General features: G+C 43.5%; 3 protein-coding genes and 1 non-coding gene across 4 annotated transcripts; 2 read left to right on the forward strand and 2 right to left on the reverse strand.

Moving 5' to 3' along the window:
* Positions 1-281: 281 nt before the first annotated feature.
* Positions 282-33,387, forward strand: SLC27A5 (solute carrier family 27 member 5). The gene is made up of 10 exons (XM_060255958.1): positions 282-1,005; positions 11,165-11,374; positions 13,727-13,885; positions 15,898-16,022; positions 17,741-17,935; positions 23,691-23,781; positions 25,424-25,622; positions 27,596-27,693; positions 31,284-31,414; positions 32,022-33,387. The coding sequence occupies exons 1-10, from the start codon at positions 528-530 to the stop codon at positions 32,196-32,198; spliced, it is 1,863 nt and encodes a 620-aa protein (XP_060111941.1). The 5' UTR covers positions 282-527; the 3' UTR covers positions 32,199-33,387.
* On the forward strand, positions 25,089-25,160 carry TRNAA-UGC (transfer RNA alanine (anticodon UGC)). The gene has a single exon. It is a non-coding gene; the product is annotated as a tRNA-Ala (tRNA).
* A 3,240-nt stretch (positions 33,388-36,627) lies between the features above and the next one.
* On the reverse strand, positions 36,628-37,659 carry LOC132584551 (olfactory receptor 6N2-like). The gene has a single exon (XM_060256456.1). The coding sequence runs from the start codon at positions 37,657-37,659 to the stop codon at positions 36,628-36,630; it is 1,032 nt and encodes a 343-aa protein (XP_060112439.1).
* Positions 37,660-47,197: 9,538 nt separating this feature from the next.
* LOC132584553 (olfactory receptor 6N1-like) lies at positions 47,198-48,174 on the reverse strand. Its single transcript, XM_060256457.1, has one exon. It carries the CDS (start codon positions 48,158-48,160, stop codon positions 47,198-47,200), a length of 963 nt encoding a protein of 320 aa, XP_060112440.1. The 5' UTR covers positions 48,161-48,174.
* Between the last annotated feature and the right edge of the window lie 23,438 nt (positions 48,175-71,612).

Here is a 71,612-nt window from a genome sequence, read left to right on the forward strand (position 1 = left end):
CATTTGGGTCATTCTACTTCTGGATTTTGGCTGGTCAAATAATTCCTTCTTTCTTTTCCCAAGCAAAGCTACTTCGGTTATTCTCCAGCATTTCTGCTGTCCCTGTGCCAGGGACATTCTTGCGGATTCATTGTTCAGCTTTCCCAAACCTGCTGCTGGAAACTGCTAGTCATCTTTCTCCTTTGAGGTGTAAACAGCTCCTCCCAGGGTGTTCTCCCCAAATCCCTGCCCTTGCATGCCCTGGCAGGAGGTGTTCTCTGCTGCAGACAACAGCTTGTGCCTGATTCAAGGGAGGTGCACCGAAAGGGAAGAGCTGGGCAGCTCTCTGCAGCTGTGGTTAAAGTTTACAGAAGGGAAGGATTTCCTCAGATTGGCGTATGGGGACAGAGAGGAAGGGAGAGAGAGAGAGAGAATTCTGCCCTGTTGTATTTTTGATCTTTGCCTTTCTCGCACAATGCTGCAGTGCTTGGCGGAGCCTGAGCAGAGAACTTTCAGAGTCGTGCTCCTGAGGTAAGATCATCTCAGTCATGCTGAACCTGTACACAGTTCTTCTAGGACTTCTGGTCCTCTTGCCCTTCTTGGGAAATCTCTTCTTCCCTTACATTTGGCTGGACTTGAAGATATTCTTCCAGACCATATATGTGGGATACAGGTGTGGCAGGCGTCTCCAGAGCAAGCCTATCTTCACTATCGTGGACCTGTTTTTAGCAAAAGTCCGGAAGCACCCCGCAAAGACCCTAATTCTCTTTGAAGATGAGGCCTATACCTACCAAGACATCGACAGGCTCAGCAACCAGGCAGCTCGAGTCTTCCAGGGCCAGGTGGGGCTGAAAGAAGGAGAAACGGCAGCTGTTTTCCTGAAGAACTGCCCTGCCTACATCTGGGCCTGGTTCGGCCTGGCAAAGATCGGCTGTGCCACAGCGTGTGTCAACTATAATGTCCGCTCCAAGGTTCTGTTGCACGCCCTCAGCTCCTGCGAAACCAAGGTGCTCCTGACCACTCCAGGTAAGGAGAATATTGTGCAAAGTGAGAGATCCAAAATGGAAAAAAATAATGCCATGTCTCTGCTACTGGGGGCTGAAAAAACCTGAGGTAATTCTAACATAGTCCTCTCTTCTCTGCACAGCCCTGATGCTTCTTTTCCAATTCATGAGAAGATAGTGGGATGCCAAAGCTCCCATGTTGAACACTGGGGGAAAGTTGCCGATTAAATTAACGTTTGTAGAATTGCTGCCTTTGATGCCCGTTTTGCCTGAAACCAGTTTCAGAGCTTGAGGCTACCTTGACAGTTGGATCTGTATGCTCCAGGTAGCCAAACTCCAGACCTAGTCAAATATTCTATTATAAATTGTGCAAATGATCAATAATAGTTAATTCCACAACATACCTTCCAACAATATGATTCTATACTCTATATAAACAAGTTAATTCAAGAATAGCTAATGCCACAATGTACTCTATGACAATGAGTGCATAGAAAAGAACATCCACCACCCATATGATGAGGTATAGAGAACCCCCATCAACTGCTAAGTCTTTTTGTCCTTGAACCCAACCAATAAGTGGATCTCTGCCGACTGGAATTGAGTTGGATTGAAGTTTAAAGACAGTCTTCACTCCTGTATTCATCACATGACTTGGGACAGCAGAGATCCACTTGTAAAGATGTTATTGACTGGGTTCAAGGACAGAAAGACAAGTGGATCTCTGCCAACTGGAATCGAGTTGGATTGAAGTTCAAAGACTTATCTTTACTCCTATATTCACCACAACACTTGGGATGGCAGAGATCTGCATGCAGAGAAGTTATTGACTGGGCTCAAGGACAAAAAGACTTACTGGTTGGACTGATGTGGATTCTCTCTTCCTCCTCATATGAATAGTGGATGTCTTTTCTATGCACTTGTTGATATAGAATATACTGTGGGATTAACTATTCTTGATCATTTGCATGATTTATAATAGAATATTTGACTGTTTTTGTAATTTGTGAGCACTGAGACTGTTACACGGGGGCGTTTTGCTTTTGGTGTAGTGGTTAAGTGCGTGGACTCTTATCTGGGAGAACCGAGTTTGATTCCCCACTCATCCACTTGCACCTGCTGGAATGGCCTTGGGTTATCCATAGCTGTGGCAGAGGTTGTCCTTGAAAGGGCAGCTGCTGTGAGAGCCCTCTCAGCCACACCCACCTCACAGGGTGTCTGTTGTGGGGAGAGAAGATATAGAACAGGAGTATAAGGAACGTTGGCTCTCCAGATGTTTTTTGCCTACAACTCCCATCAGCCCCAGCCAGCAGACTCCAGACCTAAGCAGGTGTTAGCTCTGCAGAGTTTGGCAATGTGTGTTAACACCAGCGGTGAGAATGGGGGAAGGGCACAGTGTTAATCTTGTGAAATTGCAGAAGGGCACATGTTTCTCTGGTAGATCACGAGTCTGCTGCCTTTTGTCTTTAAAGAGCCAAACCACATCAACATTCCCAGCACAGTCTCAGAGGGCAGCCCTGTTGATCTGCAGTAGAACAGTTCGATTTGAGTCCAGTGGCAACCAGAGTTTCAGGGTGCAAGCTTTCAAAACACTTGTTAGTCTCTAAGGTGTTCCCACACTCAAATCTAACTGTTCACAGCACTAGATCAACAAAGAGCCAGTATAACAAAGCCCCATTTGTTTCACTGATAACATACTATGTAACATTATTAAACATGAACTTAACATTGTGGACTGCAGACAGTTGGAGTCATACAATTTCCACCACCCAGACCTTGGTTTTTACAAGTCCTTTATTAGGAAGTGCACAGGTGAGGTCTTGCAGAAAAATATACGCAGGAACACCTGTGTACTGAGAGCCAGCTTGGTGTAGTGGTTAAGTGTGCGGACTCTTATCTGGGAGAACGAGTTTGATTCCCCACTCCTTCACTTGCACCTGCTGGCATGGCCTTGGGTCAGCCATAGCTCTGGCAGAGGTTGTCCTTGAAAGGGCAGCTTCTGGGAGAGCTCTCTCAGCCCCACCCACCTCACAGGGTGTCTGTTGTGGGGGAGGAAGGTAAAGGAGATTGTGAGCTGCTCTGAGACTCTTCGGAGTGGAGAGCAGGATATAAATCCAATATCTTCTTCTTCTACTGTCATAAATCTGCACAGGGTTTGCATTTGGATTCCTGGCAATGGTGTTCCCTCTAAGCTGAGTTAGCATGAGCTAGCTCACAGATTTTCAGCCTCCAGCTCACACATTCTTGTTTTAGTTCAGAAAGGATGACCTCAGAGCACAATAATTTATGCAGTAGCTCACAACTTTAATGCCAGTAGCTCACAAAGCACAATTTTTGCTCACAAGGCTCTGCAGCTTAAAGGGATCAACTGTGCACCTCTGTTGTTCCCCTTTTGATAAAGCAGCTCTTAGAAGCCCTTTACTCTCACAAAAACCTTGCCATTCATTCCGTTCATAGACTGGCTATTCTAGCAGCATCCTCCCCCACCCTGCAATATATCTTAATTTTCTTTTCTATTCTTGTGTGTGTGCATGTGTGTGTTTCTGCACCTGGAAGTCATGGTGACCTCTAGTGACTTGACCTCTCCTGGGGGCCTGGAGGCTAATCAGGGAGGTGGCTGAATAAAGGCTGCTCCATCCTCCCGACTTCTGGTGTTCCATGGAGGTCTCCCATCCAAGTGCTTGCCAGAGCAGACGCTGCATAACTTCTGAGATCTGACAATATTAGGCTTGCCTGGGCTATCCAGGTCAGGGCTTAATTTTCTTGTTTTGAAAAATCATATCTGGTCCTGAAACTTAACCACATTTCGGCATGGACCCCTGTTGTGTAAGTTTGAACTTCGCTTAGACACACCTCAGGCATTGTGTTTTAAGTCTCCAAAACAATTTTACAAACCCACCTCATCTCAGCTGAGGTTCATGCATTGAGGGAGGGGGGTTCATAAAACCTGTCATAATAAGGGTCAAAGGTTGGGTTGCCCACATCCAGGTGAGAAAAATTGGAGAGAAGTCACGGAGCCATTCTGAGCATAAGCCGGTTTGTAAAATTGTATAACTTATTGAAATATCCCATGCTGGAAGAGTAATCAAAGCAGGAGTGCCAAGTCAACTTCCTGTTCATCGGGACTCCTTCATGTGATTGTGAATTCCACCGAGTTGATACTTTATCAGCCAGTTTGGTGTAGTGGTTGTGTGCAGACTCTTATCTGGGAGAACTGGGTTTGATTCCCCACTCCTCCACTTGCACCTGCTGGAATGGCCTTGGGTTAGCCATAGCTCTCACAGAGGTTGTCCTTGAAAGGGCAGCTGCTGTGAGAATCTTCTCACCCCCACCCACCTCACAGGGTGTCTGTTGTGAGGGGAGAAGATATAGGAGACTGTAAGCGCTCTGAGTCTCTGATTCAGAGAGAAGGGCGGAGTATAAACCTGCAGTCTTCTTTATATTGGGATTCCTTGGGAACCCTTTCAAGTGGATACCTTACTGTATATTGTATACAAAAATGTGAATTCTTTGTAATTATTGTATGTTCACCTTCAGGATATTTATTGTCAATATATATTTTAGCAATTTTGGACACTATAACCTTTAGTTGTTTTCTATAAACACATCCAGGTGAGGCCTGGAGATCACCCAACATTCGAATTGTTCTCCAGAAAACAGAGACCAGCTCCCCTGGAGAAAGTAGCTACTTTGGAGGGTGGACTCTATGAATTAGATACTGCTGAGCTCCCTCCCCAAACCCCACTTCCCCCAGACTCCACCCACAACGTTGCCATGAATTTCCCAACCTGGAGTTGACAACCCTAGAAAGCACACATTGCACAGACTTTCATGTCTGTTCTACAAAGCTTATTTTTCTTTACCAAAGGCAATGTCAAGCATTGTATACTCATTTTATATTGTAGAAGCCAGACTTGAGAACTGTTACTTTTATATCGTAGAATTCAATTCAGATTGTAGAGTTGTTGCTAACCCAGAATTAAACGTGGACACATCAAAATAGCAGCCCCCACCTTTCTTCTTTCACTTTTACTAACAGATGCAGGAATGTCCTCTTTGAAGATAAGACCTCCTGGGACTTGTTCCCAGGCCCAGCCAGGCCTGGACCCAGGATGTGCTAGTCGCAATATAGATAAGGAACCCAGCGTGTGAATTTCACACGTGAATGTAGAATTGTTTATAGAACCTTTGATGTGCCATTTTAAAGCATGTATTCTAGTGCTACAAAGTATCAGTTCCAATCTTCAGTTCGAATGAGCCACATGGATTATCAATAAACCTAACTTTGTTTCAAAAGCCAAGGACTGGTTATTTTGAAATCTCATGCTTGACAGGCAAGCCACTAGAACGAGGGATTGCCAGGCCCAACTTGGAATATCTGGGGACTCTTGGAGTGGAGCCAGGAGACTTTGGGGGTGGAGCCAGGATCAAGGGTGTGGCAAGCATGATTGAACTCTGAAGGGAGTTCTGGCCATCACATTTAAAGGGATCGTGTTCCTTTTACATGCCTGCCCTTCGCTGGAAATATTGGAGGATGGGGGCACCTTCTTTTGAGGCTCATAGAATTGGAGGCTCATAGAATTGAACTTTATTTTAAGGAGAGGCACCTGATGCTGTATGGAAAATTTTGTGCCTCTACCACAAAAAACAGCCCCTTGGAGCCCCAGATATCCACAGATTGATTCTCCACTATACCCTATGGGGACTGGTCTCTATAGGGTATAATGGAGTACCCAGCAGACATTCAACTCCCCCCACACACACTTTCTGATAACCCTGAAGTAGGGGGCGAGCCTGCAAACCAGGGGATCCCCTGCCCTCAACTGAGGATTGGCAGTACTACCAGTTATTTCAAAGAGGAAAATAGCTCAGGGAGGGGGGGGGCTCTTTAACTCCGAGTACATCTTGTTACAATGAAGTTGACCTGAACAAAAGTAAACTGAAGGCATGCTTTGAAGATGACCTTCGCAATATCTGGGTGATGTGTTCCAGTTTGGATTTGGGGCAGGATTTTAATCCAGGGTATAAAAGGCAAGGCAAATAAACCCTTTGCTCTGCAGCAGTGAAAGTAACAACCTCACTGATTCAACATTAATGAGCCAGTGTGGTGTCATGGTTAGACTACAGTCTGGGAGACCCAGGTTCAAATCCCCCACTCAGCTATCAAAGCTCGCTGGGTGATCTTGGGCCAGTCCCATGCTCTTAGCCTAATCAATCTCACATAGTTGTTGGGAAGACATAAATTGGAGGAAAGGAAAGGCCCCCTGTGCAAGCACCAGTCGTTTCCGACTCTGGGGTGACGTTGCTTTCACATTTTCATGGCAGACTTTTTACGGGGTGGTTTGCCATTGCCTTCTCCAGTCTTTTTTTACACTTCCCCCCCAGCAAGCTGGGTACTCATTTTACCGACCTCGGAAGGATGGAAGGCTGAGTCAACCTTGGGCCAGCTACTTGAATCCAGCTTCCGCCGGAATTGAATTCAGGTCATGAGCAGAGAGTTCAGACCACAGTACTGCAATACTGCTGCTTTGCCACTCTGCGCCACAAGGAAAGGAGAACAATGTAAAAGCCACTTTGAATCCCCAGTGAGGAGAAAGGCAGGCTATAAATGAAGCAAATAAATAATGGGGAAAGGTCTAAGTGCAGGGGCGGGGTGGCAGGAAACGTGTCTTTGTTTGGTTTTTCTAATGGTTAATTGGAGCGGCTCCCTGAGAACCCTAGAATTCAAAAGAGAAGTGAAAGGGGAAGTTTCTGGTCTAAGCAATTGTACTGTTAAAGAAATCTATTCTCCCCCTCCCCCACCCTCAAGGTGGATATACAGGAATCTGTCTCCCTGATGTTTCAGATAACTTTTTAAAACTCCCATGAAATCAAGATGTGCTCCAGACAAGGGAACTAATAGAGGTGGGCAAATTGAATGGACTGTCACCATCTAATCCAAAAGGCATTTGGCGTAGAGTTCATGCTTGATATGCAGCTGCAGTAGCATCGGCTGTGCTTTGAAGAATTTGTTTCAAGCACAACAAGAAGCACTCTGGTAAATCTGGCAAAACAATTGTGGTTAGAAATTGCATTGATTTATGTATTTATGTCATGTATACCCTGACTTTCTCCCCAGCGGGGACACAAAGCAGCTTACCTCATTCTTCCCATGTCTTCTATTTTATACCAACAACGACCCTGTGAGGTAGATTAGGCTAAGCGTTCACAACTGGCCAAAGGTCACTTAGCAGACTGCCATGGCAGAGTGCAGACCGGAACCTAGGACCCTCAGACCCTGGTCTGACAACCACTATGCCACTAGAATTGTCAGCTCCCGACTGGGATACCTGGAGATTTTGCGGGTGGAGCCTGAGGAGGGGGCAGGGCTTGATGAGGGGAGGGACTTCAATGGGGTATGAAGAAGATATTGGATTTATATCCTTCCCTATACTCTGAATCTCAGAGTGGTCACAATCTCCTTTACTTCCCCCCCACACACACACACAACAGACACCCTGTGAGGTGGGTAGGGCTGAGAGAGGTCTTGCAGCAGCTACCCTTTCAAGGACAACTCCTACATGAGCTATGACTGACCCAAGGCCATTCCAGCAGGTGCAAGTGGAGGAGTGGGGAATCAAACCCATTTCTCCCAGATAAGAGTCCACACACTTAACCACTACACCAAACTGGCTCTCAAGTCATAGAGTCCATCTTCCAATGTGGCCATTTTCTGCTGATGAACTGATCTCTGTTGCCTGGAGATCAGTTGTAATAGTGGGAGATCTCCAGCTACCACCTGGAGGTTGGCAGCCCTGTAATACCACATTGGTTCTCACACTGTGGGGACATGGGAAGGGATTCTATTATTGCTACAAACCTCCCTATAGGTTTCAACAAATATATATGCTGTGGCTCTTCTGCAATACTGTCTCTAGGCAAGGCCCGCCTCCCCTGCAGCACCCCCTTTCCCTCAGTTATCAACTTTATATCAATTACAAAAGCAAACTATTTAATTATACTGACAGTTTAACTGCCATTTTTTTAATTGTTACTCTCAGTTTGATTTTCCTTGTTGTTTGCTTAAGTTTATTGCTATCTGGTGATTTTTATCAGGTGGCTTAAAAGAAAATGGTGCAAGGATCCTAAACCAGGGGTTCCCAGTCTTTTTGGTATGGTGACCCACAAGCCCAAACTTACTTGGTACCAATGCTGGCCCAAGGCTTTTTGTCACCAGAGGCAAACTATGACCCCTGCCACCATCTAGTTCAGCATTTTTTTTCTGCACTGGCTAACCAGATGTTTTTGAAGAACCAACAAACATTTCACAAAGGGCACAGCTGCATCCACAATATGAACCCCAAGCAGGTGGCATTCTGACATATGCAGCCTTTGCCTGTGGAGGTTACATTCCAGCCTTTGACCACCCTCTCTTTCTCCATTGCTCTCTCTGTTCTCCTCTAAAGTCCTCACTCATTTTAGCGACCATCAGGACACATTTGACTTGGTCAACATGGATGTGCAGTGAAGAAAAAATACCAACTAATGAATGACATGGAAGATGCAGTTTACAGGGGCAGACCTTGGTTTCCCTAATATGGAAGAGGGCAGTGGAAAGGGAAGGGCTGGCCATTAAGGTGGGCTGGCCCATGGCCCATTATCAGATGCTTCATGACCTCCTTTTGGTTTCGACCTTCAGGTTGGGAAACACTGTTCTAAACCACCTTTATATAGAAGAGCAGGAGAGAAATGCACAAAGCCCTTGAACCATGGTGGACATGACATTTAAGAAATGAGCGCTTCTTTGGAGGGACAGGTTTTCTTGTTTTGGCATTTTTGTATTTTTCTGTGCATGCGTGAGTGTGTGTGTCTGCACCCAGAAGACATGGTGACCTCAGGTGACTGACCCCTACTGTGGAGGTCTGAAAGTGTATTCAGGGAGGTACCTGGCTGAACAAAGCCTTCCCTCACCTTTGGTATTCCATCCAAGTACTTGCCAGAGTCGGCCCTGCTAAGCTTCTGAGTTCTGAAGAGATTGGACTTGTCTGGGCTATCTAGGTCAGGGCAGAGGAAGGACACTTTCTCCCCTCTCAAAGAGGCAGTAATCCAGTGCTACCCCACCTGACCAATTTTTTGAGGTAACCCTGCAGTACAAACATGGTGGATGCCTTGTAGATAAGAAGAGCCCTGCTGGATCAGATCAGTGATGCATCTAGTCTAGTAGCCTGCCTCACACAATGGCCAACCAAGTCCTCTGGAGGGCCAACAACGGGGCACAGAGGCCAAAGCCTTCCCCTGATGTTGCCTCCTGGTTCTGGGATTCACATTCTCTGAATGTGGAGGTTCCCCTCGGTCACCATGACTAGTAGCTGCTATAAGAAGAGCCCTGCAGGTCTTTTTCAGGCCACCCAGATTGGTGCCATTTCCCCTGAACCTGCCCCTGCACTCTATGCCATTGGAGGGCTTTCTGAGCCCTATATAGCTAGTTAAGGGGTGAACCAGTTGTCAGAAATCTCCTGCTGTCCGGCGGGTGGCAGTTGCAGCTGCTGAGAGGGGCAGGGTAAATTGTCATGCATTTGCAGCGGCAAATTGCTTAACCTGAGTTCATGCACCAGTTTAAAACAATAAATTCCTCAGGGGTGAAAAGGGACATAGGAGTCTTATCTCACTATGGATACTAATTTCCTGCATTTCTCCTCTGCTGTAATCTAGCTAGTTATGATGCACACTGTGCTTCTGCACCCTGAGTTCCTTCTTTGCAACACCCCTCCCTGTATCCTCTATGCCTTTCTGGTTGGGATACTGGAACCGGAGATCTCCATTCCAGTCTGCATCTGAAGAAGGGAGCTTTGACTCTCGAAAACTTATGCCCCCAGGATCTTGTTGGTCTCTAAGGGTTTCCCCACTCCCACCCCACAAGTTAGAGCTGTTCAACAGTGGAATTGGCTACCTAGGGAGGTGGTGAGCTCCTCCTCACCACCAGTTTGGCAAAAGTCAGTTTGGTGTAGTGGTTAAGTGTGAGGACTCTAATCTGGGAGAACCGACTTTGATTCCCCACTCTTTCACATGCACCTGCATCTGACGAAGAGAGCTGTGTTTCTCAAAAGCTTATGCTACAATAAAATCTTTAGTCTTAAAAGTGCAACTGGACTCTTCACTATTTTGCAGCAGCAGCCTAACACGGCTAACTCCTTTGAAACTATGCACCTGCTATCTTGGGCCAGTCACAGTTCTCTCAGAGCTGTTCTCTCAAGAGCAGCTTTCAGTCAGAGGTGTCTCAGCCCCACCCACTTCACAGGGTGTCTTTTGTGGGGAGAGGAAGGGAAGGAGATTGTAAATTGCTCTGAGACTCTGAGTGAAGGGTGGGGTATAAATCCAATCTCTTCTGTCTTCTGTTCTCACTGGCAGACTTTAAACAGCGGCTGGACAAACACTTGTCAAGGATGCTCTAGTCTAGACTGATCCTGCCTTGAGGAGGGGGTTGGACTAGGTGGCCTGTATGACCCCTTCCAACTCTGTGATTTTATGGTTCTATGGCGCTGCTAGTCTCCACTCTTGCTGTCCTGTAGCAGCAAGGAGCATTTTTTATTGTTACTCTCACTGTTTGTTTTTCCTTGTTGTTTGCTAGGCCTATATTGCCAGAGGGAAGCAGCCCATTTCTGAATTATACTAGCTGGTCATTCTTGGTCAAACACCATTTATTTGTTTGTTTGTTTAATTTATAACCTGCCCCCTCTCCTTAACAGAGAACTCTGGTTCACAGCATATACAAACATAGTATGAAACTTAAATTAAGGTTGAGTAGATCATAAAGCCTATAAATACAAATAAACACAATAAACAGATTCTAATTAAAACTCAACCAGTCTTGGTTAATTAAATGCTGCACAAAACAAGGCAGCCTTGTGTGCCTTATGGAATCCTAATAGATCCTCTGTCACACGAATCTCTTTGGGGAGCTGGTTTCAGAAGGCAGGGGCAGCCACCAAAAGGCCCTTGCCCTAATGGATGGTAAACGGGCTATCTGTGGACCAGATATCTGCAGTCGGCCTCATGATGAACACTTAAGGAGGTGAGGGGGTAATATCTTTCCTGTTCATAGAATTTAGGGTTTTCCTTTCAGTGTTGCAAATGGGTTCACAAAAAATAACAAAATATGGTCTCACTGAACACTTTGTCTTTTCTCTTTTCCTCCTCTGAAGATTTCAAAACAGCAATTGAGGACATCCTGCCCAGCCTCAGGAAGGAAGGGATAAAAGTTTTCTATCTGAGCAAAGATTCCCCCACTGAGGGGGTGGAAGCCTTGCTGGGACAAATCAAATCCAGCTCTGCTGAGGCCATACCCTTTTCCTTCCGAGCTAACCTCGCTCCTGAATCTGCATCCTTATATATTTTCACCTCTGGAACCACAGGTAAGGGGGAAGAAATTTGAGGGGGTAGTGAGGGGGGAGGAACTGAAGGACACTCTGTGCCGGGAAATTTCTCACCCTCCCTCCCAAGAACATAAGAAGACACCTGCTGGGTCAGACCAGAGGTCTATCTAGTCCAGCATCCTGTGTCACACAGTGGCCAACCAATTCCTCTGGAGGTCCAACAACAGGGCATAGAGGCTGTGGCCTTCCCCCTGTGTTTCCTCCTGGCACTGGGATTCTGAGGCTCACTGCCCTTGAACATGGAGGTTCTCTTTTGTCACCATGGCTAGTAGCTGTCTATGCCTGTTGCCATCACTACATCCTCTGGCAATGAATTCCACATCTGCATCACTCTCTGCGTAAAGAAGTATTTCCTTCTGTCCATCCTAATCTACTGCCCATCAATTTCATTGGATGCCCTTGAGTTCTAATACTTTGGGAGAAGGAGAGAGAAAAATCTCTCTTTAGCCTTCCCCTGGATTGTTTTAATGGGGGACAGCTATGCGATTTAAATCAGGAAACACACTACAGAGTCCTCAAATTCCCCCATTGGTCCATGTCTTCTGAGAGTTCTTTAATCAGAACTTAATTTTCATGTAGGGAGTCCAGATACTTCTTGGAATCATAGTATGCAAGATTGTAAGCAAGACTGCCAACTCTGCATAGGGAAATTCCTGGGGATTTGGGGATGGAGTCTGGAGGGGACAGGATGTGGGGCGGGGAGAAACCTCAATGGGGTAGAATGCCAAAGAGTCCACCCTCCAAAGCAGCCATTTTCTCCAAGGGAGCTGATCTCTGCAGCCTGGAGATTAGTAGCAATTCCCAAGAGAACACCAACCCTCACCTGAAGGTTGGCAGCTTTAGTCTTAAGCCTCTTCCCATGTCATTTACTTGATCTGAAATGGCCCTGTCTGCAAAATATGAATAGCATTATGCAAGCAAAGGATCAAACGTGGTCTAAGAGATACAAAGAAGCAAAAAAACACCACGAACCCAACATGTGATATCACTTCTGGGATGAAACCATAGGTGACATCATCGTATCAACACAGTGCTCTAGGATTCACTCCAAACTCTATGGTTTAATCATAGTTTGAATGAATCCTGGAGTGCAACCCCTATGCAATGATGTCTGGTTTTGTAAAGGAAGTGGCATTGCACGTTGATATGCTTAATCACTTGTTCTAGCCCCTGAATTCTCCCTAAGTCTCTGCAACCTTCAATTTAGGGCTGACTGAAAGCTGATTCATAGCACAGAAAAAAAAGATCTATTGGGTCTGCTCTTAACTCTCCAAGGACTGCCACTGCAGTGAGTGCCCTGGAATTGTTACATGGATATAAAAAGAAAGAACCTTCCTGTTGTTCCCAGAGTTCAGGAAATAAATCCAATCCATACCTTGGAGTTTGCTTTCAATGAATTTACTGCAACAGGTTTTTGCAAAATGATGGTAGCTGATTGCAGGCCACTAAGGCAACAGAGAGGCCTTCAGAGCACAAACATTTACACAGTGGAACTCACAGCAGAAAGAGAAAACAAGAGGGAGGCTGAACTACAAGAGAAAACAAAGTAGGAGTCCAGTAGCACCTTTAAGACCAACAAAGTTTTAGTCAGAATGGAAACTTTTGTGTGCATGCACGCTTCTTCAGACAAGGAATGAGGTGCAGTGAGCAGGGCTACATATAGCTGGTGGGCAGGGGTTTAGAATGCAAAGTGGTACAAAGTTAAAATCCAATGGCAGAATAGCAAAATTAACAGATTGAGAAAACCTTTGATCTGAGTAGCATTAGCGTGGGAAACCAATACAGTAACATGTCAGAATGTGAGAATGTCTGTTAATTATTCTTTTGCTAGTAAGCCTGGGCCAAAATGAATGCATTTCTTTCTCAGAAGTTTTTTCCATCCAACTAATTTACCTTTTAGCATGTAACATATATATATATATATATAAACATCATTCTAGTTTGCCATTAGAAAACAAATACATTAAAATATAGTGGAAGATGGGTTTAATATATGTAATGAGATAAACAGCCAATATCTCTTATTTGAGTATGTCAGTACAAAAAACATTATTCTGATACACTATTCTAAAAAAGTAATGCATTGGAATACTGTGGATATATAGCTACACTTGATGAAACAGGGCTGCCCACTTGGATCTATCTACAAGAGAAAACATTCAGTAAACCTCCAACTCTAGAGAATTCTCCACAATGCTCCCTAGAGTACAAGTGGACAAAACTACAGTATTTACAGTAACTAGACTCTTAGCAAACTGTCACTTCTCCAACATCTGTTTCTTGCTTAGGGGAAACTAAGTGCTCCTCTTTTCTTTCTCTGCCTGCCTCCAGGGCTACCCAAAGCTGCCATCGTCAATCACAAAAGGCTGGCGCGTATGTCCAGCGTCTTTCACCTGTGGGGGATCTCTCCTGAGGACATTGTCTACACCGCACTCCCCTTGTACCACACAGCTGGGCTTGTGGTGGGGTTTGGAGGGTGCTTGGAGGTTGGTATGTATAGCAAGTCCATGAAAGTCTAAGTTCACCATCACTCTAGGTGTGTGCGATTGACACTGGTAGAAACAGAAGTACTAGGTGGAGGCCTGTCAGCACTTGCAGAAGGGAGGACTCTAGGTGTGTGCGATTGACACTAGTAGAAACAAAAATACTAGGTGGAGGCCTGTCAGCACTTGCAGAAGGGAGGACGAGAAGGGTTAGGGAATTGGGAAATTTCCCTTCTTTCTCTCCAGTGTGAGAAAACACAAGATAAACCACACTCTGTGTTTGTGCGTGTGTGTGTGTAAAGTGCCATCAGGTGACTTCTTCTGGTGACCCCAGCAAGAAGCTTTCAAGGCAGGTGAGAAGCAAAGGTGGTTGACCATTGCATTTCTCTGCAGAACCTGTCTTGCTGGTCTCTCTTTCAAGTACCAACCCCGCTTAGCTTGAGATGTGACTAAATAGAACTGTCTTCCCTGCTGCCTTCCCTCTTGAGCTACTCTTTTAATAGGTCTGTATCCGTGAAATGGTATCAGCCCTTCTCAATTGGCAATGAACCATAGCTGTATATGCCTTATAATGTCACTGAAAGCCTGTGTAGTATAGTGGTTAGCATGTTGGTCTGGGAAATCTGAGTTCAAAACCTCACCCAGCCATGAAGCTTTCTTTGTGACTTTGGGTGAGTCCCACTCTTTCAGCCCAGCCTATCTCATGGGGCTGTTATGAGGATCAACTGTGGAGGGGGGGGGGGGCAGAGAATGACATATGCTGCCCCTAAATGCCTTGGAAAGGAGAGGCAAGGTAAAAAATGGGATGTAGACAGAGATATTGCTGAAATCTGGCTAACTGAGCAGAAGGTTTCTCCTTATAGCAGCGCCAACCTCACGGCCTCACTGGATCTCTTTAACTCAGTCTCTTCGGGGTATTTTACTTTGTTATTATCTGATGGAAATAGAATTTACTTCTTAGGGGACCACAGCAGCTTTGTTTGTTCTTCCCAAAAATATAGGCTCTCGAGAACTTTAACTCAAACCACAGATTTATTATAACACAAAGTCTTTAAACTGGGGATATGGGAGATATTTACACAGGCTAACACGTTGCTCAGTTGTTTCAGGCTTTACATTAACTTTTTCCTTCTTGAGTCTCTCAGGTTTCAGTTCACAGTTTTCCTATAACTCACTCTCCACCTCTAGCCAAGGTCTGGCCTCTTGGGAATGATGCGCCACCCCTCGACTGGAGCCACTATTACCAGTCCTTCTGGTGTCTCAGACCCACATCCGCTCCCTCAACCACCTCACTAGATCTTCAGAGTTGTCTATAGGTGTCTGTGACCGTTCAGGTCTTGACTGACTCACACACACACAGCCCTCTTGGCTGGTTTTGTCGAGCTTGCAGCCTCTGGAAGTCTTTCCCGCCACTGTCTCAAGCTCCTTCACAGGATCAGCTGCCCTCCCAGCCTCGGTCAGGCACGAACTGACCCTCTCAGTCTCTGTCAGGCCCCAACACTGACAGACTTCTGACTGAATGACTGCCTCAGCAGTTTCTGTCACTCAACCACTTTCCCTCCCTGAGAGCTCCGAGCACTTTGCCCCCACCCTCAGGTCACCTGACGCAGGCCGTGTGCGTCTTCAGTTTCTGGTTAACCCCTAGCTTTCCGTCACACTCCTCTAGCCCCAAATTCCAAACATTCTTTCTTTTTTCCTCCAAAGGTTAAGCTCTGGGGAAACAAACCAGTTTTGCACATTAGCAGCAAAATCTTTCTCTGTGTGGCATTGACTGGGTGTTCCCCTTGTTATGAAGTTGAGAGTCTTTCTATCTATTCCCCTGGGGGCAGTTTTAGCACCTCAAACATGAGGGAGGGACCAAATTGACAGCAATGCCAGTGTTTGCTTTGCAGCTATTAATTTTAGCTTGGAAACTGTGCTCATGTTAAGATCTGGGGCGGGGTTCCTCATCATATCTGTTTTCATCCTTGGTGTGGCATATCACCACTCCCAAATAACCTTCTCTGTCTCTCCCATAAGGTTGCACGTGTGTTTTGAAGTCAAAGTTCTCTGTTTCCCAATTCTGGGATGATTGTAGACGGTACCGTGTCTCTGTGATCCAGTACGTAGGAGAAGTAATGCGCTACCTGTGTCATGCACCACCGGTGAGTAACACATTACTCATGATAGATCAGTGTCACACAAAATGTTGCAAAGAGTTAAGATCTCATACAGGTGTGTGTGGGTGATACAGACATCAGAAATTCCTGACACCAGGGCCAAGATCATACCATGGAGTTCTAATATGTCTCTTTATGCACAGTTCCATGCAGTTTTGTCACTAAATCTTGCCCAGTTACACTCCTTATTACAGCCCCCATACCATGTGGCTTTTGTTCAAACAGGTCCTAGGATCCTCAGTGTAGCTTTTTGAGCGACTAAAGGGGATTTTCACCTTTCTTTTTCACCAGTGACTGGATCCAACCAAATGTTTTCAGTAGATGAGGGGCTATAGCTCTGTAGCAGCCCATGTGTTTTGCATGCTAAGTTCCATCCTTCCAACCTCCATACAAGCGGGTCTGAGGTCGTAGAGATGGCTTCCACCCATGAATTTGCTTGATCCTCATTTGGCAGTAAAGTGAGGTATGAATATCTGGATGGATGGATGTCTAGGTCAGACAGAACCAACAGATCCCGTATTGGGCACTTCATATTAAACAGGCATTGAAGGCTTATCTTTTAGATAGACTTTGGGTTGGATCCAGCCAGCTTTTTCTCCAAAATGATCTCCAGCACAGCCTTCTGAGTGGTCAAACGGGACCCTTCCTTCCTTTTTTTTACCAGCAGAAAAGCTGTTTGGAAGAGGTGGTTGGAACCAACCCTTTGGTTGTATCCATCCACTCCTGTATATTTCTTACAGAGGAAAACCTTGCAGGTTAATGATTACACTAGGTTAGATGGGACATTTCTCCATGGATTGGGTTGGGTCGGGTGTGGGGGGGAGTCCTATACAATCTGGTAGGAAGTAAGACCCAGGGTCTGATTCATATTGGGACCAGAACATGGGAGGAAAATGGGGCTTCAGACCTCTTCCACCATATCCCTGACCCGAAATGGCTCAGGGGACATTTGTCTGGTTAACAGGTGGGTCTATGACGACCTTATTTGTGGAGAAATGTATCGTCTAGTTTACCTCTCAGTGGTTTTGTAGCACAATATGGGTCATTGCAAACAAATAGGGTTGTGTGGTTATTCCTGGCAGCTGGCAGGGACATGTGAGCTGCTACATCCTCTGCATCACTACTACATCCCTTCTGGAGGAAACCTGTAAGTAACATAAGGTAGCTCTAGGAAACACCATATATTGCTGGTTTCACCATAGCATCCCTGGCAATTCCTAGAGCTACCCTAAGTCACTTACATAGCAGAGACCTGGCCCCCCACAAATGGACTCTCTCTGCCATGCAAGGATGTCTGGCTTGAACATGTGGGAAATATTCATGCCAGGGACAACTCACAGACTTTGTTTTTCTGAATGGATTTTCCACAAAACCCAGCTATTCATTTTCTGCCATATTAGTCATTTGTAATTCATCATAAAGGAGAAAAATGGGCCCACATTGACAAAGTTTTCCTACTTGGAGGGTAAGTGGGCAAGCAAGCAGCTATTTCTAAAACGTCACAAGCAGGGCCAGCCCTAGACTGTCTGGTACCCTAGGCAAGGCTAACCCCTCTCCCCCTGCACTGATAACATCACTGAGTCACATGGGTGTGTGTGCCTAATTTGGTACCTCCAGAAGGCTGGTGCTCTAGGCAATTGCCTAGTTTACGTAGTGGCAGGTCATGAGTACAGCAGCAATCCTCTGGACTTGTCCCTTTGCAGAAGCAGAATGACCGTGAGCACAATGTAAAAAAAGCAGTGGGCAACGGCATACGAGTGGAGGTCTGGAAGGAGTTCCTACGCCGATTTGGACCCATCCAGATCTGTGAGGTCTATGGAGCCACAGAGGGAAATGTTGGATTCATAAATTACTCTGGGAAAGTTGGAGCTGTAGGAAGGGTCAACATCTTCTTGAAGGTAATGAGCACTCAACAGGGAAAATGTATGTTCTAGAGCCACACAATATGTTTGAAAGAGCCATATGTTGCTCCTGAACTGCAGTTTGGCCATCCCTGCCATAAGGGGCATAGGGGAGAACAAAAGAACACTCCGAGAGAGGAGGAGTCAGAGGGCAGCTCCCACGTTAAGACAAAGAGAGGCATCCTAGTCAAGGGATGTACACACACAGAGTTATGTAGCACTCCCTGCAATCGGCAGGCATGCTGAGTCACTCACTCCAACAATTTTTACAATCTGAAACAACCCTGAAGAGCACTATGTACCTCATTTTGGAGGATTACATTTAGCACTCCCATTTTGAAAGTGGAACTTAACTCCACCCCCTGCTCAGATCGGCTGTAGGCATAGTGCCCGCATGGACCAGCAGTTGTACCCATAGTTTCCCTTTGAATTGGGTCAAAGGGAAAGCCGGTACCTGGAGGTTGGGTAAACCAAGAGGGAGGAACATTGGAAGGTTACAAACCAAGAGAAAACTGTGTTCCTAAATAATGCAAAAATCACTCAGAAAATCTTATGAGAATTTACAATTGCACTCACTGCATTCAAAAAGAAAATTTTACTTGAAGACTAATTAATGCTCTGTGGAATGCACTTTAAGCATTAAATGTACAGATAGAACTGGTATTTCTTCCAAAAATACATTGACAAATATTTAAATAATACAAAATTTGAGAGTCAATCAATTTAAAGTCCACCAGGATGTGCTGCTCAAGTGTAGCTATGTTGATACGCAGACCTCTCCGTAGAGAAACAAGTGACTGTTTAAAGAACTTCCAAAAACAATTTAGTGGTAATGAAATGTAGGTTCCGTTGATGAAGAGAAGTACGTTTGATAACACGTTTCCTAGGTAGAATGTACGTGTTTCGATGGCGACTTCCTCTGATCAAAATACTTCAGTAATCTGGAACTGAACATATACATACAGAAAAATGAATTACTAAGAAAGACAAGAAACTAATTTCAAGGTAGGTCTGAGAAGAGTTCCACTCACCCAATGCTCAAAGACAATATACACACAGTCAATTTCTCAAAGTGGCATTTGCGGTTCTCAAGTGGAAAATGCCCAGCCTAATCCTTAAATACACACAGGTGACACTCAATTTTAAATACACACAGGTGAGCTCACAATTTTACAAGTAAAGATGGTACCAAAACAATATCACAAAAAAGGAGTTAAGTCCAAGACTGAATTTAGACCAAAAGGCACAACTGTATTGAACTTCTGAATAAAATATGATTCCTTTTGAAATAAAAGTTTGTGCAAATCCTTTACATCATATGAATTATTCTGCTGTAATTTATAGACAATACCACCCCTAAGTTGCTTCGGATCATGACCACGTTCTGTCGTATGGTTCACAATCGGAGCCTCCATCACCTTCAATTTAACTCAAGAGAGGTGTTCCAAAAAACAGACCTTAAAAGGTCTTATCATAGATCCTATGTAATATAACATACAGCTACAACTAAGATAATAAATAATCCTAGATGATTCACAGTTAGAATAGTGTCTTAAATGCCATGTAAAATTGTTTATACACACCATTGGACTGAATAGTATGCTGACATACAGTACAATTCTTCCCACATTTCCAGTGTCCAGAAGGAAGGTGAGACACAGATTCTTTCTTTAAAACCAAATCAGAATGTACAAGGAGGTCCTGCAGGTTCCGGTCCTGTTTCCAGCCCACAGTGGGAAATTCCAACCCCACTAAAGCTGTTCGCGCAATATGCCAGTGCTTGCACATAATCTTCATAACCTGCAGAACATTCCTTTTATTAACAATCAAAGACCAAGAGCACTTTGACATACTGTCTTCACCTTGGTCCCTTTCACAAAATGTTATTTAAAAGATATTTAATTTGTTGAGATCCTGGCAAGTAGATTTGGATTTTTACATTATGGCAGCAGTTCTCAGCTTTGTCTTAGTTCCATTTGAACCATTCCTAACTTGCCATAGGCTTTTTCATTAGAAATGAGACCGTCAGGTATGGAATGATTGAATAGCTTGGTTTTGATACCCCGAAGCAACAGTCTTCTCCATTGTAATGGAGAATAATAGCAATAGGAAGACTTCTCAGTTTATAGAGGACTTGGCTGAGATTCCTTTCTTGTTGGGGATTGTGAGGATGGAATGATAAGATCTCTTCCACCCACACAAGCAAAAGTTTTCTGTTCTGCTGGTTGGAGCAACATGAGAGCAGCCAGTGTGTTTTAATAACAAATAAGGCATATCCTTGCCAACTCTGCTGCTGGGATCGGTCTAACTGCTTTCCAACTTTGGAATAACTAAAATTGGAATAAGTTCTGCCACTCCTTGCCAAGGTTTCTCTGCCCCATCCTTGTTTCTGTTGGGACAACCCTTAGAAGAAAGTGAACCTTTGGTGACTTGAAAAAGCCTTGTTCACCTTTTCCACTAGTATTATTCTTTTATCCCAACCTTGGCTCCAAGGAGTCCAGAGCAGAGTATGTGAAATGTGTCCATCCCTCCGCCCTTGAACTGGACAACTAGGGATGCCAGCCTCCAGGTGGGACCCTGGAATTACAGCTCATCTCCAGGCTACAGGGATGGTTCTTCAGGAGAAAGTGGATGCTTTGGAGGGTGGACTGTATGGCATTGTACTCCACCAAGGTCCCTGTCCTCCCCAGGCTCCTTCCCCAAATATCCAGGAATTTCCTAATCTGCATCTGGCAACTCTACGCACACACCCCACCATTCCCTGCCTGTGGCCAGGGAGGACCTGACAAACCTTCTGACAACAACCCCTTGAGGTAGTTGAATTCAGAACAAACAAAATTCTGGAAGATGAGATCTGCCCAGCCATTTTTTAAAAAGTTAATAGATGTTGTGCTGGGTAAACTCAGGGCCATGCCAGGTGGGGAGGGAGGAGCTTAACTGAGCCCGCTTATGGGAAAGGCGGGATAGAAATGGAAATGAATGAATAAAAATAAAGTTTCCAAATATTTCTTGAATTGGACTTGGCAACCCTAAAAGACAGGCTGCTTGTCTATTTCCTTGGCAGCACACAGGAAGAAGGGGTGGGTGATAATTAACTTGAAGAGTTACCAGCCTCCAGATGGGGCCTGCAGTTCTCCCTAGAATTACAACTGATCTTCAAACTTATAGAGATCTGCAGAGATCACCTGGAGAACATGACTTCTTTGGAAGGTGGATTCGATGGCGTTATACTCCTTGAAATCCCTCCCTTCCTCAAATCCTACCCTCCACAGGCTCCACCCCCCAAATCTCCAACCCTGATTTGGCAACCTTAGGACACATTTTTGCACCCGCTCAGAAGCAGCCTCTATTTAGGCTGATTAGAACACACATACACACAGAGACACAGGTTTTAAAGTTGTAGGATAACTAAGCACCTTTTGACACCCTCTGTCAAGAGGCCATTGCTCAAAAAGGCCATGCAAGTATTGACTTGGGTGGAGCATGTGCAGTGGTGTCAGCTGGGCTTGGACTTTGAATTAATTTCAGTTGAAAATTAGATAATGATTAATTGTCACAGCCAACGAGTAGAATGTAGCCAATGAGCAAAGTCCTCTCTGTCTTGTGAGGTTCTTCTACATGCTGTTTACACAAAGGAGATTTCGCGTATGCTTACTCAGAAGCGAACTTCCCTGAACTGGGTTCTGTTGATTTGCTGTCAAATAAGAGAACATGGATTGAACATTGAGGCTGTGATCACACATACTAAATAATGCACTTTCAATGCACTTTCCAACTAGATTTTACGGTGTGAACGGGCAAAATCCATCTGGAAAGAGCGCTGAAAGTGGATTGAGAATGCATTATTGTGTGTGTGTGATCGCAACCTTAGACTGGTTTCCCAAAACACTCCAGAAAACAATTCTAGATACAGGAACTAGGGTTGATAACAGGCCTGGAAAACAGGTTCTGTCCCTTTTAATAAAGACTTAATGTATGAAACTGAAGCTGGTAAATAACATCCTACTAAACTTCTCTTAAGGGGACAGGACTTTTTTTTTCACCAAGCAGTTGGCAATCTTAATAGGAACCTGGAATCTTTAACCAAGAATTCTTATAACTCTCACCCAGGCCTCATTTTGGGCAGGAGCTCACAGGAGCAGTGCTCCAGAAACTCTAAATTTTATTGTGCTCTTTCTTTCTTAACCCCCCCCCCTAGGTTTGCAAAGTCCAATTCAAGAAATATCTGGGGACTTTGGGGGTAGAGCCAAGAGACATTGGGGGCAGAGCCAGGAGCAAGGCTGTGACAAGCATAACTGAACTCCAAGGGAGTTCTGGCCATCACATTTAAAGGGAAGCACACCTTTTTAAATGCCTTCCTTCCATAGGAAATAATGAAGGATGGGGCACCTTCTTTTGGGGCTCATAGAATTGGACCCCCTGGCCAGCTGACTGGGGGCGGGAAGGAGCCTGGGAAAGAGGGAGAACCCCTGCTGGGACCTGAGGACTGGCAAGCCTACCCCCCCCCCCCCCAATAATTGCTCCTGGGCTCCATTGTTCAAGCCCTCTGTGAGAATTTGACAAACTTTCTAATATTCCCCCCCACAAAAATTGGGGAAAGAACCAAAATATATAAAGCAGACAGATGGAAATCTTCATAATGCCACTGTGGCCACAGAGGAGAAAGTAATTTTAAAAATATGATGGGAGTAAAGTTTTATTATGCCAATTATAATTCAAGAAGCATTTTGAGGTAGATATAATTTAGTTCACCTTCTGGTGATGTCAGGGGTATGTGGCATATGCAAATGAATTGTGCTAATAAGCTCCGGCACCTCTTTTTCTACATAAGGACCCCTGCTCTCATCAATTCAATTCCTTGGGCTCTGTGGTGAGGAAAGGAGACATTTCCAGTGATAGCCAGTGTAGGTAAAGTGTCAGACTGGGATCTGGAAGACCCAGGTTCAAATCCCCGCTCTGCCATAGATTGGGCAGGCTCCCTCTCAGCCTATCCTATCTCCCATGGTTCTTTTGAAGATAACATGGAAGAGAGGGGAATGCTGTTAGCTGCTTTGAATGCCCATTGTGGAGAGAGGCAGGATATACATGAAGAAAATAAGTGAATAAGTGTGTGTTAAAAAGGTGGAAAGTCGCTGTAATTTGTAATATGGAACACAAAACAGCCAAAACAGGCTTTCACAATCGAAATCCCAGATGTGTCAAAAACCAGCCATGGGGAGACTCAGTTTGGATTAAGGGTATCGTGCTGGAGTGGGGTGGGTTAACTCCATGCCACCCCCCCAAATGTTCCATTTTCCTGATAAAAATGGCATCCACTCCTACTTGCTTGAAACTCTCACTGAGAAAAAAGACAGGTATTCTTATGGTGCCTAAAGTTATTAGGGAGGGTGAGAGAGGAAGCTTATCTCACCCTTTTCCAGTGATATGATCCCAATCCAGACTGGGTCTCTCATTTCAGCTGCTTTGAAGAGCCACATCCCATGTTTGGAGTTCTACTGACTGAATTCCAAGCATTACATGTAGTTATAGCTTGTGTGTTACAAATTAGTTTAGATTACATTTCTGGGGAACAGAGGCAAATGCAAAGGATTGAATATTCTTGCTAAAAGTAGCAGAAATACAAGTGTGTAAAGGTGGTAATGGTTTGGTACAGTTCTACCCCTCCCCCAATGGGGGGGGGCACAGGTGAACAGTCACCACAAATCTTTCTTCTTTAGGCTCATGTCTTCATCTCCCATTTATTCCCCTTTAGAAACTGTCTGACTTTGAACTTGTTCAGTACGACCCTGACACAAGTGAACCTGTGAGGGATAAGAAAGGCTACTGCATCCCTGTAGCTCCAGGTAAGGTACGAGCCTTCAGTTTTGGACTGGTTCTGAATTGTTATGTTCTTGTTTGGTATGTTTTGTGGAGCCTCTTGGCTCTGGTGCCCTATTTTAGAATGCATTTGAAACACAAACGCTGCTGGCCTCTGGGCTATCTTTTTGTGTATTACATAGGGTCACCAGCTCTTGGTTTGGAAATACCTGGAGATTTGATGATGGAGCTGGGAAGGTGGGCTTTAGGGAGGAGATGGGTCTCAGTAGGCTATAGTGCCATGCAGTCCACCTTCCAAAGCAGCTGTTTCCTTGCCCCAGTCTGACTAGTCTAGGCACACCTGATCTCGTCAGATCTTGGAAGCTAATCTGAGCTGACCCTGGCAAGTGCTTGGGTGGGAGATCTCCAAGGCATACCAGGGCTGGAATGCAGAGGCAGGCAATACAAGCCACCTTTCTGGAAAAGTCCTAGCTCCACTAGGGGTTGTAGGACTCCCATGCCCCCAGGCCGGGCAGGGGTTCTCCTGCCCTGAAGGTTCCCAACCCGCTGGCCCAACATGCCAACCCAATGTGCCACCCAGAAGTGATGTCATCACGCTGACGACATCATTCATCGGCCTCTCTTTGGTTTTTCCAGATGCTCTAGCGATTTGGGAGGGAAAACTCTATGGTACAATAGGACAAAAAAGCCCCCGCCAGAGGCACCGGGGGACTTGGGAACCCTAAGTGGTTGCCAGAAGTCACCATGACTTCCAGACATGCAAGCACATGCACACATACTCACTCTTTTTTTAAAAACAAAGCAGCCATTTTCTCCAGCAGAAGTGAAACAAATTTTTCAAACAACAAGCTTTCTAAGAAGTCTGGGGAATATTGAGCCCTCACCTGGAAGCTAATGAAAATTTTAAAAAAATGTGACTTAAATTACTATGCAAATTGAACAAAACTCTTATTGAGAAAATTATAAACACCTTTACTCCAATGAACAAATCTAAATAAATCCCCAGGGGTTTACAACAAGTTCATCCACACCCATAAATTAATATACGGTTCTGTTGGAAGCTTTCAATGCCAGCCGATCTTGATTGCGGATAAAATATGATCCTCTTAATTATCCATTTCAAATGAAGGCATAGAGTTCATATAATCAGATTGTCAGTCTTCCAATTAAAAATGATATACGGTAAGTGCTGTGCAATAGGTATGCTAGCTATCTTCCTGTTTCCAAACCAAATTCTACATCAGGCAAAGGATTAATCCCTACTAACACTGGGCTTCTCTCATTTGAAACACCCGAGAGAATTGCCCTGTCCTTGGCTCTTTGTATGGGGGAGGGGGATGTGGCTCAGTGGTAGAGCCTTTGTTTTGCACACAGAAGGTCCCAGGTTCAATCCCCAGCATCTCCAGTTAAAAGGACCAGGTAGAAGGTATATAAAAGACTTTTACCTGAAACCCTGGGGAGCTGCTGCCAGCCTGCATAGACAGTGGGGCTTTTACATGGTGACTGGTTGCAAGTGGATTTTCTTACACAGTAAAAATCCAGTTGCAAAGCATATTATTTATTGTGTGTGTGTGTGTGATTGCACCCAGTACTGACTGCGGACCAATGGTCTGATTCAATATAAGGTAGATTCGTGTGTGACTCCACGATTCCCTTTTCATTTCCCAGGTGAGACAGGTTTGCTGGTGGGCAAGATAACAACCATAAACCCATTTACGGGCTATGCTGGGGACCGTCAGAAGTCAGAGAAGAAGATTCTCTGGGATGTCCGGAAGAAAGGAGACTGCTATTTCAATAGTGGAGACCTCCTGAGAGTAGACCATGAAGGCTTTGTATATTTCCAGGACCGAGTAGGAGATACTTTCCGGTGAGACTCTCCACATTGCGTGGGTGGGGATGAGTTGTTTGTCCCCTGGGAGTGACTTAAATTAGGGCTAACTACAGGTTACAAAGTCCTTGGGCCCTGTCTGGGCCCACCAGGAGAACTTTCTCTGTGTACTGTGAGTTCCCTTCTGGGAACTCAATTCTGAGACACGCAGGACACCAATTTGAATAAAGTCCATGGCAAGTGAAGAGAGGAGACCTTACGCAGCTGATCCACTCTCCGTCTCCTTGAGCACTGAACAATCCCAGAGTTTGGTTCCCTTAGGAGAAGAGAGAGCACTGGAAGCCACCAGCCTTTTTGTAGCATTTGCTTTAATTTAATTTAATTTTTAGATTTATATCCTGCAAGTGGGCTCAGAGCAGCTTACAACAATAAAATCAAACATATCAGAATAACATCATAAAAACAAGTATTATAAAGTCAGAAACAGCACAATAAACAATCTTACAAACATAGGCAGCAAAACTACGCAACAGCATATGGCTGATAACTGTCAGCATGACATACACACCATAATGGTGAAATGCTGGGCGAACTGAAAAGAGCCAGTTTGGTGTAGTGGTTAAGTGCGTGGACTCTTATCTGGGAGAACCGGGTTTGATTCCCCACTCCTCCACTTGCAGCTGCTGTAATGGCCTTGGGTCAGCCATAGCTCTGACAGAGTTGTCCTTGAAAGGGCAGCTGCTGTGAGAGTCCTCTCAGCCCCACCCACCTCACAGGGTGTTTGTTGTGGGGGAGGAAGATAAAGGAGATTGTGAGCTGCTCTGAGACTCTGAGATTTGGAATGGAGGGCGGGATATAAATCCAATATCATCATCATAATCATAATTGCAAAGGATGCCCGCCAGATCAATTAAAGGCCTGGTGGAAGAGCTCTGTCTTGCAGGTCCTGCAAAACCTCAGTAGGTCCTGCAGGGCCCAGATCTGTAGTGGGAGCTCATTCCACTCTCTAAGGGCCCGGACCAAAAAGGCCCTGGCCCTCACTGAAGCCAGCCAGGCATCTTTAGGACCAGGGACTGTAAGCAAATGTACAAATAGAACACATGAGAAGGGCCAAAGAGGAACTCTTACAGAGCAGCAGCTCCACCACCCCACATCACATGAGAACATGAAACTGCCCTATACAGAATCAGACCATTGGTCCATCAAACTCAGTATTGTCTACTCGGACTGGCAGTGGCTTTCCAGGGTCTCAGACAGGTCTTTCACATCACCTACTGCCAGATCTTTTTACTGGAAATACTGGGGATGGAACCTGGACCTTCTGCATGCCAAGCAGATGCTCTGCCACTGAGCCACAGCTGGGGGGGTGGGGGGAGAGGAGGAGAAAAAGAACCCTTAAGGCACTTCAGCCAACTGCCAGATGTGTTCCTCTACTTCTTTCTCTCCCCCCTGAATCAAAACCATGTTTTCTTTTCATATGGATATGTATTTTATTACTTATTAATACATTTCTACCTCACCATTCTCCCCAATGTGGACCCCAAAGCAGCTTACCTTGTTCTGCTCTCCTCCACATTATCCTCACAACAACCCTGTGAGGCAAGTTGGGCTGAGAATCTGCAACTGGCACAAGATCACCCAGTGAGCTTCCATGGCATGAGTGGAGATTCAGACCTGGGTCTCTTTTCCCCTCAGTTGAGCGGGTTCCCTTATCTCAGTCCCTGATGGGTTCTTGGCCAAAAGATTTCCTCTCATTTAAGGCCCACTGAAGAGATGTCTGTAGTCATTAAGACACATTGCCATTCCTTTTGTCATGTAGGAGAGACTCATCTGTACTAACCAGAATTCAGAACTATAACAATCCCTAGGATCCCTAGGATGTACAGTTAGGAACCTGAGGGCTATCCAACTGCATAGTTTTCCTAGATGTAGAACAAAACAATGGAAGTTTGCCTCCATAAAATCAGATCTGAACAATGAAGCCCGTGGTAATGGTTCCTCTCTTGTTGCAGTTGGAAAGGGGAGAATGTAGCCACGACAGAGGTGGAGAAAATCCTGACCACAGTGAATTTTATTAAAGAAATAAATGTATATGGGGTGTCTGTGCCAGGTGAGTCTGAAATGCCTTTTTTTCTCCAGGTCTTTATTCCATCGCATGTTGTCCAAAGAAAGAACCTCAGTAACTGTTCAACTTCCACAGTAGTATGTGAAAGGGAAAGATGGTTAGGATACTTTTTTTAACCACCCCTGTAACCTGGAAACTGCAGGTTGAACACATGAACACACATGAAGCTGCCTTATACTGAATCAGACCATCGGTCCGTCAAAGTCAGTTTTGTCTACTCAGACTGGCAGCTACTCTCCAGGGTGCCAGGAGGAGTTCTTTCAGGTCACATACTGCCAGATCTTTTAACTGGAGGTGCTAGGAATTGAACCTGCTCTAAATTAGAAGAATACCTAATAAATGAGGGTGTGTTTTATCCCCAACAAAATATCAACTTGATGAAAGTTTCATTCTGGTTTGTTGGTGCGAGATTAAACACAGAACTCACCTATAAATATCGTACTATTGCAAATAAAGTAGCCCTTTTAGTGGACCTTATCTATGTAGCTCCTTTTGAAGTCTCAGTGGCCACTTCGCTAAAGAAAATACTTTTTTTACAAGCTAATTGGTACAGGCTTCAGTATGATACAGGATAATTGTCCTGTTACAAAACCATGTACAATTATATAAAATGAACATATAAACATATGTATCCTGCTAATCAGGTAAAGCACTTCAGTGTGCCCTCTAAAAATAAATACAAGCCACTAGCTAGTGTGATTAAGGTGAACATCCTTACAAAGAGGCAGCAAACCATTAAATACCAGTGGTAGGGTTGCCAACCTCCAGGTGGTACCTGGAGATCTGGAATTACAACTGCTCTAGGGTACAGAGATGAGTTCCCCTGGAGAAAATGACTGCTTAAGGAGGTAGACTCTATGGCATTGTACTCCACAGAGGTCCCTCCCCTCCGCAAACCCTGGCCTCCCTACTCTCCATCCCCCAAATCTCCAAGAATTTCCCAACCCAGAGCTGGCAAACCGAGGAGGCAATATTAAGAGAAAACCTTAACCTCCATGCCCTGTCTGTTCGCCCACCAGGGCAACTTCTTTAGCCGCTGTGTGAAACAGGATGCTGGTCTGATTTGACAGAGCTCTTCTTATATTCTGATCCCTCCCCTTTCTTTTCTTTTTTTAAAATATTTTTATAGTTTATTAAATTAATATATTGTGTACAAGCCTGTTACCATACAAAAGAAAATATTATTAAAACAGAAGTCGAAGGCAGTGTTTTCACTAATTATATATACATTCAAATTCCATTATCTCTATTCACCATTTACTACATTCACCTTCACTATTACATTACAAATTAAACCCATTTATCCTTTTCACTTGCACTCAAGGAAAACTCATTAAAGATATTTTATCGATGACACTTGACACCTTGCATAATACTTTACTTCCATACACCTTTAACCATCTGTATGACCTGCCCCCCTAGTCTAACTATTTGCTTTGGCATTCCATTCAGCAGCACCATCCAATTATGAATCCTCCATTTTTGGTATTTCTTTCCTATTAAATCCTCCATTTTTGGTATTTCTTCCGTTTACGCCAATTTCTCTCTTGGTTATTTAAAACCTCTCTTGGTTTTGGAGTTAAATGCCTAATTATCCATAATATCTCTTTCATTTTTTTATTTTTCTGACCTCTAGATCTAATAAGTTTCTCCCTTTCCCTTCTCCAAACTACATCTTTGATCTGTTTCCTTATGTCTCTTGAATGTATTTCTCTAAGTGAGCCATTCTTTTTTAGCTTTAGAGAGTTTAACCTATATATATATTTAATTTCCCTCTCAGGTTTTTTTTTGTTCTTTTTCCAGCGTGGGGGTCAATGTTTCCACTACTGAACAAAATAAATCCTCATTTATTTCTTCTGATATGCTTAAAAATCTTGAAGTATATTTTACCTTATACATGTCTGATCTAGTAATCCTGTTCTCTGATTCTTCCTGTTTAATTTCCAAGTCGCCTGTACCTTGCTCCTTTAGTATTTGTTTTGTGTCAATAGAATTTTTGGTTTGTGTCAGCTTTGTCATATCCGTTTTTATGTCCTTCAATCCATTTTCTAATCCATCAAGCTTAAATTTTAATCCCCCTATCTGTTCCATTAAATTGTTCTGCATCTGATTTAATGCCCCCATAAAAAAGTCTTCAAAAGATGACTGAAATATTTTGAGAGCATCCTGCGGCAACATGATTCCCTCTATCATTGAGCTAAGCAGGAGAAATTCAAATTATCATATAATAATATAGAATGAAGACACCAATACAGAGATTTAGTATCCCTTTACCAACTAGTCTAAATCAATTTCTTCCCCAAGCAATAATGGTTCATGTTCAACTGATTTCAATAATTATTCATTATTTGCCTTCCTCTTGCACCACTTAACCCTTTCAAACACTCCACTCACTACCTCTTGCAGACTACATACACTCACTTCTTCATTCATTCTCCATCCTAACCCTTTCTCATTAACCATACACTTTTACTTAGACCCACACACATTCACACACTTTTGTAAATTATACAGTGATAGACTAACAGCATTTAATTCCTTGCTTTCCCTCTCTTTCTTCTTTCTTCCTTCAGTCCTTCTGTTTCCCCTTTCTTCCTCTTCTTCTTTGTCCGTTTTCCCCCTTTTTGTCTTTCTGGTCTTTCTAGTCTTTAAATTTCTTCTTCCAAGTTACTTATATTATATTGATCAAACTCAGTCTTTTAATGAACTATTCACTATTCTACAGCTCTTAGACCAAAAAAAATAGTCCACCTAATCCTTAATATAAATCAGATCTTCTATAACATTGTATATTTTCTCCCATCCGATCTCCACAACACGTAGCAATCTTTACACACAGTGTTTTAAATGAGTCTTTAGTTTTAGGCAAGTTTCAAGAAGTTTACTTTCTAACTCGAGGTCTTTCCGCTCTTGTAGCACAGGGTTGTCACTTTCTGCCTCCTCTCTTTTCCACGCCCTTCAACAGTTATGGTGTTTGTTAGCCATGGAGAGGAGGTGAGATAGGGAAAGAAAAAATCAGTTTGTTCCATCGGTGCCAAATCCGCTGCTGCTGCCACCGCCCACCTCCTTTCCTCCTTCCTCCGACTTTGTTCCTCTGCTCCTCTTGCCAGCCACAAAGTAGTTGTCTCAAAGTAGTTCTCTCAGCCACACCCACATACACGACCGAGGCAAGCCCAATTTGCAGCCATAACAAAAAGCGCCTTACTTCAGGTATATACTGTCCTTTTTTTTTCCTTTTCGTCTCCTCTTAGTCTTCTGTTTTTGGGTTAGTTTCATTTACTTTCGCCAAACGCCCTCCACCTTCACCTCTGTCTCCGGTAGCTGAGACTCTCTCACCTAATGGCGCACGATGCGGTTGGGGCAAAGGGAGGGTAGAAAAGCCAGGAACCTAAAAGTTCCCCCGTGCCTCTCCCCAAGACCCCTTCTGCTAGCAATGCTCCTCCGACGGGAGCTTGCTGGGTCCTAAAACCCCCCAAGCCGCACGGTTCGATCCGTTCCTGCCCTGATGGCTTGAAACGCGACCACTTCGTCTCGGAAGTGCCAGAGTCATCCCTCCCCTTTCTGATTTGTTGCAGGCCATGAAGGAAAGATCGGGATGGCAGCCATCCAGCTGAAGGAGGGGCTGCCATTTGATGGAGAGGAGCTGTACAGACATGCCAAAGACTATCTGCCAAACTATGCCGTCCCACACTTCATCCGCATCCAGGTGAGGCACCTTTCCTTTGCATTATTCTGTGGCCCATATAGAACAATGTGTATGACAATACTGGGTACCAATTCACAGCTCTGTCCAAAGAAATCAGGACTGCTGAGAGCCACTGAGGTCTCCCCAAACAAAGGTTCTCTCACCCCCTCTACACTTATATCCAGAACACATACAACTTGCCTGATTTGAACAGGTATGCTGCTGAGTTCCCTCCACAATGCTTACTGATACTCCTGTACTTTTGTACCATAGTCTTCCCTACTCTGTGACCTTGAAAGAAATGTGGGTGGCTGATTCAGGAAGAGGAAAAGGAGGCTTGTTGCTGTATCCATACAACTAAGAGGTGGGGAATAAGAGAAGGCAACGGAGGACCTTAAACCAGTCCTGAATGCTTGCTTAGCCATGCCTCTAAGCATGTGCAGAGTATCCCCCCAAATGTTATTTCTCTTTGCACAGAGCCTTCCTTGATGGTCTCCCATCCAACTACAAGCCCTGGTTAGCTTCTAAGATCAGGCTATACCGACTGCTTTCCCTCCCTCTGACCTCTTGGCCTTCTCATAACTCTTTGAGGTTGCTTGTATTCACTGCCATTTTGTTTCGCATTCAGAAAGCCCTGCAGATCACGGGAACTTTCAAACACGTCAAAGGCCAACTGGTGAAGGAAGGATTCAATCCCGCAGTCATCAGCGATCCCCTCTTCTTCCTGGATGTGTCAGAGAAATGCTACTTACCTATGACTCAACAGATCTATAGCTCCATTTCAGAGATGAGACGGAAGCTGTGAAGAAAGCGTCCAGGCACACGTTGGACGATGGAGTCCTTCACAGTTGACACCCAGAAAACGATGGTTCTGAACTTTGTGACTGCTGACTTCAAGGGGAATGATCACCTCAAATTCATTTCTAATCTGAGACTGAACTGGGAGATGTATGTGTATGTAGTTGAAAATCCTGCACTACAAGTTAATTAGGGAGCACATGTAGTGGTTAAAGTGTCAGACTAGGTAGAGGGGTGTCAAATTTATTCGTTATGAGAATCGGATCTGACATGTGAGACCTTGTTGGGCCGAGCCACGTGTATCACAAAATGTAATGCCAGGTAGTGGAGATGTAAACTTTTTAAAGGACACAGCCAAATACAATTAAAGATTTTTTAAAAACTTAAATATGCTTAAAACATTAGCACTGGTTGGTTTTAATGGTGCTTTTTTGGTATCTCTCCTATGTAATCCAGGGAACTGGGCCAAGGAAGCTCAGGTTCTTTCCTTCCTTCCCCAGGGGACTAAGAGGGGGAGGAGCTTCACCCAATAGAAGGAAGAGATGCTTGACTCAGTAGCTCTGCTGTACGACTGAGCAAGCCTGGCAAAGCAAGCTGTGATGCAAAAAGAAGCAAGAGAGAGGAAGAAGGAAGCAGATGACAGCCAGTTGCTTGGGGGCCTGATAGGAGCCCTCTGGGGGCCTGATTCGGTCCCTGGACCACATATTTGACACCCCTGTACTAGGATCTGGATAACCCTAGGTTCAAATCCCCACTCTATGGTGAAATCCTTTTTTGTGTGTGTATTTTTGCATTTGGGTGTGTGTGCGTGTGTTTGTGACCCGTACCTGGAAGTCATGGCAACCTCTGGTGACTTCTACTGGTGCATGGAGGACATTCAGAGAAGTGGCTTGTTAACCTGCCTTTGCCTCCTGACTCTGGTGTTCTCTGGAGGTCTCCCATCCAAATACTTGCCAGGGTTGGCCCTGCTCAGCTTCTGAGATCCTATGAGATTGTGCTTGCCTGGGCTACCCAAGCCCAGGCTGTGTAGTGGAATCTTGATGCATGACTTTGGACCACACACACACAGCCTAACCTACCTTACAGGGTTATTGTGAGGACAAAATGGAGGAGAGGAGACCTTTGGGTTCCAGTTGGGGAGATTGGCATGATATAAATAAAGTAAATAAATAAAATAATTTTGGGAATTTTTAAAATCCTATTTCTGACTTTATGTTCTTTGAGCATTGTGCCCACATGAGTTGCAAAACATATCCACCAGACGGCAGTCTTTCCCTGAAAGAAATGTTACTTTGGGGGTGGAGCCAGGAAACTTTGGGGGTGGAGCCAGGAGACATTAGGGGTGTTGCCAAGATCAAGGCTGTGACAAGCATCATTGAACTCCAAAGGGAGTTCTGGCCATCACATTTAAAGGGACGGCACACCTTTCAATGCCTTCCTTCCATAGGAAATAATGAAGGATAGGGGCACCTTCTTTTGGGGCTCATAGAATTGGACCCCCTGGTCCAATCTTTTTGAAACTTGAGGGGCATTTTGGGGAGAGGCACTAGATGCTATACTGAACATTTGGTGCCTCTACCTCAAGAAACAACCCCCCCCAGATCAATTCTCCATGATTTTCTATGGGAATATATATCCATAGGGAATAATAGAGTTCCGAGCAGACATTTCCCTCCCCCCTCCCTGCTTTCTGATGACCCTGAAGCGGGGGGAGGGCCTCCAAACCAGGGGATCCCCTGCCCCCACCTGGGGATTGGCAACCCTAAGCTGAGACAACTTAGCTTCTGATATTGTTGCCCATGAAAGAGAGATGAATCAATCGTTTCCTAGATGGTTTTCTTTTAACTGTATAATCTCAAACTGTTGTTGTTGTCGCTAGACATGAAGTTGCAGCTTCAGGGAAAATGTGTGCAGTTCCAGAGGAACATTGGACTGGTTTAAAAAGTCAAGGCCCTAGTACTGCCAGATTCCCAGTTCTGGGACTCGATGTGATGGAATGTAACATAAAGAGAAGATGTACAAGTACATCGTCTCATAGAATTACAGAGTTGGAGCAGACCTCCAGATTCATCTGGTTCAACCCCCTACACAATACAGAAATTCACAAATTCACAACCCCCCCCCCCCACACACACACCCTCAGTGCCCCCTACTTCATGCCCAGAAGATTGCCTCACCAAGCACTATGAATACAAATGACAGTCACATCTCAGTTCCAGCTTTTTATTTAAAAAAAATCTCTTCTCTTTTGAGTGTCTGAAAGAACAAATTAAGATTTGAAAATTCAGGCCATTTTATCCTAGAGTGGCCAACCCAGGGCTTTTCCTCTCCAAACAATACATTCTACACAGAAAGCAGAGTGAAGGGGTAAAATTCTGAGGTGGGAAAGTAGAAAGTAGTATACCACTTTAGACTGCAGGTGGGTGACTCCATTTTTTAAAATCCCCCATGCTGTAGAAGGGGGGAAACCCAGGAAAATAAATTATTTGAGACATTCTAATGTTTTCTACTTGCACTGTGTCTTTATGCAGGGTACAGTTCAAAAATAGAATCCCTGATCGATCCCATTTTTGTCCCTGTTTTTGCCTTTGGGGAGATGCCTTGTTAACATTGTATTAGCTGTGTCAGTTTTTCAGGATTCAGTTCCCCCAACCAAGGTTTCTAGAAGTTTCTAGAACTCTCAGAATAGATAGACCAGTGATACTCAGTGGCTCGGGAGCCACATATGGCTTTTTGATGTGCAATCTGTAGTTCTTCCGAGCAGTGTTCCTCAATGTGTCCCATGTTTCAGAAAAGAGAGAAAAGGCCACTGACAGAACATTTCCTCACCTATCACCATGCAGAAGATGATATGAAGCTCTGTGTTATGGGTTATGATAAGGAGAATTTGGTAAGATTGAGCAAAAAAGCTGGCTGAATCACACAAAGATCCTTCAGTCAGACCAGTGCCATTTCAAGGTCAGTATTGTCTACTCTAACAGTGGTTCTCCAGGTTTTCAAGGAGAGGTCTACTCATATTGCATTTTACCATGGATATACCATATACTGAACTTGGAACTTTCTCTGCCTCCCCCATTCCCCCAATACTTTGGCTTTTAAAACAGTAGAAAATAAGAAATTTCTGAGTAAATTAATATCCCAAATGCCGATGGGTCTTGGGCAGTAACCTGCAAATTAGGGTATTATAAGCATCTCTCAGTTTTCATCTGAATTGTTGGGAAGCATTATTGCATTTTTATTTCTAACATCAAGCATGTAATCATATGCAAGACACACAGCAAAGAACAACAATAATAGAAACCTCCAAAAATCCATTAAAGAATAGCTTGTGGGTATCTTTTCTCCTTAGAGTACCCAAAGAGCTATGGTGATGAAATATTTGAATAACACATAAGTAATTGAAAAGAACAAGTAAAATTCCTTCTACAACAAGAGGTAAATCAAGGCCCAAACCTATTCATCCTGGGCATAGTTTTGACATAGAGACTTAGGGCCAAGATGGCATCCCTAACAGCCGCTGGGGAACTCCTTTGTGGCAAGCAATGTTCCCTCTAGGCTGTGGAGTCTTGTGAGCAAAAATTCTACTTTGTGTGCTACTGGCATTAAAGTTGTGAGCTACTGCATAAATTAATTTACTCTAGGGCCATTTTTCCTGAGCTGAGACAAAAATGTGTGAGCTGGAGGCTAAAAAATTGTGAGCTAGCTCACACTAACTCAGCTTAGAGGGAACACTGGTGGCAAGGTACGCATTCTGGTTGGAACCATCTGGTGTAGGGGGAAGAAGGGCTTCCGCCTCCCCTGTGCCATTTTTCTGACCTAAAATGGTGCTGGGGGGCATACAGGCAAATAACGCCTCCAAGCTAGAGTTGCCAGGTCCATCCTGACCACGGGTGGGAGATGAGTGTGAGTGCTGGATTCAGGTTGGGAAACTCCTGGAGATGTGGGGATGGAGCCTGGGAAGGACAGGGCCCTCAGAGGGGTACAATGCCACCGAGTCCACCCTCAAAAGCAGTCATTTTCTCCAGGGGAACGGATTTCTGTAGCCTGCAGATGAGTTGTTATTTCAGGGGAACCTCAGGCCCCACCAGGAGGGCAGCATCCTTACCCTCAGCACTGTTTCAAGTTAGAAAAATGACTCAGGGAATGCTGGAGTCCCCTGCAGTGTTGTGACCCCATGGAGAACCAAGCTCCCATCACTCTGTTAAAAGAATTCCCATATGGGTACTCACTGCTACAACATGGTGCATCATTGGGCAGATTCAGGTTCATCATCTAGTTCAGCCCAAAGTTTGGTGTGGTGGCTAGACTATCATGCAAAAGCATCTCATGTCACCTCTTCTAAGGTTTCTAAAGGTAGAATATGTTACACACAACAGTAACCATGTGTTTTTTTAAAGTCACAGATTTGAGCAAGTACCACTCAGAAACCAGCATATCTACCTCTTGTCGCAATAGGACAGATGAGAGGAGCTGGCGAGCTGCGTGATCACATCTCTGATTTCTTTGTTTCTCAGACTGTAGATAATGGGGTTGAAGAGAGGGGTGAGAACAGCATAGATTACCGCAATGATCCGATCATAATGCAGGGACCCGATCCATGTCAGGCGCATGTACATGAAGCTGATGGTTCCAAAGAAAGCCAAAACCACGATGAGATGGGAGGCACAGGTGGAAAAGGCCTTCTGGCGCCCTTTCGAGCTCTTGATCCTGATGATGACTTGGAGGATCTTGGCGTATGAGAAGAGGATAAGAAAAATGGGGATGAGGATGACAACTGAGTGAAGGGAGAAGTCCACGATGATGCTGGTTGATATGTTGGCGCAGGCCAGGCTGATCAGCGGAGGGAAATCACAGAACATGTGCTTGATGTGATTAGGGCCGCAGAAAGGCAGCTGGGAAGTCAGGATGATTTCTGGCAAGGGACAGGTGAAGCCACACGCGCAGCATCCCAGCACCAGCTGGAAACATAGTTTGGTGGTCATTGTGGTGGAATATTTTAATGGGGTGCAGATGGCTAAGTACCGGTCATAAGCCATGGCTGTGAGCAAGCAAGCCTCTGTGATCCCCAGTGCGTGGAAAAAATAGATTTGCAGAAGGCAGCCATGGAGAGAGATGGATTGAGTGCTTTTCTGAAGGTCAACCAGCATTTTGGGCATGGTAACAGTGGTGTAGAAGACCTCCAGGACAGCCAAGATGGCAATAAAATAATACATGGGGATATGAAGACGGGGGTGGGCATAGATGAGGGTGAAAATGATGCTGTTTCCACTCAGGATAAGCAGGTAAATCACCAGCAAGACGAGGAAGACGGGCATGTGAAAATTCTGTAGGTCCAGGAAACCAACCAGCTCAAATTCAGTCACTGATGTGGAATTGATGGGTTCTGCTTCTGCAAAAAAGCCCAGACACAGGTTTCCTTTGTCTATGAGACTTTGCCAGTGCCCCCAAGATGGTGTAGTGATTAGCATTTCAGACTACTGAGAGATCCAGGTTCAAATTCCCAATCTGTTTAACTAGCTTGACCAGCTTCTAGATGGGGCCGGGAGAGCCTTCTGAATTATAACTGATCTCCAAATGACAGAGATCAGTTTCCCTGCAAAAAAATTGGCTGCTTTGGAGGTAGGGTTGCCAGGTTCGATTCAAGAAATATCTGGGAACTTTGGGTGTGGAGGAGACATTGGGGATGGAGCCAGGAGCAAGGTTGTGACAAGCATAATTAAACTCCAAAGGGAGTTCTGACTATCACATTTAAAGGGACCACACATCTTTTAAATGCCTTCCCTCCACTGGAAATAATGAAGGATGGGGCACCTTCTTTGGGGGCTCATAGAATTGGACCCCCTGGTCCAACCTTTTTGAAGCTTGGTGAGTGTTTTAAGGAGAGGTGTTGGATGCTATGCTGAAAATGTGGTGCCTCTACCTCAAAAACCAGCCTCTCCCCCAGCCCCAGATACCCACAGATCAATTCACCATTATACCCTATGGGAATCAGTCTCCATAAAGAATAATGGAGTACCCAGCAGACATCCCTCCCCACTTTCTGATGACCCTGAAGCGAGGGGAGGGCCTCCAAACCAGGGGATCCCCTGCCCCCGCCTGGGGATTGGCAACCCTATTTGGGGGGTAAACCATGTGGCATTATACTCCACTGAGGTCCTTCCCCTCCCCAATCCCACCCTCTCTAGGCTCCACTCTCAAAGTGCCAGGTATTTCCCAACTAGGAGTTGGCAACCTGAACTCATAGGGTGACTTTGAGCCATTTGCTCTCTCTCTCAACCTATCCTACCTCTCAGGGCTCTTGTCATCATAAAATGGAGGATAGGAGAATAACATTGCAAGCTGCTTTGAGTCTCCATTGGGGAGAAAGGTGGGGTGAAAAAGCCTAAATAAATAATGCAAACAGATCAGTTCCAAAATAATCTGAGGATCCTTAGCACATATTAATTTATTCAAAATATTTCTATCCTGCTTTATCTCCTCAAACCCAAAGCAGAAAAAGCATACACCATGTGTGTGAAAACTGGGGAGCGTACAACAGGAAAAGCCTTTTAAAAAAACCTCCAGAAATGTCTTTCTGTTCTTTGTGTATAGAGCACCTAATGATGATGATGATGATGAAGAGGAGGAGATTAGATTTATACCCTGCTTTTCACTTCCTAAAGGGGTCTCAGAGCAGCTTAAAATCTCTTTTCTCTTCCCCTCCCCACAACAGACGCCCTGTGAGGTAGGTGGGACTGAAAAGTTCTCACAGAAGCTGTTCTTGAAAGGAACATCTCTGCTAGAACATGCAGGTGCATACAGAGAGTAGGGAATCAAACCCAGTTTTCCCAGATGAGAGTCCACGCACTTAACCACTACACTAGGGGTGGCCAACGGTAGATCTCCAGATGTTTTTTGCCTCAGCCCCAGACATTGGCCATGCTGGCTGGGGCTGATGGGAGTTGTAGGCAAAAAACATCTAGAGAGCTACCATTGGCCACCCCTGCACTACACCAAACTGGCTCTTTTAAATAAAAGTAAAGCAGATAACTTCAATTCTCAGATTTCTTTTGGGGAAAAAAACAGGGCTTGAAGTAAATTGTGCGGTCTTCCTTTTATGAATGCATAAATATATATATTAATACATAACCCACCCACCCCAGCCTGCAGTTGCTAGATTTGGTCAGTTCTAGAATGTCAGGGTCAATCTTCTAATTCTTGCCACTTGTCTCCTACATACACTCCAAGCTGTTTTTTTTTAAGGTTGCAGGTGAGACCCCATAGTTTTGTCCAGCAAATTCCTCCCCCCTTCTCTGGATTACTGTTCCCAGCCATCACAGAGTTTGCTGATGTAATGAGGAGTTTCCACTTTATAGAGCCATTTTCCTTTCATGTTTTCTAGATCAGAATTGTCATGTTCCTGGAGTCAAGTCCTAATCCTGCCTAATAGTCACATTGAATCAGATTAGTGTCTTTCTCTCTGCTAAAAAATGAGATCTAAAACAACTGCCCTAGGGAACAGTCAAAGCAGTTAATTATGGTAATTTTTAAAAAATCCCAGCCCTTTTCTGTATAGCCTTCAGGATCTTACATTCAAGGTCATCTTCCTCTGGAAAACACAGTTGTAAATAAATTAGAGGCCAGGATATGCAACTGCTGATTGCACAAGTAAATCAATCAGTTTTAAACCCACTTTGCATACACAGGGCGAGTCTGGGGTGTTTCCATTCATACATTCCATTCATACTCCTAGTGATTGAATTTTGCAGACTTCAGCTGACTGGATTACATAAAATTGAGTCTTCTTGCTTGGTTTTTTAAAAATAAAATATTGTGAATTTACTGCCATTCACAGACTCCATCCTTTCCACTGTCCCTTTGCTCTCTCTACTGAAATGAGTTCTTGCTAATAGGGCTCATAGAGTAAGAAATATGCTAGTCCTTGGGGCAGCATTTTGCAACCCTTTTTGTGCCCTCTTTTTCTTTTCTCAGTAATGTGTACAGACAAGTAAGACTGCCAACTCTGGCTTGGGATATTCCTGGAGATTGGGGGGGAGTGTATGGGGACAGCAGAGTTGGGGGACTCAGCAATGATGTGATGCCATTGAGTCCAGCTTCCAAAGCTGCCATTTCCTCAAGGGAGGGAGGGTCTGATCTTTGTAGTCTGGAGGTGAGTAGTTCCCAGAGAACTGCCCTAGGAAGTGGGCAGTTGGCGCTCTTAATGGCCTGGAGTGCAATCAGATTATCAGGTAATTCCTCACAGAGCACATTGTTATCAAAGGGACAGCTAGAGGGACCAAATTAAAAGGTGGCAGGCAGCCCATAATCATATAAAGATCCTTTCATGAAAACATATGGAGTTAAGTGTGACGATCTGTGGCAAAGTGATACTTAGACTTTCAAACACATGCATCTCCCCTCCCCTTCCACTGGCTTTCTCATCCCACATCCCCTGCTGAAGGGCAGGACATTCTTTCTCCCTGGCCAGTTGGCAACCTTTGCTTCGCAATCCATCTTAGATTGGAGTCACCTACCCAAAGACTCAAGAAAGAGTGTCCATAGATTTTCTTGTCCTTTTCATGGATTATTAGAGTTGTCAACCTCCACGTAACTGGAGATTTCCCACTATTACAATTGATCTCCAAATGACCAAGATCCGTTCCATTGGTGGGTGCTTTGGTGGGTAGACTCTATGTTATTACACTCTGCTGAGGTCTCTCCCCTCCTCAAGCTTCACCCCCCCAAATCTCCAGGTATATCCCAACCGGGAGCTGGCAACCCCACACATTGTGCTATTGTTCTACCAATATGATAGCCCAGTCTAATTCATAGGCCTGCAGTAACTGGGTTTGGGCTCACAGCAAAATCACATCCTGACCTATCTTGCCACTGGTGTCAATGGCACCATCAGAATCAGTATATATGACACAAATTTAAGAAATATTTCAAAATGTCTAATATATCAAGAATCCATAATGAACTATTATATGGTGATGGCAGCAAGAGTGGTATTTGCATCCAAATGGAAAGCTGAAATATGCCCAGAATTGATTGACTGTAAAAAATGTATTAACTGATTATATGACAATGGCAAAGTTAACATCTTACTTGCACAACAGACCAAAATCCTAATTTCAAGAAAAATGGAATGTATTTTTTGCATATATTATTAGGTTGGAAAGCTTTAAAGATTAAAACAAGAATAAAACAATAAAAGACCAAAAGAATTAAGAGACAGAACTGTGCAATATAAATTTAAAACGTTTATGCTTACAAATGATCCAAGGTCAGAAATGTTAAAGAATTGTTAGGAATGAAAATGCAATTGTATGTAGACTAGCCCAAAGCAAAAGTATATAAGTAAATTGTACATAACAAATTAAGATTTATTCAACAACTATAGAAATAGAAAAAAATTATTAATTATAATTTATTAGGCAATATTGATTGTAAATGATGGTCCCCTCCAATTTTAATACTTTTGTCAACCAAAATATGACTGTATGTATAAATGAAACTCTGTGGTACTTCTATCTTATCTTACCTTTTTCAGTGTTTGTATGGTTCATATAAAAATACATACTATCAAAAAAAGAGAGAGAAAATGGGTTCCATATTGCCTTGTTGGATGGGCAACATGGGTTCCAGATCTGCAAAGGATGGATATGAATTAGCACAACCTTCACTGATGTTAGGTGTTTATCAGAACTCAGCCACCAAGAATGCAAGTATTCTGGCCAAGAACATGTGGAATAAAATGGGGCTCACCTGGGCACGTATGGAGTGCCTTTCCCACATGATCAAGCTATTACAACTCATCCCACATACCTGTGATTATCAAGGGGACTTCCATTTCAGGAGATGTGGCTTCTGAGGAGGTGTGAGTCCCAGCACCTCTCAAAACATTTTCTACTGAGGTAAACAGAAGAAGAAGAATTGCAGATTTATACCCCGCTCTTCTCTCTAAATCAGAGACTCAGAGCGGCTTACAATCTCCTATATCTTCTCCCCACACAACAGACACCCTGTGAGGTGGGTGGGGCTGAGAGGGCTCTCACAGCAGCTGCCCTTTCAAAGACAACCTCTGCCAGAGCTACGGCTGACCCAAGGCCATTCCAGCAGGTGCAAGTGGAGGAGTGGGGAATCAAACCCGGTTCTCCCAGATAAGAGTCCGCACACTTAACCACTACACCAAACTGGCTCTCTGACTTTTCCGAAAGGTTCTCTGACTTTTCTGACTGCCAATTATATGTTTCAACCACTGAAGCAAAGGTAGAAACCAACAGTCTTCCACCCTCTTGAACCTTCCCATTTAATAGAATCTGAAGACAAAGAAGTTAGTGGACATACTCCAAAAATGTATTAAGTCTCACCCTTTTATGTATAATGGTACTTGGCAACTGGGACTGAAACAGGACATCTTCAGAAGATTAAAAAAACATTTGGATGGAGATAGTTCATCAAAGAGAGGGAAATAAAGCTGTTCTCAACAGCCTTCCATGGGGACATCATTATTGTCTAGACTGTCACTCACCCATGGGAGTTCACCTCAAAGCAAGACTGTTTTTACTAGGTAGAAATGCAGGAGGGGTATTATAAACACAACTGCCCTCAATATAACAGGATCCACAATCCCCAGGTGCAGCCTGTTCAGTGGGGCTCTCTTCACACTTTTGCCAGCAGATCCAACCCAGTGGATCCAGCTCAGTAGCTTTCACTGCATCAGCTTGTTACCTTTGAAGCATGTCTGAAGAAACATTATGGGTAACTCACAAGTGTTCATCTCTCTTGGCCTGCCCTTCAGATATCTGAGGAAGCGAATGGTGACTCACAAAAGTACCTACTCTGCCAACATTTTTTTAGTCTTTAAAGTGCTTACTCTTTTCTGTTACCTCACAAGGTTGTCATTGTGAAGGTAAAAGAGGGGGACTGTCCAGAGCTCCTGGAAAGAAGTGCCGAATAGAACCTATGTGGCAGATGGCTAGGAAGACCTGGGGTAGCATACATCTCTTTTCAGCAGTGTTTAGTCTTCTCTGTAGGCATAATCTTTCTGGGGAGGCTCAAACCTAGATGTAGTATCTCCAACCAGTTCTCTATGCCCTGTCAGCTTCCCAGTTCCCTAGAATCTGGAAAATCCAGTTCAAATCCCCATTTTGCCATAGAAGCTTGCTGGGTGGCTTTGGGCCAGTCTTATATTCTCAGCCTTGCCTACCTCACTGGGTTGTTGCGAGGATAGAAGGAAGGAGGGGAAAACAATGTTGTAAGCTGTTTTGGGTCCCCATTGGGGAGAAAAGTGGAGTTTACTTAGCTAAAATCAATAAATGTACTGATGGGTTCTCCCAGATAAGCGGCCCCATGGCGCAGAGTAGTGAAGCAGCAGTACTGCAGTACTGTGGACTGAACTCTCTGCTCACGACCTGAGTTTGATTCTGGTGGAAGCTGGATTCAGGTAGCCGACCAAAGTTGACTCAGCCTTCCATCCTTCTGAGGTCGATAAAATGAGTACTCAGCTTTGCTGGGGGGGGGTGTGTGTGTGTGTGTAAAAGACTGGGGAAGGCAATGGCAAACCACCCCATAAAAAAGTCTGCTGTGAAAACATTGTGAAATGATGTCACCCCAGAGTCGGAAATGACTGGTGTTTGCACAGGGGACCTTTCCTTTTCTCCCAGATAGTTCTAGACCCAATAGCCACATCATTTCAGACTTTAAAGGGAAAAGCACTGGTCGAATATCATCTGTTTTGCCTGCAGAAATCCCCAGGCTCAGTTGTCACTCTCTCCAGTTGAAAGGATGAGGTAGGAGGTAAAGGCAGAAATCTTTACCTAAGATCTTGGAAAGTTGTTGGGAATCAGTGAAGGCAAACCTGACCTTGATAGACTAGTGGTGTGCTTCAGCAAAAGACAGTGTCCTGCACATATCTGAAAGAAATGCTGGAGGAGAAACATAAAACATGAAGAGCCCTGCTGGATCCAACCAATAGTTCAGCTAATCCAGCATCCCACTTCATACAGCAACAAACCAGTTGCCCTGAAGGCCACACAAACATGGTACAGAGACAAAGACTTCACAATGTAAGAATGTACAAAAAAAAAATCCTTTGTTATGAGCAGCCTGGAAGGAGTGTGAGCCCAGGGCCAAGCTGGTACCTCAACAAGTAAGCTGGGCTGGAATTAAGATGTTTTGGTTTGCATATTATGCCTTTTAATATAGAGAAGTGATCTCCATAATGAGAACAAAATCTAGAACTTTTATGATTCTTTGTTTATTCCCAATATTTATCCCACTCTTTTTCATCAAGAAAACCCAAGATGGCTAAGCATACAAATATGGATATAGATCAAGATGTACAACTGTGTTTGTCTGTAGCAGTAGAAAACAGCAGGAGTCCAGGAGCACCTTAAAGACTAACAAAACTTGTGGTAGGGGATGAGCTTTTGTGAATCGCTGCTCATTTCTTCACAGCTAGAATGTGAGTTCATCTATCCTATAAATTGGAAAATGGAGTGATTTTAAATGTCAAATGACATTAACAGGCAAATGACAATAAAAGTGTGATTGGATTAGGTGTGATATGCAAAGGGGGAGTTGAGGTGGAGAAATCAGCATTGGTATTGAGACAGGAAACCTAGTTCTTGTTTCAGTTCAGGTGGATGCATTGTCTTGAGCTTCATTATCAGTTGGATTTAGCAGTCTCTCTAATCTTCATTTGCAATTCCTTTGTAAGAGAAGTGCTACTTTTAGGTCAGATACTGAATGTCCTGGAAGGTTAAAATGTCCCCCACTAGTTTTTGAATGTTGCAGTTTCTGATGTCCATTAATGTCCATTATGTCCATTCTTATGTCCATTATGTCCATTAATTCTTTGTCAAAGGGACTGGCCTGTTTGTCCAATGCAGAATGGAAGGGCATTGCTGACCCATGATGGCATAAATCACATGAGACAGTTAGCAGGAGTATGAACCTGAGATGGTAAGGCTGACGTTGCCAGGTCCAGTGATGGTGTTGCTAGGATCTATATGAGAGCAAAGTTGGCCTCTTGGTTTCTGGCAGGCATTGGTACCAGAGTCCATGTTACTGTTAAGTAGTTTATAATTGAAGGTGAAAAGTTGTTTTAGGTGAGCAGACTATCTGTAAGCAAGAAAAGGTTGCCCCTCCCTCCAGTCCCTGCATAAGGGAAGTGTTACTATCCAGCATAGGTTGTAGGCCATTAATAACATGCTGAGATGGGAGCTGTAGGTGACCAGCAGTGGTGTTCTGTTGTCATTTTCTTAGGGCTTGTCTTGTAGTAAGCTGTCCCTAGGATCATTTTGGCTTTTCCAATCATATGAATATAATTTCCAACTATACGAATATAATTCAGATAAGATGATGAGAGAAAACCTCTCCCACACGCTGCAAACGGGAAATGTTGAAACATAGCAGCAAAGAAGGTATCCTTCTAGTTTGTAAGATGCAAGATACATACAGCTAATAGGACTGCACTGCAAAAATGGTTTTACAAACTTACTTGGATAAATGATTAGAGACTGCAGTCTATACTGCTGAGTATAGCTGACTGACTGTAAGTAGTAGGATCCTATTGTGTAATTTCTCTATCGTTTAATCATCATGTGACTACTTATGCTATGCCCAGGCCTCAGCAGGAGCTCACAGAAGCAGAGCTCTGGATCCTCTCAATTTAGTGTGCTTTTTCTTTCTTTCTTTCTCTCTCTCCCCCCACCCCCCAATACTTGCTTCTGGGCTCCATTGTTCAAACCCCCTGTGAGAATTTGACTGAACTCTAAGATTTGACAAACTTTCTAATATTTCCCCCCACAAAAAAATGGGAAAATAATCAAAACATATCAAGCAGACAGATGGAAATCTTCATCATGCCACTGTGGCCACATAGGAGAAAGTAATTTTAAAAGTTTGATGGGAGTAAGGTTTTATGATGACCATTATAATTCAAGAAGCATTTGAAGGTAGATGCTGAGCTGATATAATTTAGTACACCTTCCAGTGATGTCAGGGGTGTGTGGCAGATGCAAATGAGTTGTGCTAATAAGCTCTGGCACCTCTTTTTCTACTAAATGACCCCTGGCTATGCCCCAGTTCCTTCTGGTAGTTCCAGACTCCTGCCCTTTATTTCCTAAAACATTGTTTTTTGAATACCCCGTTTTGTTGATTGTACTGATGTACTATATGTAATCTGCCTTCAGCCCCCATGATAAAAGTGGATTACAAATAATGTTAACAAACACCCACCTAATACAAAATCTGTCTTCCAGCTAAATCCTCCTTGAAAATGTGTAGTGAGCTTCCCCCATAACCTGCTTGTTTGCAATCCTAGCTTTCATGTGCTGTATATATTTATAAAATATTTATACTGCCTCTGAGTTCCCAAAATTGTTTTCAAACAAAACCATTAAAAATAGCAACATAACATTAATTGGAATCCTAACATTTAAAACATCACAGACATAACAGTAGCAAAAATAATCACACAGCATAAATTAAGGGATGCCAGCTTCCAGGTGGGACCTGAGGATCCCTTAGAATGATACCTCATCTCCAAACTACAGAGATCTGTTCCTCTGTAGAAATGGATGCTTTGGAGGGTAGACTCCATTGCATTGCACCCCACGGAGGTCCCTGCCCTCCCCAGGTACCATCCCCCAAACTCCAGGAGTTTCCCAACTTGAATCTGGCAACCCTATGACCTGCCCATCCCTCACTGGTGGGCAGGAGGAACCCAGCAACCCTACCTAAATTCTACCTCCCAAAGACCAAAGGAGTAAAAGAAGTTTTAATTTGCTTCCAAAAGAAGGTAAATTCTTAAAAGCAATTCTTTTATTGTTGGGGCAGCCACTGAGAAGGCCCTGCTCCCAACAGTTGCCAACCTTGCATCTGAGATTATCTTCATTGGCAGATAATAAGGTACAAAAAAGTTCACACTGGAAATCAAAATGACAATCACTGTAATACCCATGTCAGAAGCATCCACAATTTTAAAAGATCCATTATAAGAATGATAGCCAAAATGCATCAGCATGAACCCTTTCTCCAGGTCTTGAATGATAGATTGGGAAACTTAATGATTTTTCTAATCTCTTCCTGAATCTCTTTGTTTCTCAAGCTGTAGACAACTGGGTTGAAGAGAGGGGTGAGGACAGCATAGATCACTGCAATGACTCTCTCATACTGTAAGGATCTGGATTGAGTCAATCGGACATACATAAAGCCTGTTGTTCCAAAAAAGGCAAAAACCACAATGAGATGAGAAGCACAGGTAGAAAAGGCCTTCTGGCGGCCTTTAGAACTCTGGATTTTACCTATAACGGTCAATATCTTTACATAAGAGAGGACGATCAGGAAGACCGGACCAAGGATGACCAAGGAATGGATGATGAAATCTGTCATGATGATACTGGACATGTCAGCACAAGGGAGATGAAACAATGGAGGGAAATCGCAGAAGATATGCTTGATGCGACTGGGCCCGCAGAATGGGAGTTTGGAAATCAGGATGATTTCAGGCAAAGGACACGCAAAGCCACAAATGCAGCATCCAGCCACTAGTCTCAAGCAGAGCTTGGTGGTCATGGTGGCAGGATAGGTCAATGGGGTGCAGATGGCTAAGTAGCGGTCATAAGCCATGACTGTGAGCAAGCAGGCTTCTGTGATGCCCAGAGCGTGGAAGAAATAGATTTGGACGAGGCAACCAACGAAGGAGATGTGGTTTTGCCTCTGCAGCAGATCCACCAACATCTTGGGGATAGTGACCGTGGTATAACACATCTCGAGGGTAGCCAGAACAGCAATAAAGTGGTACATGGGGATATGGAAACGGGGACTGGCCTGAATGAGGGAGAGGATGACCGTGTTGCCCAGGAGAATGAGGGAGTAAGTGAGAAGTAAGGAGGCAAAGAGGAGTGTGTGGAAATGCTGCAGATCCTGGAATCCAACTAATTCAAACTCTGTCACCTGGGTCTTGTTAGCCGTTTCCATCTCTGCTTTTATTATGGCCTAGAACAACAAAAAGGTATGATCCATTCCTGTAAAAAAATGGAAAATGGCTTTTTAAAAAATCAAACAGACAAATAAAGTGCAGCGCCAATTCATTTAGCAGAATGCAACAGCGCTATGCAGTGGTTATAGTTCTGAACAAGGATAAAACTGGGATCCAAAAGCATCATGAAAGCTGATGAAATTTATCCTATCATAAGCTTTTGTGAGTCAGACCTCGTTTCACCTGGGCTCAAATCCTCACTCTACTGTGGAAGCTCACTGGGTGACCTTGGTCCAGTCACACTTTTCCAGCCAAGCCTACCTCAAAGGCTTGTCGTTGTGAAGGTAAAACTGAGGAGAGGAAAATGAGGTCCCTTGCCCTGATCTATTTGGAAACAGAAGAAGAAGAGCAGGAGGAAAGGACAAGATTGGATTTATACCCCACCCTTCACTAGCCAAAGGAGGCTCAGAGTGGTTTACAAATCTCCTTCCCACCTCACAACAGACACCCTGTGAGGTAGGTGAAGCTCCCAGAACTGCTCTTGAGCAGAACAGCCTTGAGAGAACTTGTGGCTGCTGACCCAAGGTCACATCAAGAAGAAGAAGATTTTGGATTTATATCCCATCGTATATGCTGAATCTCAGAGTCTCAGAGCGGTCACAATCTCATCTACCTTCCCCCCCCTCAACAAACACCCTGTGAGGTAGGTGGGGCTGAGAGTGCTTTTACAGCAGCTGCCCTTTCAAGGACAGCTTCTATGAAAGCTATGGCTGACCCAAAGCCATCTCAGCAGGTGCAAATGGAGGAGTGGGCAATCAAACCCGGTTCTCTCAGATAAGAGTCCACGCACTTAACCACTACACCAAACTGGCTCAGTGGGTTTACATCAGCGGGTTTATGTGGAGGAATGGGGAAGCAAACCCTGTTCTCCCAGATAAGAGTCTGCAGACTTAACCACTACACCAAACTGGCTCTCAAGGGCAAAATACAAGCATGTCAAATAAATAACAGCTTCAAGGCCTACAAAGAGAAGACTCTCTCCCCCCCCCCCCCCGATTTCCCCTTGCAGGATTTTATAAGCTTTTAGATACTTAAAGCAGGCTGATTCTTCCCATCCCAACCTCTCCTCTATCTGACTTTCAGCTGCATTTTCAGTCCTTTACATTTTACTTTTATTCTCCCCCCCTCCTTTTCTAGTTAAATCACAAAATCACTATTTTCTGCATCTCCCCTGTGTTGGCAAAAACTGTTGCCTTGTCCCATATTCTCTGTCCAGGGAGCAACAGTTTGCTACGGGGAAATCTTGAGAGGGGGCAGTGAAACATGGGGGAGGAATTGGAATTTATTTTATCATTCTTGCATGTAGCATATTGATGGAGGCAAAAAAATAAAATAAAATACGCTCGGGCCAGCAATTTGTCCATTAAAAATTTCAGAGGGTTAGCTGTGTTGTTCTGTAGTAGAATAGCTAATTCTGAGTTCCGTAGCACCTTAAGATTTTTGGGGTATATGCTTTTGAGAGTCAAAGCATCTAGCAAAGGGAACTTTGACTCATGAAAGCATATAATCCTCCACCCCATCCCAATCTTCTTTGTCTCACAATTGCTAGGGGACTCCAATCTAAGCTAGTCCATAAAAGGATGCTGAAATGAATTCATAACTAAATGCTGGGCTGTTAGAGTACTATCCTAAATAGAGTTACACCCTTGTGAAACTCCCACAAATGGGTAGCTTCTGTCTTACATATTTGCAAATCTAAAGAGAAACCTGCCCTGGTGTTTGCATAACAGGAGTTGTGGCCTGCTCAGTTCCTCCTGATGAAGTTAGTTCAACAAAGCTACCAGTCAAAGCAAAAGGGGGAGAGGGAATACAGAGAGAGGGACTCTCCCTGGGCAGCCAATTTGTATGCAAAACGATATCAATCAAGAGATAGCAGGAAAGGTTCATAAGTGTCTTAAGGATGAGATGTTTTCCTTTGTTAGGACCCTCAGGGTCTAATCTTATCTTTCCTTCATTGCCTTGCAGCCCATCAAGGTAATCTTGATTGCCTTTTAACGGGAATGGTTCTGGAGAAGTGGAAAGCTTGCACAAAGTATTGTGGTATTTGGGGTGGTCTTAATCACATTTATTACTGCACCTGGAGTTGCCAACATACCTGGGGGGGGGGGAATTCCTGTCCCTGTCTCTTTACTAAAAGTTTCATGTGTCAAAACGAGTAACTGAAGCTTTCTGTGGCATGGAGGTGGATAACATCCAAAGGGGCACTTTGTTCTAGTGCTGCAGACAAACATGGCTGCCCACCTGGATCTATCACCATGTGGAAATGTCAGTGCTGGGAAAATGATTGTTTTCATTTGCTCTACATACTTGGAACAAGTTTGGCTTCCAGAGATGTTCAAAGCGGTGGCCCCTGGTGCATATTGAGAGCCAGTGTGGTTAAGTTGTTAGACTAGTGGACTCTCTTGCTGGATGACTTTGGGCCAGTCACACAACATCAGCCTTAACCTACCACAGAGGGTGCTTGTTGTGAGGGAAATGATGTAAGCTGTTTTGGGTCCCCACTGTGGAGGTAAATGAAGTAAATAAATACATTTTGCTGACTATTGTTCAGATAAAGGTAAAGGTAGTCCCCTGTTCAAGCACCAGTCGTTTTCGACTCTGGGGTGACGTCGCATCATGACATTTTCACGGCAGACTTTTTATGGGGTGGTTTGCCATTGCCTCCCCCAGTCATCTACACTTTCCTCCCCAGCAAGCTGGGTACTCATTTTACCAACCTCTGAAGGATGGAAGGCTGAGTCAACCTTGAGCTGGCTACCTGAACCCAGCTTCCACCAGGATCAAACTCTGGTCGTGAGCAGAGTGTTTGGACTGCAGTACTGCAGTTTTAGACTCTGTGCCATGGGGCTCTTTTTATTGTTCAGATACCTAAAAGGAAATAAATCCCATCAAACCAATTGAGGTAATTAAGTTTCATTTTGTAAGGTGAATTTTCACCAGAGAGATTGCCACCTTTCCTTGGGTACCTTACAGAAATGCCTCTTCCCTCAAGCCAGACAAATAGAAATAAAATTATGATAGGGAAAAGAGTGATGAAAGGAGAGGACAAAGTTTCAGATGGGTAATCATGTTGGTCTGAAGCAGCAGAACAAAGTTTGAGTCCAGTGGTACCTTTAAGACCAACACAGTTTAATTCTGGGTGTAATGAGCTTTGGTGTGCATGAACGCTTTATCAGATACAACTTTGTTCTATGATTTCTATAGAGATGTAAGTCACCACAATGGCACCTTTGCTGGGAGAAGCATACAGAGTTCAGCTCCTTGACTGGCAGCCTGTCACTCAAATGTTTATGAAAAACTTCTTTAGTCTTCCCCACCACAAACACACTTCAGTCAATCTTACTGGACAGGAGCAGAACCCAAGTGCTTCAGAGGACAGCCCTCAATAACAACAAAAAGAGGACTGACCTCTGAAAAAAGGGACATATGGCCATCCAAGTCATGAGAGAACTCAGTCCTACAGGAAGGAGATTTCATCTTCCTTTTCAGAAAAACATACTGCTGCATGTCAAAAACTAGCATAAATGAGAGAAAGGTTTTGTCCTCTCACCTTGCCGGGCTGGTTATCTATTCATCGAGAGTTTTGAAGTGGTGTGGTCCATTCAATCTCCTCAGCTTTCTGCCAATTTAATGCCTCATCAGTGCTGCCAAGAACCAACATGCACCCCAAATAAATAGGTCCTTGATCCCCACCTCATCCAAAATATATATAAGAGTGGGGGGGGGGCTGCATATATCTTCCAAAGGAAGCTTACCTGGTTTCTCAGGTCCCCATCTTGGCTGATCCAAGGCACATCTATCTCCTATGAATCAGATTTAAGGTTGTAGTCCTGTCCACATTGTCCTGGCTGAAAACTCATTCTATGTAGCAGGATTAACGTATGAGTAAACATTAGTAGGATTACACTGCTAGTCATTTTCAGTATCGCAAGCCTGTCATTTGTGATATTTGCAGTAAAAAAAGAGAAACAAGTTGCACAAATACTCAATCAGAACATCTCAGATGTCCTTCCCTTTTCATCTAGTTATAACCATAATGTACCTGACATACAGAAAGAATTATTTTCTCATCTTGTTCAGAAGCGAAATTGGTGCCCCTGTCAAGGAGGACAAAATATAATCCCTTGTTGAGGTCCCTGTAGATGCTCCTTGTTGTTTATTTCTGTGACTGCTGCTCTTCAGAGAATAATCTTCTCCCTCAGGAAACATTTTACCCAATGGACTAAAAATAATTATACTTTAAAATATGAACATGTCTAGAGTGTTTGTCTGGAAGAAACAGGATTGAAGTTAACAGAACTGGTTCCCATAAGAACCTGACCGGCTTTTGAGATCAGCAACTGAGATCCTATTTCATAGACCTATATCTGGTGAACAGTGGTAGAGTTGCCAGCTTCCAGGTGGCCCCTGGAGATCTCTCATTATTACAACTGATTTCCGGACAATAGAGATCAGTACCCCTGGAGAAAATGGCTGCTTTGGAAGGTGGACTCTGTGGCATTGTACCCTGTTGAGGTCTCTCCCCTAAAAACCCTGCCCTCCCCAGGCTCCATCTCCCCCCTAGATCTTCAAGTATTTCCAGTCCAGAGATGGTAGCTCTTCTAGGTGACCACAGGCAGGACTGGGCTTTCTCTGGGATAGCATGTCAGTTGTGGAAGGAATTACACACAAACACACTCTGTATAGCTCTTCCTCATTAAAGTTTTGGGTGCTGGGTGTTTGGCTGGATTCTGTGTTTCTCACCATCATATAGATATACTTTAAAATATGAACATATATAGTTCTGATTTGTATTTCAAATGCTTGGGGTTTTTTTTACTCCAAATGCAATGTTTTGAAATTGATTTTAAATCCTCTTTCTACGAAGCAGCTTTTCTCATTGTTGAGGTTAGGTTTCAGTTTTGTGGACTGTAACAATTATGACATCATCTGTTCAGAGGCAGCTAACAAACACTGTGACAATCAATAAAGGTTCTTTTCAAAGAGCATTGATAGTGATACAAAAATAACATTTTAAAAAGGATCCCCCCTCTCAGCTTTATTAATTTGTGTGGTTGAGTTCAACTGTTCCCTCTGGTTTAATTACTGCAGAGAAATCTGCATGTAAATATTAATATTTGTAAACATTGCCATAAGGAAATAGTTACTATTGCATATTTATAGTCTGCTTTCCTCCTAAAAGGAGATACAAAGTGATATATAACATTCTTCTTTCCTCCATTTCATTCTCACAACAGACCTGCAAGGTAGGTTCAGATGAGACTAGTCCAAGGTCAGTTGCCCAACAAGGTTCCAAAGCACAGCAGGAATTAGAACCTGGTCCTTCCAGATCCAAGTCTGGTACTCTAACCACTACATCACGCTAGCTTTCCTATGATCTGGTTACTTTTATTGCTGCTGCTTAAATATTTTAAATTTATTGCTGTAGAGATATATAATGGCATGCTATTTATTTTATCATCTGTGGGACATTTAATTTTGAAAGGAAAGGGCATCCAATTTTTAAATCAATATTTGCCACACACTTTCTCTGAAAGCTCTAGTCATAAATCCCAGACAAGAAAATCACTTCAGAATAATGAAACCAAAGTCCCAAAAAGAACAACCCAAGCTTTTATTCAGCAGAGCACAGCATAAACTCAATTCACCAACATGATAAACACCAATCTGAGGGCTAGGTATGAATGGGTCTAATCACACTGGTTGGGGTACTTTGGTAGAATTTTAGAGTCATCCCAAGCTGTAGATCAGTCACTACAGTTTCGTAGGCTTAAGACATTTTAGGAAATGTAACTTTAAATTAGAATTATGATATTTCCAAGAATAGGATCTTGTAATAACCAGGAAGCATCTCTTTGCTGATCTTTAATTCCTATACCTTGCAGGGATAATTTCTGACACCTTTTCTTGGTCTTGAAACACTATCTGATCTAATCCAAAGAAAGAAAGAAATGATTTCCCTTTTTAAGTTAATTGCATCCAATAGCCCATGAGACACAACACTGCCCAACTGCCAGATCTTTGGGTGGGGGAAAAATGTCCAGTCTCCCTTCTCCCAATGATTTTACCTTTGTTTCTCTTATTCAAATGTCATTTTCCACTCTAGCTGAGGAATTTTCTCTCTCTAGGTATAACATGGCTAATGTTTTGTACTGTATGTTTATGATTAGTGAACATCTCTAACTGTATTCCTTGCCTGGAGACTTTTTCCTCTCTGGTGGATTTCAGTGGGTTCATCTGCTTCCAGGACAGCTTGGCCCAGTAATTTGCATCCTGGAAAGATCACTGATCCTAAAACCATTTCAAGGCTCTTGGTGAATCAAAAGATGTAATTAAAAGTGAAAAGATTAGGGAAGGGTGTGTTTGGAGACCTTTTTCCTATCTCTGGTGGGTTTCAATGGGTTCTTCTCCAAGAGGGCTTGGCCCATTAATTTGCATCCTGAAAAGACTGCTGACCCTAAAGTCATCTCAGTGATGCAATCAACTTTGAAAAGATTAGGGAAGGGTGTGTTTGGGCCCACATTCAAGAGCCATGCTATAAAAGAAAGGCTGAGGAGACCCAATAGACAGAGGGAATTTCCACAGAAGTTGCTTGTGATGGAGCATTGCAGATCTCTTTGGACATCTCCAGAAAATGCCTCATCACATGGAAGCCTCATTTTTCTTGGTAAGAGGGGTTTTTTTTGAGAGGGGTTTTAGAACTTGTGATTTTAGATGGTTGAGGAAGGATGTTCTGATTTTTCTCAAAAATGCCAAGAAAATCCTGAGTGATCTATCCTAAACTGAAGCACTCTCTGGTTATCTTTAGAAAGTGCTGCCTGTTTTGGATAGGGCTGCTTGGAGAACTGCCATGCCATGCCTTTAAAGAGCGTGGAGGGAACTGTGATGGTCAAAGGAGAAATGATTCTGGAAGGTGAAAATGGTACCCAGATGAACATCACTATCTGTGCTACAAATGGGATAGTGTAGCTCCTGTGGGTACTGTCTCCCTTGCTATAAACTACAATGTTTTCCTCTGTTTGCCTCAGGTTGAGGATGTTCTGATTTTTCTCAAAAATGCCAAGAAATCCCTGACAGACCTATCCTAAACTGCAGCACTCTCTGGTCATTTTAAGAAAGTGCTCTCTGTTTTGGATAGGACTGCTTGGAAGAACTGCCATGCCTTTAAAGAGCTTGGAGGGAACTATACTGAAGAAAACAGAAATTATTCTGGAAGGGGAAAATGGTACCCAGATGAGCACCCCTTTCTGTGTTACAAATGGAATAGTGTAGCTCCTGTGGGTACTGTCTCCCTTGCTAAAAACCACAATGTTTCCCTTCTTTGCCTCAGATTGAGGAAGGGTATTCTAGCTTTTCTCAAAGTTGCCATGAAATCCCTGACAGACCTATCCTAAACTGCAGCACTCCCTGGTCATTTTTAGAAAGTGCTGCCTTTTTGGGATATGGCTGCTTGGGAGAACCATGCCATGCTTTTAAAGAGTGTGGAGGGAACTGTGATGATCAAAAGAGAAATTATTGTGGAAGGTGAAAATGGAACCCAGACGAGTACTGCTTTGTATGTTACAAATGGGATAGTGTAGCTCCTGTGGGTACTGTCTCCCTTGCTATAAACTACAATGTTTCTCTTGTTTGCCTCAGATTGAGGAAGGGTGTTCTAGCTTTCCTCGAAAGTCGCCATGAAATCCCTGACAGACCTATCCTAAACTGCAACACTCCCTGGTCATTTTTAGAAAGTGCTGCTTTTTTGGGATAGGGCTGCTTGGGAGAACCATGCCATGCCATGCCTTTAAAGAGCGTGGAGCGAACTGTGATGGTCAAAAGAGAAATAATTGTGGAAGGTGAAAATGGTACCCAGATGAACATCGCTATCTGTTCTACAAATGGGATAGTGTAGCTCCTGTGGGTACTGTCTCCCTTGCTAAAAACCACAGTGTTTCCATTGTTTGCCTCAGGTTGAGGAATGGTGTTCTAGCTTTTCTCAAGTTGCCATGAAATCCCTGACTGACCTATCCTAAACTGTAGCACTCTCTAGTTATCTTTAGAAAGTGCTGCCTTTTTGGGATAGGGCTGCTTGGAAGAACTGCCATGCCTTTAAAGAGCTCGGAGGGAACTGTACTGGAGAAAACAGAAATTATTCTGGAAGGTGAAAATGGTACCCAGATGAGCACCCCTTTCTGTGTTACAAATGGAATAGTGTAGCTCCTGTGGGTACTGTCTCCCTTGCTATAAACTACAATATTTCTCTTGTTTTCCTCAGATTGAGGAAGGGTGTTCTAGCTTTTCTCAAAGTCGCCATGATATCCCTGACAGACCTATCCTAAACTGCAGCACTCTCTGGTCATCTTTAGAAAGTGCTGCCAGTTTTGGATATGGCTGCTTGGGAGAACCACTATGCCATGCCTTTAAGGGTTTGGAGGGAACTGTGATGGTCAAAACAGAAATTATTCTGGAAATGAAAATGGTACCCAGACGAGCACTGCTTTCTGTGTTACAAATGGGATAGTGTAGCTCCTGTAGGTACTGTCTCCCTTGGTAAAAACCACAAGGTTTCTTTTGTTTGCTTCAGGTTGAGGAAGGATGTTCTGGCTTTTCTCAAAGTTGCCATGAAATCCCTGACAGACCTATCCTAAACTGCAGCACTTCCTGGTCATTTTTAGAAAGTGCTGCCTTTTTGGGATAGGGCTGCTTGGGAGAACCGCCATGCCTTAGGGAACTTGGAGAGAACTGTACTGGAGAAAACAGAAATTATTCTGGAAAATGGTACCCAGATGAGCAGCGCTTTCTGTGTTAAAAATGGGATAGTATAGCTCCTGTGGGTACTGTCTCTCTTGCTAAAAACCACAATATTTCTTTTTTTTTGCCTCAGGTTGAGGAAATATGTTCTAGCTTTCCTTAAAGATGCCAAGAAAATTCTGACAGACATGTCCTAAAACTGAAGTACTCTCTGGTTCTCTTTAGAAAGTGCTGCTTTTTTAGGATAGGACTGCTTGGAAGAACTGCCATGCCTTTAAAGAGCTCAGAGGGAACTGTACTGGAGAAAACAGAAATTATTCTGGAAGGTGAAAATGGTACCCAGATGAGCACCCCTTTCTGTGTTACAAATGGAATAGTGTAGCTCCTGTGGGTACTGTCTCCCTTGCTATAAACTACAATATTTCTCTTGTTTGCCTCAGATTGAGGAAGGGTGTTCTAGCTTTTCTCAAAGTCGCCATGATATCCCTGACAGACCTATCCTAAACTGTAGCACTCTCTGGTTATCTTTAGAAAGTGCTGCCTTTTTGGGATAGGGCTGCTTGGGAGAACTGCCATGCCATGCCTTTCAAGAGCGTGGAGGGAACTGTGATGTTCAAAGGAGAAACAGAAATGATTGTGGAAGGTGAAAATGGTACCCAGATGAGCACTACTTTCTGTGTTACAAATGGGATAGTGTACCTCCTGTGGGTACTGTCTCCCTTGCTATAAACTACAATATTTCTCTTGTTTGCCTCAGATTGAGGAAGGGTGTTCTAGCTTTTCTCAAAGTCGCCATGATATCCCTGACAGACCTATCCTAAACTGCAGAACTCTCCGGTCATCTTTAGAAAGTGCTGCCTGTTTTGGATAGTACTGCTTGGAAGAACTGCCATGCCTTTAAAGAGCTTGGAGGGAACTGTACTGGAGAAAACAGAAATTATTCTGGAAATGAAAATGATACCCAGACGAGCACTGCTTTCTGTGTGACAGATGGGATAGTGTAGCTCCTGTAGGTACTGTCTCCCTTGGTAAAAACCACAAGATTTCTTTTGTTTGCTTCAGGTTGAGGAAGGATGTTCTGGCTTTTCTCAAAGTTGCCATGAAATCCCTGACAGACCTATCCTAAACTGCAGCACTTCCTGGTCATTTTTAGAAAGTGCTGCCTTTTTGGGATAGGGCTGCTTGGGAGAACAGCCATGCCTTAGGGAACTTGGAGAGAACTGTACTGGAGAAAACAGAAATTATTCTGGAAAATGGTACCCAGATGAGCAGCGCTTTCTGTGTTAAAAATGGGATAGTATAGCTCCTGTGGGTACTGTCTCGCTTGCTAAAAACCACAATATTTCTCTTTTTTTTGCCTCAGGCTGAGGAAATATGTTCTAGCTTTTCTCAAAGATGCCAAGAAAATTCTGACAGACATGTCCTAAAACTGAAGTACTCTCTGGTTCTCTTTAGAAAGTGCTGCTTTTTTGGGATAGGACTGCTTGGAAGAACTGCCATGCCTTTAAAGAGCTCGGAGGGAACTGTACTGGAGAAAACAGAAATTATTCTGGAAGGTGAAAATGGTACCCAGATGAGCACCCCTTTCTGTGTTACAAATGGAATAGTGTAGCTCCTGTGGGTACTGTCCCCTTGCTATAAACTACAATATTTCTCTTGTTTGCCTCAGATTGAGGAAGGGTGTTCTAGCTTTTCTCAACGTCGCCATGATATCCCTGACAGACCTATCCTAAACTGCAGCACTCTCTGGTCATCTTTAGAAAGTGCTACCTGTTTTGGATATGGCTGCTTGGGAGAACCACTATGCCATGCCTTTAAAGAGCTTGGAGGGAACTGTGATGGTCAAAACAGAAATTATTCTGGAAATGAAAATGATACCCAGACGAGCACTGCTTTCTGTGTTACAAATGGGATAGTGTAGCTCCTGTAGTTACTGTCTCCCTTGGTAAAAACCACAAGGTTTCTTTTGTTTGCTTCAGGTTGAGGAAGGATGTTCTGGCTTTTCTCAAAGTTGCCATGAAATCCCTGACAGACCTATCCTAAACTGCAGCACTTCCTGGTCATTTTTAGAAAGTGCTGCCTTTTTGGGATAGGGCTGCTTGGGAGAACCGCCATGCCTTAGGGAACTTGGAGAGAACTGTACTGGAGGAAACAGAAATTATTCTGGAAAATGGTACCCAGATGAGCAGCGCTTTCTGTGTTAAGAATGGGATAGTATAGCTCCTGTGGGTACTGTCTCGCTTGCTAAAAACCACAATATTTATTTATTTTTTTGCCTCAGGTTGAGGAAATATGTTCTAGCTTTTCTCAAAGATGCCAAGAAAATTCTGACAGATATGTCCTAAAACTGAAGTACTCTCTGGTTATCTTTAGAAAGTGCTGCCTTTTTGGGATAGGACTGCTTGGAAGAACTGCCATGCCTTTAAAGAGCTTGGAGGGAACTGTACTGGAGAAAACAGAAATTATTCTGGAAATGAAAATGATACCCAGACGAGCACTGCTTTCTGTGTGACAAATGGGATAGTGTAGCTCCTGTAGGTACTGTCTCCCTTGGTAAAAACCACAAGGTTTCTTTTGTTTGCTTCAGGTTGAGGAAGGATGTTCTGGCTTTTCTCAAAGTTGCCATGAAATCCCTGACAGACCTATCCTAAACTGCAGCACTTCCTGGTCATTTTTAGAAAGTGCTGCCTTTTTGGGATAGGGCTGCTTGGGAGAACAGCCATGCCTTAGGGAACTTGGAGAGAACTGTACTGGAGAAAACAGAAATTATTCTGGAAAATGGTACCCAGATGAGCAGCGCTTTCTGTGTTAAAAATGGGATAGTATAGCTCCTGTGGGTACTGTCTCGCTTGCTAAAAACCACAATATTTCTCTTTTTTTTGCCTCAGGTTGAGGAAATATGTTCTAGCTTTTCTCAAAGATGCCAAGAAAATTCTGACAGACATGTCCTAAAACTGAAGTACTCTCAAGTGCTGCCTTTTTGGGATAGGACTGCATGGAAGAACTGCCATGCCTTTAAAGAGCTTGGAGGGAACTGTACTGGAGAAAACAGAAATTATTCTGGAAGGTGAAAATGGTACCCAGATGAGCACCCCTTTCTGTGTTACAAATGGAATAGTGTAGCTCCTGTGGGTACTGTCTCCCTTGCTATAAACTACAATATTTCTCTTGTTTGCCTCAGATTGAGGAAGGGTGTTCTAGCTTTTCTCAAAGTCGCCATGATATCCCTGACAGACCTATCCTAAACTGCAGCACTCTCTGGTCATCTTTAGAAAGTGCTGTCTGTTTTGGATATTGCTGCTTGGGAGAACCACTATGCCATGCCGTTAAAGAGCTTGGAGGGAACTGTGATGGTCAAAACAGAAATTATTCTGGAAATGAAAATGATACCCAGACGAGCACTGCTTTCTGTGTTACAAATGGGATAGTGTAGCTCCTGTGGGTACTGTCTCCCTTGGTAGAAACCACAATGTTTCTTTTGTTTGCTTCAGGTTGAGGAAGGATGTTCTGGCTTTTCTCAAAGTTGCCATGAAATCCCTGACAGACCTATCCTAAACTGCAGCACTCCCTGGTCATTTTTAGAAAGTGCTGCTTTTTTGGGATAGGGCTGCTTGGGAGAACCGCCATGCCTTGGAGAGAACTGTACTGGAGAAAACAGAAATTATTCTGGAAAATGGTACCCAGATGAGCAGCGCTTTCTGTGTTAAAAATGGGATAGTATAGCTCCTGTGGGTACTGTCTCTCTTGCTAAAAACCACAATATTTATTTTTTTTTTGCCTCAGGTTGAGGAAATATGTTCTAGCTTTTCTCAAAGATGCCAAGAAAATTCTGACAGACATGTCCTAAAACTGAAGTACTCTCTGGTTATCTTTAGAAAGTGCTGCCTTTTTGGGATAGGACTGTTTGGGAGAACTGCCATGCCTTTAAAGAGCGTGGAGGGAACTGTGATGTTCAAAAGAGAAATGATTGTGGAAGGTGAAAATGGTAGCCAGATGAACATCACTATCTGTGGTACAAATGAGATAGTGTAGTTCCTGTGGGTACTGTCTCCCTTGCTATAAACTACAATGTTTTCCTTCATTTGCCTCAGGTTGGGGAAGGATGTTTTCACTTTTCTCAAAGTTGCCAAAAAAATCCTGACTGACCAATCCTAAACTGCAGCACTCTCTGGTTATCTTTAGAAAGTTCTGCCTGTTTTGGATAGGGCTGCTTGAGAGAACTGCCATGCCATGGCTTTAAAGAGCTTGGAGGGAACTGTGATGTTCAAAAGAGAAATGATTCTGGAAGGTGAAAATGATACCCAATCAAGCTCCATTTTCTGTTACAAATGGGATAGTGTAGTTCCTGTGGGTACTGTCTCCCTTGCTATATTCTTTCAAAAATGTTTTCCTTTGTTTGCCTCTGTTTGGGTGGGTTCCAAGCTTGGGAAAAACTGCCATGCTATGCCTTTAGAGACTTTGAGGGAACTGCTACTCAAAACACAAATTATTCTGGAAGATGGAGATGGTACCAAAGCAAGCACCACTTTCTGTGTTACAAATGCGATCGTGTAGCTTCTGTGTTTACTGTCTCCCTTTCTAAACACTACAAGGTTTTGCTTCGTTTGCCTCTGTCTGGGTGGGTTCCAATCTTTCTCTTGCTTCTTCAAAGAGCCATCCCTTGGTCTTTTGCCCCAACTGAGCCATATGCCTTGCATTTGTGAATGGTGTTATGGTTCTGTTGGGACAACAGTCCAGGGGAGACCTCTCCGTTGACCTCCTTTGTCAAAACAAGTCAGCTGTTTACCTTCTCCTGAAGACTGAGACTGGATGTATGAAGAATAATCCTCCTTGAGAATTCCTTACAAATACTTTGAACTAAACAACAGGTATTCTTGTTTGTCTGTTTCTTAAGAAACCAGGGTACTGAGAGATCCCGAGTGACCTTTTAAAAATCGTGTTCTATACAGTATAGTCCTGTGCAGAGTTCCTCCAGTTGAAACCATTTAAACTGCTGGAGTAATTCTGCAGAACACTTCACCCTATGGTTACTAGCTCTGGGTTGGGAAACCCTTGGAGATATTGGAAGCAGAGAAGGCATGCTTTGGGGAAGGCAGGGACCTCAGCAAGATATAATGCCAGTGTACCTTCCAAAACAGCCACTTTCTCCAGGGTAAATGATTTTGGTAGTCTGGGGATCAGCTGTGACAGCAGATCTCCAGGTAGCATGGTACTTACAAGGGATTGAGGTAACTTCTGTAAAGTGGTGGGGGGGGTCCTAAGTGGTGGCTTACCTGTTGTATCTGGTCCCTGCTCACTTCATCTAAGGAGGGTGCCAGCCCTCAGAGGGAAGGAAGCTTAAGAGAGTTGGACTTTTGCCTGGCCAGCTGCTCTGTAAAGTTTCTTTCCCTCCCACCCCCACCACCCCTGCCCAGCTCCAACTATTTCTACTGGTATTCCCTTCTGGTGCTACTGCAGGACCTCTCCTGGCATCCATCTTATATCTTGGTGGTGGGAGGAGGCGGGGAGGAGGAATCAGCCGCTCTTGTACTGCAAAGCAATGTGGGAAGTGTCCCTTCTGACCCTGCAAACCTCCTCTGTGAAAACAGGGGTGGGGGGGGGGGTGCAGGAGCACCATCAGTTTGGCCTACTCTTCTGTTTGTTCCAAATTCTTTCATTCTAAAACCAGCATCTGCTGGTCTCACCCTGGCTACACAGTAGGGTTGCCAAGTCCAATTCAAGAAATATCTGGGGACTTTGGGGGTGGAGCCAGGAGACATTGGGGGTGGAGGCTGTGACAAGCTTAATTGAACTCCAAAGGGAGTTCTGGCCATCACATTTAAAGGGACGGCACACCTTTTCAGTTCCTTCCTTCCATAGGAAATAATGGATAGGGGCACTTTTTTGGGGGGGCTCATAGAATTGGACCCCCTGGTCCAATCATTTTGAAACTTGGGAGGTATTTTGGGGAGAAGAACTAGATGCTATACTGAAAGTTTGGTGCCTCTACCCTAAAAATCAGCCCCCTCAGAGTCCCAGATACCCGCGGATCAATTCTTCTTGATTTTCTATGGGAACAAATCTCCCTAGGGAATAACAGAGTTCCCAGCAGACATTTCCCTCCCCTCCCCCCGCTTTCTGAGGACCCTGAAGTGGGGGTAGGCCCTCCAAACTGGGGGATCCCCTGCCCCCACCTGGGGATTAGCAACCCTATTACACAGCCCTGAACTAGTGTAGATGTGATTGTCTGGAAAGAACCCTCTGCATAGATAAATTCTTTCAAAAACGCCCTGTAAAAGCTGTAAAAGGTTGTAAAAGCTTCTTTGGCTTTCCATCATGTAAACATAAATTTCTAGCTAAGGAGCCATCAAACAGAAGAAGTCTGAGAAGTCTTTCTCTTTCTGTTTGTTGGATTGGTGGTAACGGATCTTTCTTTTTTGGGGAGAGGGTTTATGAGACTCACTGGAGCTCATCTAATTTTTAGAAGGTGTTGGGCGATTCCTGAAAGGTACATCTTACCTGCAGCACTCTCTGGGATTTGTTGAGACAGTGTTGTCTGGTTGAGATGGAGCTCTTGGGGAGGAAACCTCCATCCCATGTGTTGCAAGAGGTTCATGGGAATCAGATTGTCTAAAGGAAAATGTTTTTAGAAGAGCCCCTATTGTTTTGTTCAAGCAAATTAATATTGCCCGAAGCGGTGCTGGGAGAAACAGTGCAAAGTGGACTCTCTTGAGGCCTTTTTTTGAAAAAAGGAAATCCCTGAATAAATGTTTCTGGATTTTCATCCACATTGTTGTTGATTTTTTAAAAAAACAAACACATACTTATCTGCTTACAAATGGGATAGTGCCATTTCAAAAGTATTCCAAGCCTGTTCCCCCCCCTCCCCTTTTTGCTTTAGTAGCAGCAACGAAAGAAGGACATTTTCTGAGAGTGTCACAAGAATATGTTGAAATGTTTAGATGTTGTTGCTTGGGAGCTAGCTGTCAGGAAAAAGTGAAGGGTTTTAGCCCTCATGAGACCTGAGAAATTTCAAGGTTTGCCTCAACTTGGGCCGGTTTCACCAGATCCATTCCCATCAATTTGCCACCTCATCAGAAGCACATACCCTGCAAATATTAAACAGTGAGTGCTTCCTTGATGAGGGTCAAGTTATGTGGAAACTTCATCGCTGCTGTCTTCTAGTACTGGGGCAGGACTGTCTCTCTTTAGCATGGCAGGTTTCAATTTGCTTTCATTTCAGAGTAAATAATCCAGGAATTTGGAGAATGGTAATGATGGCATATGTCAGTTCAGGGAAGTGTTGCTTGATGATTAGAACACTGGACTGGGAGGACACAGTTAAGATCCTTACTGTGCCATGAAGCGTAGTAGGTAACCTTGGGCTAGTCGTGGTCTCAGCCTAGCCTACATCACAGGGAGGATGTAAGGATAAAATGAGGAGGCAACTTGAGCTTGGAGAAAGAGTGGAATAAAAATATTTGTTTAGATATTTATGCTCTTCCTTTCCCCCCCATGGAATGCAAAGTGGCTTACAACGCTGTTCTTCCTTCCATTATGACTATCCTCAGAACAACAGTCATGTGAGGTCTTTTGAGAAGAGAGAAATTTGTTCCAGAATTGCCCCCAAATGCGTGCAAAACAACAGGTAAGTGCTGTCTTTGTGATCTACGTTTCCTGGAGAAAATGCTCTCTAAATAGAAGGTTGTTGGGATTCTCCACACATTTCCAGGCAATAACACCCAAACAAGCCTCACCCTCTGTACTGCATATGGGAAGGTGGGTTTGTATGAGTGCTGTTTCCTATGAGGGAAAAGCCTGAGGAAACCTTTACTTTGCATAGAGATAACAAATGCCAGAAAAAATGCTGTTTAGATGTTGTTCTTCCTTCCTGTATAATTATCCTGAGACCAAGCCTGTGAGGTAGGTTGGACTTGGGAAAGAGTGACTGGCTCAAGGTCACCCATGCATGGTAGTATTAAAAAAAAAAAGACTACATTCTAGCTTTTCTCCAATGTGTCAAGATATTCCTGGAAAGTTTCATTCTAACTGCTGCACTTCTCTGTGATTTGTTAAGAAAGTGCTGCTGGTTGGAATGAGGCTTTTGGGGAGAAAGCACTAGCCAGTGTTTTGAGAGGAGAAAAATTTATTCCAGAACTGCCTCCACCAACAGATTAGTGCTGTCTTTGAGATCTACATTTCCTGGAGAAGATGGTCTCTGAAGTAGAAGGATATTGGGATTCTCCACACATTTCCAGGCGAAAACACCCAAACAAGCCTCACTCTCCGTACTGCATATGGGATAGTGTGCTTGTATGGGTGCTATTTCCTGTGAGGAAAAACCCTGAGGAAGCATTCCCATTGAATAGAGATAACAAATGCCAGAAAAGTTGTTGTTTAGATGTTGTTCTTCCTTCCTCTATTATTATCCTGAGAACAACAAGCCTGTGAGGTAGGTCAGACTTGGGAAAGGGCGACTGGCTCAAGGTCACCCATCCATGGGAATTAAAAATAAAAATAAAATCAAACCCAGCCACCTTTGCCACTAAAGCTTGTTCAGTTCTTCACTTTATCCCATTGCATCTTTTGTTCATGAGGGTCAATTGATCCCCAGCATACCATTTTTATTGGCTAAGAGAAATTCTCTCCTGTGAAAAAATGGCTGGATCCAAACCTGTCCTGTTAGCAGGTGTTCTGTGGATCTATTGAAAAGAAAAAAAAATAGATGACATTCTAGTTTTTCTCCAATGTGCCAAGATATTCCTGGAAAGTTTCATTCTAACTGCTGCACTTCTCTGTGATTTGTTAAGAAAGTGCTGCTGATTAGAATGAGGCTTTTGGGGAGGAAGCACCTGCCAGAGGAGAGAAATTTGTTCCAGAACTGCCCCCAAATGATTTCAAGACAACAGGTAAGTGCTGTCTTGGAGAGCTATGTTTCCTGGAGAAGATGGTCTCTGAAATAGAAGGATGTTGAGATTCTCCACACATCCTCAAGCGATAACACCCAAACAAGCCTCACTCTCCTTACTGCATATGGGAAAGTATGCTTGTATGGATGTTGTTTCCTGTATGGAAAAAGCCTGAGGAAAACTTCCCTTAGAAAGGCCAGAGAAATTGTTGTTTAGATGTTGTTCCTCCTTCCTCTATTATTATCCAGAGAACAACAAGCCTGTGAGGTAGGTTGGACTTGGGAAAGAGTGACTGGCTCAAAGTCACCTATCCATGGTAATTAAAACAAAAAAAACCCCCCAAACCCAGCCACCTTTGCCACTAAACTTGTTCAGTTCTTCACTTTAACCCACTAGATTTTTTTGTTCATGTGGATCCTCACCTACCGTTTTTATTGGCTAAAGGAAAAATTCCTCCAGTGGAAAAATGGCTGGATTCAAACCTGCCCTGTTAACAGGTGTTCTGTGGATCTTTTGAAAAGAAAAAAGGTGACATTCTAGCTTTTCTCCAATGTGTCAAGATATTCCTGGAAAGTCCCATTCTAACTGTTGCATTTCTCTGTAATTTGTTAAGAAAATGTCACTGATTAGAATGGGGTTTTTGGGGACAAAGTACCTGCCAGTATTTTGAAAAGAGAGATATTTGTTCCAGAACTGCCCCCAAATGATTTCAAGACAACAGGTAAGCTCTGTCTTTGAGAGCTATGTTTCCTGGAGAAAATAAATCTCAAACAAGCCTCACTCTCCATACTGCATATTGGAAAGTGTGCTTGTATTGGTGCTGTTTCTTGTGAGGAAAAAGCCTGCGGAAGCTTCCCTTTGAATAGAGACCACACACACTGGAAAAGTTGTTTAGATGTTTTTCTTCCTTCCGCTATTATCCTGAGAACAGCAAATCTGTGCGGTAAGCTGGTCTTGGGAAAGAGTGACTGGCTCAAGGTCACCCATCCATGCTAATTTACAAAACAAAAAACAAAAAAACAGCCACCTTTGCCACTAAAGCTTGTTCAGTTCTTTACTTTATCCTACTACATGTTTTATCTTCTGATCCCCAGCACACCTTTTTTATTGGTTAATGGGAAAATCCCTCCAGTGGAAAAATGGCTGGATCCAAACCTGTCCTGTTACCAGTTGTTCCGTGAAAAGAAGAAAAAATGTTTTCCAAGATATTCCTGGAAAGTCCCATTCTAACAGTTGCACTTCTGTGAAAATGCCACTGATTAGAATGGGGCTTTTGGGGAGGAGACACCAACCAATATGGAAAGGTCTCTCTTTTCCAGGGCCGGATCTAGAGAGAAATTTGTTCCAGAACTGCCCCCAAATGCTTGCAAGATAACAGGTAAGTGCTGTCTTGGAGAGCTATGTTTCCTGGAGAAAATGCTCTCTGAAATAGAAGGTTGTTGGGATTTTCCACATTTCCAGGCGATAACACCCAAACAAGCCTCACTCTCCATACTGCATACGGAAAAGTGTGCTTATACAAGTACTGTTTCCTGTGAGGAAAAAGCCAGAGGAAGCCTTCCCATTGAATAGAGACAACAAATGCCAGAAAAGTTGTTGTTTAGATGTTCTTCCTTCCTCTGTTATTAACCTGAGAACAACAAGCCTGTGAGGTAGGTTGGACTTGGAAAAGAGTGACTGGCTCAAAATCACCCGTCCATCATTATTTAAACCCCCCCCCCCCCAATCAAACTGAACCGCCTTTGCCACTGAATCCCAAATCTGTTAAAAGGTGTTCTGTGAATCTTTTGACATTCTAGCTTTTCTCCAAGATATTCCTGGAAAGTCTCATTCTAACAGTAACACTTCTCTGTGATTTGTTAAGAAAATGCCACTGATTAGAATGGGGCTTTTGGGGAGGAAGCACCAGCCAATATTTTGAGAAGAAAGAAATTTGTTCCAGAACTGCCCCCAAATGATTTCAAGACAACAGGTAAGTGCTGCCTTTGAGATCTCCATTTCCTGGAGAAGATGGTCTCTTAAGTTGAAGGATGTTGGGATTCTCCGCACATTTCCCGGTGATAACACCCATACAAGTCTCACTCTCTGTACTGTATATGGGATAGTGTGCTTGTATGAGTGCTATTTTCTGTGAGGAAAAAGCCTGAGGAAGCTTCCCTTTGAATAGAGACAACAAATGCCAGAAAAGTACTTCCTATACTTGGTGAAATAATGGCTTGGATCCAGTCATTGTTTTTACTCAGTCTTACCCAATCTTCCTTACTCTGCTCCTGTCCCAAAGGGCTTTTGTCCATGCTGGTCCTTGGATCTCCATCATAGACTATTTGGAAAGGTCTCTCTTTTCCAGAGCCGGATCTAGAGGGGGGCAGAGGTGGGTGCTTGCCCCAGGCGCTGACAGAGGGGGGTGCCAAATTGGGTATGGAGTCCATTGTATTCTATGGGACCATAAGATAGAATGGCCTATAAGGGGATGCCATTTTTAATTCCCCACCCCCACCCCTCAAAAAACACATAGATCCGGTCCTGCTCTTTTCCCAGTGAAAAAGTTGTTTGGATCCAATCCAATAATTTCTACTATTTGTCTGAAAACCTCTCCTGTCTCAGAAAGAATCTGAGGTATGAACATTCTTGATTTAGAAAGCCTGGTCCTGATCCTGGCTGCCTTTTAGGAGGCTACAAAACAACATCAGAATAAAGAGGGGGGTGTTTGTTTTTTGAACAGCTGAAGGACTGGGTAGGCCTCCATGTTTGTTAGCGACAGGCTTCTCATTCCATCTCTGAACCTTCTCTGCCCCATTTCCTCAACTAAGTCACCTGCTCCAGGTATTTGCTAATGGCGCATGCTAATGTTGAGGTCTGGGTTCTGAGGAAACGGCATCACTGTCCTGCTCCACCCAAAGAAGGAGGGTTCTCTTCCTCTTCATTCTGTTTCCTTTATGCAAGGACAAATTCTAGCTGATCAGTCTTTTTCTGAAACATTCTTGTCTGTTTTTTTTTTCTGGGGAGAAAAGTTAGGGCAAGTGTTTCTTGCAGGGCAGAGGTTTGTCAGTAGGAAGATGGAACACAAAACTTCCCTCCCCCCAAGTTTAGAAATTCCCTGAAGACTCAAAAAAGTGCAGTTGCTGGGGAACCCTTTGATGGCAAAAAGGAAATGACAGTATTTTAGGGGAACTGCACTGCTATATTTTTTAGTTTTTCCCAAGGGAATGTGAAAACTGTTGTCTGAAAAAGGATGATTAAAAAGACTGTGGAGGATATCTTTTACTGTTCCTGTTTTGGGTTTCCACTGCATTTGTGTTAGCCAGCCTTTAAGATGTCCAGCCAGAATGGAATATTAATCTATAATTACTATATTTTGAGTGTGTTAGTCATATATAAGATTATATATGAACATGCATCTGATTGAAGTCAGTGTGGTTCAAAAGTGAACAAGTTGGTATTTAATTTCTGCAGCATTTCAGTGTTATCCTTGTTTATTTCCAAAGTTAAGTCAGTGGTAAGTAAATACAAGTCCATTTTACTGAAAAAAATTAGGGAGATTAAAAATCCTTTATTCTGTAATAATTCTGAATGGGATATCAACAGATTTAGGAAATTTGGGTTGTGTGACAGTGCCAAGAAACTTCCTTGTGTTGTCCCTTGTAACAAATGAGTATGACATGCACTCCTTTGTGCTACAGAAATGCAAGTGCATGTGTAATTGTTAAACTGGAAGCTTTATAGATGTTTTCCCTTCTTTGATAGCACCTCCCCTCCAGACCAGGAGTCTTTGAGAATGTCAAAACGAAAAGCTGATGATCAAGAGCATGGTGGATTCACAAAGAAAAACCATCACATTAATACAAATGTCATGGAGACAGTAACAAAACTTCAGAATCAGAACCGTGGATCTCTACTGAATTTCTTATGAGAAGCCCCTGAAGATCAAAACACCAGAACTGAATATGCAAATCCAGATAAGGTCAAGTCCAGAAGAGATAAAGATTTTAATTGTTAATGTGAGTCTCATTGGGGGGGGGGGGAGAGAAAGGAAATGTGAGATTTGCAGTTTAATGTATCCAAGCTGTCTGTAGGAAATTCATGACCATGTGGCAAAAAATGCTATCAAAAACACTTATTATATACATCAAATTCAGATGAACTGGTGGTGTGACTTTCATAAAGCAGTTTTTGCTGGTGATTTTATATTACAGCTCTTAAACTAAATATCAGTGCCATTCTGTATTTTATTAGGCAAACTTGTGACCACATGGATAAAAGATTTCCAGAGACTGAATTAATTGGTGCGAATTTGACAAAGACTGTTTATCAAACCTCTCTAGCCTGGACCACTTTTCTTTTGAGAATCAAGAGCTTTCAAGATTAGACAAGCATTACTGCATTTTGCTCCAAAAAGATGAACAATCATGATAAGAAACTTCATAAAGAGTATTCAGACTTCAAATTAATCATGGCAGAGAAGATAAAAGCTGGGGCAATGGCAACAAGAACAATTCAGTGAACAAAACTCCTAGATGTTTGTGGAACTTTTCAAACCTCAAGTGTAGATTGCGAGACAGGTTTTAGCTGATGAATGCTATTAAAACTGAGATTAGAAATCGGCTAGATACAGATCACCTGAAGAACTTAATGAGAATTAAACTGCATATGTCTAATGGGAATAATATTAATATTGACAGTGTTTACAGTCTCTGGAAAACAGAAAGGAAGAAATGTTAAATTTAAAATTTCTGTAATGTCAATTCTGTCTCCATTTATAATGATTAAACCATTCTTAAAATATAGTTTAAAAAAGTCAATGGTTAAAAGGTTATGGTAACAATCTTCTAAAAAACCCCCTCTGATTTATGCAACAGTCAAATGTAGCCTTGCTCACAATTTTAATGCTAATAGCTCTTTTGGCTGACAAAATATAATTTTTGCTCGCAACACTTCACAGCTTCAAGGGAACAGAATCGAAACCTGTCTTTTTTCCACTTTAGGAACAGCGTCCAAAGACAGACATAAGAACACAAGACATAAGAACACAAGAGAAGCCATGTTGCATCAGGCCAATGGCCCATCCAGTCCAACACTTTGTGTCACACAGTGGCCAAAATAGAGAGCATCATAAGAATATATTGAAATGTTTAGATGTTGTTGCTTGGGAGCTAACTGTCAGGAGAAAGTGAAGGATTTTAGCCATCACATGATTTGAGAAATTTTGAGGTTTACTTCAACTTGGGCTGGTTTCACCAGATCCATTCCCATTAATTTGTCACCTCAACAGAAGCACGTTTCCTGTAAGTATTAAACAGTGAGTGCTTCCTTGTTGAGGGTCAAAGCATGCGGAAACTTCATTGCTGCTGTTTTCTAGTACCAGGACAGGACTGTTTCTCTTTAGCATATCAGGTTTCAATTTGCTCGCTTATTGTCATCTAGGAATTTAGATAATGGAACAATGGCATATGTTAGTTCAGGAAAGTGTTGCTTAATGGTTAGAATGCTAGATTGCAGTTCACATCTTTACTGTGCCATGAAGCATAGTAGGTAACCTTGGACTAATCAAGGCATCAGTGTAGCTTACCTCACAGGGAGGTTGTAAGGAAAAATTGAGGAGGCACTCTGAGGTTCTTGGAGGAAGAGTGGGATAAAAATATTTATACACTTCTCCCCCCACCCGATGGAATCAAAAGTGGCTTACAACACTGTTCTTCCCCTCCTATTATTATCATCCTGACAACAACAACCCCGTGAGGTAGGTTGGACAGGAAAAGAGTGACTGGCTCAA

Source organism: Heteronotia binoei, chromosome 15, assembly GCF_032191835.1.
Source record: "Heteronotia binoei isolate CCM8104 ecotype False Entrance Well chromosome 15, APGP_CSIRO_Hbin_v1, whole genome shotgun sequence".
NCBI classification, from domain to species: Eukaryota; Metazoa; Chordata; class Lepidosauria; order Squamata; family Gekkonidae; genus Heteronotia; species Heteronotia binoei.

Bases quoted from the DNA above. Each gene is read 5' to 3' on its own strand.
- SLC27A5 (XM_060255958.1), top strand. From the start codon at position 528: ATGCTGAACCTGTACACAGTTCTTCTAGGACTTCTGGTCCTCTTGCCC. The intron at 13,886-15,897 runs GTATGTATAGCA...CTCTCCCATAAG, and splicing joins TGGAGGGTGCTTGGAGGTTG to GTTGCACGTGTGTTTTGAAG. The intron at 31,415-32,021 runs GTGAGGCACCTT...TTTCGCATTCAG, and splicing joins CACACTTCATCCGCATCCAG to AAAGCCCTGCAGATCACGGG.
- LOC132584551 (XM_060256456.1), bottom strand. From the start codon at position 37,659: ATGCTAATCACTACACCATCTTGGGGGCACTGGCAAAGTCTCATAGAC.
- LOC132584553 (XM_060256457.1), bottom strand. From the start codon at position 48,160: ATGGAAACGGCTAACAAGACCCAGGTGACAGAGTTTGAATTAGTTGGA.